The sequence below is a fragment of the Ceratotherium simum genome, chromosome 18, assembly GCF_057802395.1.
Source record: "Ceratotherium simum simum isolate JZ-2026a chromosome 18, ASM5780239v1, whole genome shotgun sequence".
Lineage (NCBI taxonomy): Eukaryota > Metazoa > Chordata > Mammalia > Perissodactyla > Rhinocerotidae > Ceratotherium > Ceratotherium simum.
In genome coordinates this window covers 33,461,047-33,532,359 of record NC_141917.1, presented here as the reverse complement: position 1 = coordinate 33,532,359, position 71,313 = coordinate 33,461,047, and the positions used below count along the sequence as shown (strand labels likewise).

At 39.7% G+C, this 71,313-nt stretch overlaps 3 protein-coding genes and 1 non-coding gene across 10 annotated transcripts in view; 3 read left to right on the top strand and 1 right to left on the bottom strand.

The window, feature by feature from the left end:
• Nucleotides 1-5,276, bottom strand: part of CARD6 (caspase recruitment domain family member 6) — a 13,785-nt gene extending 8,509 nt beyond the window's left edge. Inside the window, exons 1-2 of one of the 3 annotated variants that reach the window (XM_004422770.3) lie at nucleotides 4,833-5,276; nucleotides 1,716-2,267 (exon numbers count right to left, since the gene is read on the bottom strand). In XM_004422770.3, coding sequence (XP_004422827.1) covers nucleotides 1,716-2,267; nucleotides 4,833-5,115 — 835 coding nt within the window. In that variant the 5' untranslated portion in view covers nucleotides 5,116-5,276. Of the gene's footprint in view, nucleotides 1-1,715; nucleotides 2,268-2,997; nucleotides 3,307-4,832 lie in introns of those variants that run through there. The other 2 variants (XM_087443235.1, XM_087443234.1) reach the window with 2 other exon arrangements.
• An 8,996-nt stretch (nucleotides 5,277-14,272) lies between these two features.
• RPL37 (ribosomal protein L37) lies at nucleotides 14,273-16,996 on the top strand. Of its 2 annotated transcripts, XM_087443233.1 has the most exons (5): nucleotides 14,273-14,431; nucleotides 15,079-15,214; nucleotides 15,472-15,556; nucleotides 15,734-15,793; nucleotides 16,879-16,996. In XM_087443233.1, exons 1-4 carry the CDS (start codon nucleotides 14,429-14,431, stop codon nucleotides 15,753-15,755), a joined length of 246 nt encoding a protein of 81 aa, XP_087299359.1. In that variant the 5' UTR covers nucleotides 14,273-14,428; the 3' UTR covers nucleotides 15,756-15,793; nucleotides 16,879-16,996. The 2 variants fall into 2 exon arrangements, with proteins under 2 accessions (XP_087299359.1, XP_004422829.1); XM_004422772.3 differs by lacking the exon at nucleotides 15,734-15,793 and having other exon boundaries at nucleotides 14,278-14,431.
• LOC147914606 (small nucleolar RNA SNORD72) lies at nucleotides 16,716-16,795 on the top strand. Its single transcript, XR_015555164.1, has one exon. It is a non-coding gene; the product is annotated as a small nucleolar RNA SNORD72 (small nucleolar RNA).
• A 21,518-nt stretch (nucleotides 16,997-38,514) lies between the features above and the next one.
• On the top strand, nucleotides 38,515-70,804 carry PRKAA1 (protein kinase AMP-activated catalytic subunit alpha 1). Of its 4 annotated transcripts, XM_087443228.1 has the most exons (11): nucleotides 38,797-38,878; nucleotides 40,078-40,209; nucleotides 52,939-53,080; nucleotides 54,726-54,819; nucleotides 55,261-55,305; nucleotides 58,346-58,490; nucleotides 59,699-59,786; nucleotides 62,042-62,266; nucleotides 64,257-64,743; nucleotides 64,853-64,979; nucleotides 67,857-70,804. In XM_087443228.1, exons 2-11 carry the CDS (start codon nucleotides 40,200-40,202, stop codon nucleotides 68,099-68,101), a joined length of 1,608 nt encoding a protein of 535 aa, XP_087299354.1. In that variant the 5' UTR covers nucleotides 38,797-38,878; nucleotides 40,078-40,199; the 3' UTR covers nucleotides 68,102-70,804. The 4 variants fall into 4 exon arrangements, with proteins under 4 accessions (XP_004422826.2, XP_087299353.1, XP_087299354.1 ...); XM_087443227.1 differs by lacking the exon at nucleotides 40,078-40,209 and having other exon boundaries at nucleotides 38,737-38,878; XM_004422769.3 differs by lacking the exons at nucleotides 40,078-40,209; nucleotides 55,261-55,305 and having other exon boundaries at nucleotides 38,515-38,878.
• The last annotated feature ends 509 nt before the right edge of the window (nucleotides 70,805-71,313 follow it).

Sequence of the window (71,313 nt, the reverse complement as noted above, 5' to 3'; positions counted from 1 at the left end):
CTCTGTCTCTCTCTTTCTCTTTTGTGCCTTCTCTCTCTCTCTGTCTCCTTCTCTCTCTTTTACATCTCTCCCCTCACCATAAGAATATGCCCCATGTAGTCTGAGAACAAGACCAGGCTAGCCTACTAGAAGAAGAGAGATGAGCCTATAGCCAGCTGATGATAAATACAAGAGTAAACCCGGGGGGAGACCAGAAAAACTGCCCAGCCAACTACAGACACATGAACAATAATTCATTCTCATTGTTTTAAGTGACCCTAATTATGAAATGCTTTATTATGTAGCATTATTGCAGCAAAAAATAATACAGAAAAAAAAATCATGTAAACAAAACAATAACATGCAATAAACACATTATAATATTAGAATGTTACCTATGGAGGAAGGTGAATGGGAATGGGAATAAAGAAAAAATGGAATAGATAAACAAAAGAGGCTTTTTGCAGAATAATGATGATATTATGTAATGAATAATTAATTAATTCAACCTTATGCAACAACTGAAATATATAAATAAATAAAAAGTAAGAATGAGCCCTAAAAGCAACTATGTATTGGGAAGGTATGGGGGTGTGGCAATAATTGTGTTATGGGTTGCATTATGTACCCCTCAAATTCATATCTTGAAATACTAACCCCCAATACCTCAGAATGTAAAGTTATTTGGAAATAGAGTCATTACAGATGTAATTAGTTAAGATGAGGTCATTAGGAGGAACTCTAATCCAATATGACTGGTGTCCTTATAAAAAGGGGAAATTTGGACATAGAGACAAGCACCCGGAGACAACCACATGAAAATGAAGGCAGATCCGGGGGATGCTTCTACAAGCCAAAGAATGCCAGAGATTTCCAGCAAACCACCAGAAGTTGAAACAAATTCTTCTTTACAGCCTTCAGAAGGAACCAACCCTGTAGATACCTTGATTTCAGACTTCTAGCCTTCAAACTAAGAAAATACATTTCTGTTGTTTATTGTTTAAGCTACACAGTTTGTGGTACTTTGCTACAGCAGCCCTAGCAAACTAATACAAGATGTGCTAAGGAGGAAATCACTCTTTTCCTACCCAGAACTAGATATGAATCCCCAGGATTTGGACTGAAGGTGAGATGGTAGTTACCTTTCCATTGTCTACTCAGAACTTGGTGATGTTTCTTTGGAGAGACAATATCTCTCCAAATGAAGCATTTCTCGTATTTTGAATTTTCATTAAGAAATATTCAAATTCAAGATACTGATACAATTTCCCTCATCAAGATGGCAATATATGGACTGGATCAAGCCAAATAACAATATTTGGGGATTTTATCCATTCACCACAAACTCCTCTCCTCTCCTTCAATAGTTAGGCCCATAATCCTCATATCGCATTGGTCATGAAGGCTCTAAAATGACTAAAGAGGCTTAATCTGAGGAATAGAAGGTAACACCTAAATTAGTGGTTAGTAACTTCTTATATGTATGATAGAAGTGACTGCAGAAACCTACAATCTGACAACTACTATTTACTTTTCTTATACTGTCCACCATTTCCTAGGTCCTGAGTCCTCTTCTCTGTCAACACCCACCACTGAGGAAATTCCAGATTAGAGAAGGAATTTGAATAGCTGCTTTTCTGCTGACATATGGTGCCCTTCTTCATCCCCTCTTCCCATTACATCATGGCAAACTAAAAATAAGTTGTTGCATAACTATACACACATCATTCTCCCACCTTCCATACTTTTCTCCTCTTCCTTCTCCAATGACATGCCGGTTTCTGAATCCTCATAACCCTGTTCTTCATCGGAGAACTCCGTGGTTTCTGAACATGCAGAGTCCTCTTCGCCACCATAGACGGTGTACTCTGGGTCATCATAATCCTCCTCTTCCACAGTGATTTCTGCATCTTCAGGGTATCCAACAGATTCTAGATATTCCTCTTCTCCTAGGTATAAAGAATCATCTGGCTCCTCATACCTCTGTCCGTCCTGTAAACACTCAATAGTCGCTGGAAATTCATATTCATCATTCTCGACAGAATATGGCAATGTGACTTTTGGTGTGTTGTATTCCTTCCCATTTTCCCTTGAGGACCAAGCGGTTTCCCTATAACTAGTTTTGTTGTCACTGAAAGACTCAGAGGTTTCCAAATCCCAGTGTTCTTTCTCTCTGACGGGAACTATGATCTCAGGATTCTCAGGCTGTTTCTCTCCAAGAAAAGAAACATCTGAATTCTTGATTACCTTCATAGATTGAGGAGGTTCTGTATTATGTTGTAAATATTCTGAAAAGAACAAGAAAGTTTTGGAGATTTTTGTTTTGTTTTTCCAAATAAACAAAAGGAAATTTTATAACAACTTGAATTTCCAAGGCCTCAAAGCATCATCTCTCCTCTTTATTTCACTGAAGGATAAAACGCCTACCGCCTCCTACATAAATGGCAACAAGTCATCTGTCAGAACTTTCTCCCACTGGAAAAAAATCAGATCACACTCCTGCCTTGCTCAAAATTTTGAGTATCTCAGAGCAAACATAAAGGTTAAATCAGTGAAACAGAAAATATGAATCCTATGGACAGTGCTTATTTGTGGATTTATTGTGACCCAAAACTAGCTGAGACTTCCTAGGGCCGTTGCTAATAAAATCTGATCCTAATAATTTCTTTGTAATTTTATTTATTTATTTATTTATTTATTTTCCCCCCAAAGCCCCAGTAGATAGTTGTATGGCATAGCTGTATGTGGGACGCTGCCTCAGCATGGCCGGAGAAGCGGTGCATTGGTGCGCGCCTGGGATCTGAACCCGGGCCACCAGCAGCGGAGCGCGTGCACTTAACTGCTAAGCCATGGGGCCGGCCCAACCCTAATAATTTCTAATCAGGAAGCAAACAGCTCTGATTTGGAATTGTAAGGCCTACAAATAATAAGACCTATTTCTTTAAACATGCACACCTTGTCCTACATTAGAGACTGTGGGAGATCAAGATTTGGCCACCCTGAAATATCTCTCTTTACCTTGATTGTTTTCTCTGAGGGACATTTGACCTCCCCCACTAACTGCCTAAAGAATTTGACATGGTGGCTCCTTCCTGGAACAGATCTTCTATCATGATGGCTGTAAAGATAATGTAGGATAGAGGTTACAATAGCAAAGGCACCAAGCCTCTTTTATCAAAAAACTCTGTCTCTCCCTGACCACATTATCTATAGATGACCCCAAAAAGAATTGTCCTCCTGCCCTCTGAAGTCCCAGGCCACTACCCACCCCCAACACGCTCCTCGCCTTTAGCTGCAATACTTAAGCAAGCAGCTTAGACAGAGGGACGAGTTGCTCATTTCTGAGTTTCTCGCATGTATACATGTTATTAAACTTCGTATTATTTTCTCCTGCTAACCTGTCTTGTTAATTATTTGGCCAGCCATAAGAACCTTAAGGAAAAGGGCGAAGGGAGATTCTCCCTCTTCCCCCGACAAGACCATTAACACTAACCTTTTTATCTGAGCCTCTACTCCTCTAATATCTGCTAAAATAATCTTCAATATTCTTTAGATTCCTAGAAAAAGAGCTACACCTGCCTCTAGTGGTAATCTGCAGATTTGCTAAACAACCTATTCTGGAAAAATTACTCCCTCATCTGCCACTAGTTATCTTTGAACATTGAAGTCTCAGCATTTGAATTGCTGCAGAAAACCAGAGTTCTGCTGGCATTCTCATTACAGAGAGAATGAAGTTACTGATCTGCCCTATATATATACTAAAAATTATTTTTCCTGTATTTTCAAAATGGCTATACTAAGTGAAAGATGCAGTTTTTGGTTTTGGGGTTGTTAATATCCGTTGTCGGAGATCAAGATTTGGCCACTCTGAAATCTATCTCTTTACCTTGGTTGTTTTCTCTGAGGACATTTGACCTCCGCCACTAACTGCCTAAAGAATTTGACATGGTGGCTCCTTCCTGGAACAGATCTATCATGATGGCTGTAAAGATAATGTAGGATAAATGTTACAATAGAAAAGGCACCAACAAGCCCATTTTATCGGAAGTTCTCTCTGGCCACATTCTCCGGATGGCCCTTCGAGGAGTTGCCAGACAATCATTTACATTTATAAGGCAAATCTCCATTTGTAAAGGTATCTCCCTCTCTGTTTTGGGAAGAGGGGGGCATGGCCTCATCTCTAGGGGCTTATCAATGTGAAAGGTGAGGCCTTAAATCTGCATAATAACCTTACTCTTGTTTACTGTGCTTTAGTGGTAATCTCCTGTAACTGACTCCCCCCACCCCCAACATCCTCCTTTGTCGTTGGCTGAACATGGTATTTAAGACGAGACTTTCTGCTATTGTGTTGAGAAACGCAGTGTCCCTGCTTTCTCCCATGTATGCGTGTTATTAAACTTGGTATTATTTTCTCCTGCTAACCTGTCTTGTAAATTATTTGGCCAGCCATAAGAACCTTAAGGAAAAGGGCAGAGGGAGATTCTTCCTCTTCCCCCGACACTGTCAATTCACTTACTTGATAAAGAAATGCCAGATGCGTCATCATTAACAGTATTCTCTTTCCAACCATGACTATTTCGGGATGTCACTACTAGAACAATGAGTAGTTTATACAAGCACTAAAACAACGGCAAGTTTTGGATACAGTTTGAACAAAAAATTATCAATCCTCTAAACCAATGAGATTTACTGTTCCCTGCTTTTTAAATTATGCACACTTTTCTCCTTTATCATATTTCAGTGAAAATTATCTCCAGGAGAAAGACAAATGAAAACAAAAGGCAATAATTTTCTTTTTTCAGGAAATCTGCCTTGTCCCTCTTACCCCAAAAATGTGTAGAAATTCAACTTACCGTGCCTTAAGCCCCTAATGTTAGCTGACTCTGGAAAAGCGCTAAACAAACACTTGAGAAAATGCTGACAGCTCACCTCTCCCTTTTTCTGCACCAAAATTAACAGCTTCCGACTTTTCTTCAAGGGATCTGTAATATCTTCCAGCGTCTCATACTCTTCCTCAGAAATCAGCCTCCGAGAGGTTAATGTGTCTAAGATGGAATCAGGCTCTTGTTGGAGGATTTCAAGTAACTTTTTCCTGCCTTTTTCTATGATCTCTGAGAAAACACTCTTGGCAGCCATTGTTTCTGTTTCCTCTAGACCAGGAAATGACTTAACAAATTGTTCCAACAGATTAAAAAAATACAAGTTTTAAAAAAAAGCAGAGTAATTCTATTTGGCAGAGATTAAGTATGTCGATGACGCCTAGTGTTGGAGAGGGCGCATACAAACAAGCCAAGGCAGTGGGAGAATCCAGCCCTGAGCCCGCCCAGATCCTGGCTCGCTGTAGATTATTTATCTGCTCTTTTGATGACTCAGTCACATCATGAAACAGCCCCAGGGCCAACTCCTCTGAGAAGTCTCTCTTGAACTTCAGATTGGACAAGTTATTTTCTGCTCTGAGCTCGTGATATAATAAGTATGTGAATTGATTAAATCTTTTTGGAGAGAAATCTGGCAATATGCAGCAATAAATAAACAAATGTTGGGGGCCGGCCCCATGGGGTAGTGGTTAAGTGTGCATGCTCTGCTGCTGGCGGCCCGGGTTCTGATCCCGAGCGCGCACCTACACACCGTTTGTCAGGCCATGCTGTGGTGGCGTCCCACATAAAGTAGAGGAAGATGGGCATTGATGTTAGCTCAGGGCCAGTCTTCCTCAGCAAAAAGAGGAGGATTGGCATGGATGTTAGCTCAGGGCTGATCTTCCTCACGAAAAAATAAATAAACAAATAAAAATAAATAAATAAATAAAAATAAATAAATAAGTGTTGATAGACAGAAAAAAATAAAGTCATACCCTTAATCCAGCAATTTCACTTCTAGGAAATTACCTTAAGGAAACAATCAGACAAATATTCAAAGATGTATGTGCAAGAATCTGCATTACAACATCATTTATAATAGCAGAAAATTGAAAATAACCAAAATTTCCATAAATTAGGGATTTGTGGAATAAATGTTGATACATCAACAATGAAACACAAAAGAGTAGCTAGAAAAGATGAAGTAAATCTATACATATTGACAAGTAGTGATATACATGATATATTATGGAAAATAGCAAGCTATAGATGCCATTTTTGTTTAAAAATTAATATATGTATCGTGTACATATATAATATGCATATATGGATACACATTATATTTAAAAGAAGACAGGGGCTGACCCCGTGGCTGAATGGTTAAAGTTCCACACGCTCTGCTTTGGCAGCCTGGGTTGGTGGGTTCAGATCCCAGGGATGGGCCTACTCCACTCATCAGCCATGCTGTAGAAGTGTCCCACATACAAAATAGAGGAAGATTGGCGCAGATGTTAGCTCAGAGCTAATCCTCCTCAAGCAAGAAAAAAAAAAAAAAGAGGAGGATTGGTAATGGATGTTAGCTCAGGGTGAATCTTCCTTACCAAAAAAGAAAGAAAGAAAGAAAGAAAGAAGATAGCCAGTTGTAGGTGGGGAAGCAATTTTCCCTTCACCCTTCTAAGTTCTTCTGGCTGGTCTAAGAATTAAGTTAATATGATATGATATAATATGGCAAAATAACAGGAGAAAATCAAACAAAGTTTAATAACATGTACACATGGGAGAAACCCAGGAAAACTGAGTAACTTGCCAAAATGGTCAAAGCCACCAACTTAAAGACCATCTTCAGGCAAAGACAAAAGAGGATGTTGGGGTTAGTGGCTTGGGACTTCAAAGGGGAGGACAACAATTCACATGGAGATGGAAAAACAAATGTTTGGTGAAGAAATGTTTGTCATGCCTTGCCAAGACAATGAGACATGGGAAGGACTTTGATTAAATGGGCCTCCCTAGTTTCCTCCCTGTCTACCACATCTGGTTCATAGTACACTATAGTTATCTACGGTAATAGTTCCTCCCTGGATCAGACTTTCTTAAATTCTTCTAGGCAGGGCCGGCCCTGTGGCTTGGTGGCTAAGTGCGCGCGCTGCGATGCTGGTGGCCCGGGTTCGGATCCCGGGTGCACATCGAGGCACTGCTTCTCCGTTCATCCTGAGGCCGAGTCCCACATACAGCAACTAGAAGGATGTGCAGCTATGACATACAACTATCCACTGGGGCTTTGGGGGGAAAAAATAAAATAAATAAAATCTTTAAAAAAAAAAAAAAATTTCTTCTAGGCAGTTAGGGGGAAGTCAAAGTTTCTTCCTGAGTCTTTTGTTCTTAAAAATAATCAAGCCAAAGAGACACATTTCAGAGTGATTCTGCTGCCCTGCACCAGAGACACTCCAATTGTAACACTGGTTATCTCTGGGGATCTGATTACAGAAGGATTCATACTTTTCACTTTAAACATTACTATTTATCTTAATACTTTACATTTTTTATTTTTATTAGTTTTATTTGATTTTTTAAAAAAGCTATCTAGTTGGTCTTTATTTACAGTAGTATAGTTCACAAGAACCTGAAAACAATCTAAATAACTATCAACAGGATACCGGATGAATAAAATGTAGTATTTCACATAATGTAATATTATACACCATTCAAAAAGAATGCACATCAATGACCCACAATATAGAGAAATAACGATAAGAAATGTTCACCTATTGAGTTATAGGGGGTCGCTATTCTGGTTTAAACCTGATTCAGCCTGAACTAAAGAAGCCTGACTTATAATCTATCAAATATACATTGTACATCTGTTTTAACCATTAAAGCAAAGGAAGCTTTAAACATTATCTCAAGGTAAAAGAATGCACTCTTCGAAGATAAGGATGCATACTTACTTTCCTATGATGCCAATATCAGTAATGCTGGTATCAGTAGTCTTTTTTTTTTTTTTATAATTTTATTTATTTATTTTTTTCCCCCAAAGCCCCAGTAGATAGTTGTATGTCATAGTTGCACATCCTTCTAGTTGCTGTATGTGGGACGTGGCCTCAGCATGGCCGCACAAGCAGTGCATTGGTGCGCGCCCGTGATCCGAACCCGGGCCACCAGCAGCGGAGCGTGCGCACTTAACCGCTAAGCCACGCGGCCGGCTCTATCAGGAGTCTTAAAGATAATTTTCCTTTCCCAGATATCAGGGTCATGTTGACCTGCTAATTTGCAACTATCTCTTTGAAACTTTGATGAATATGTATCCTGGGCATATTTGATGTATGTTCTTTCTTCTAGAAAGGTACAAAACTGTACAGAAAACTATGCTTCTCCAGGACACGTTCTTCCTTTGTGGAAACTGCCTTCCTGGGTTATGGTCCTCAGCAGGGCTCAAGTAAAATTCACCTTATGTCTCCTATCTATAGAACTGTCATTGGTTATTTGTGTCAACAATCATAACAATATTGAGGGAAAACTTTAAGTCCCAAAAGATTATATGCAGCATGATACCCTTTTTCTTTTCTTTTATTTTTTTGTGAGGAAGATCCGCCTTGTGCTAACATCCGATGCCAATCCTCCTCTTTTTTGCTGAGGAAGACTGGCCCTGAGCTAACATCTGCGTCCATCTTCTGCTACTTTATATGGGACGCCACCACAGCATGGCTTGACAAGCGGTGTGTCAGTGCGTGCCCGGGATCCGAACCAGTGAACCCCAGGCTGCCGAAGCGGAGCGTGTGCACTTAACCACTGCGCCACCAGGCCAGCCCTGATACCCTTTTTAAAAGTTGAAAATAACTTAAATGCATATGCATTTTAGAAATATACAAGGAGTCATTAAAACTATATAAAATGAAAAGTAAGGAAATGATGAATATGAAATTCAGAAGGATGGTTACCTAAGTTGGGTGGAGGTTGGGGATGGGGTAGGAGGACAAGAAGACCATGGAGTTGGATTTAGGATATCACCTGAGGATGAGTTTATAGGTGCTTATTATATTATTAAAGGTAGTTACATATCTAAATAAAAGCAGGCCACTCATGCTGAGGATGTATTAGGAACGAAGGATAACGATTACTTCAACTCTCCTGTCCCTGAGATTGAAAAAAGAATAAGAAAATTCTCATATGACATTAAATCTTGATTTTAGGTAATGTTACCGCATAAAGGGCACAATCTGCTTGCCTCAAGACAAAAGCCAACCCGTCAAGAGGCAAGATGGTGGCAGACAAAGGGCATTTCATTAAGTGATAAGCTAGCAAATTTGAAGATGGTGGACTAGTGTCCTAAAGAACCATCTAAAGGGGAGCACAAAATCTTGAAGCAGTTATATAGGCCAGTGGGTTATAGGGGAGAGGGTTAGGAATGTTGACCCCCTGCTGTTACAGACTGGGAGTTGCCACACCAGACCTTTCAGTTGTCATTGATGATGGCTATCAGCATAGACTCTCTGTCCAGGAGTCATCACGTTCCTAAGGAACTCAAAAGAACAAAGTTATTGTCTTATCACAGCTGGGAGGTACATACACAAGCAGGGGTCATAAAATCTACAGAGCAGGTAGATCTTCTGGAGGGTGCATATCCAGCTGGGTTAGTTAGTCAGAGGTCATTCAAAGATACAATATGGTTTCTTTGGGCCGGCCCGGTGGCTTAGCAGTTAAGTGCGTGCGCTCCGCCACTGGCAGCCCGGGTTCGGATCCTGGGCGCGCACTGACGCACCACTTCTCCGACCATGCTGAGGCCACGTCCCACATACAACAACTAGAAGGATGTGCAACTATGACATACAACTATCTACTGGGGCTTTGGGGAAAAAAAAAGGAGGAGGATTGGCAATAGATGTTAGCTCAGAGCCGGCCTTCCTCAGCAAAAAAAACAAAAGAGGAGGACTAGCACCGATGTTAGCTCCGGGCTGATCTTCCTCACAAAATAAATAAATAAATAAATAAAAAATAAAATAAAATACAAAATTAAAAAATATATATATATGGTTTCTTTTCTACAATATGGCTTCCCTTATGTCAAACTTGTGTTGAGCTGGTATTAGTAAGAGTTTTAACATGTGTCTCAAAAATATGGATTTCAAGAGATGCATCCCACCTAATAACAACAATTTAATTGCCAAGGTCAGTTAAGTTTGCCACTTTTTTTGTTCACCTTGGTTGGTAAGGCATTCTAAGAACAGGCTTCTCAAACCCCATCTCCTCCCCACTGTTCTGCCCCAAATACCCTCCACTCCCACAAAAGCCTGCCCTGGGAGATTTCAAAGCTGATGGGAAGGAAAGTGTTTATTTGAAGTGGGATATTTAGCAGTGAAATTTAAACTTCGTGAAGGAAGTTTAAATTCAGTCCCTTGGTAACAGAAAATTTGCATAGCACAAGCGTAGAATGCAAATGGAAGTGAGCTGGGGGAAGGGTGGCTAGCAGATGCAGATTTGAAAATACAGCCCTCAAATCACATCCAACGACATGGGAGTAAAAATTTTGTTTGCAGCTAAGGAATTTAATTTATGTGATATTTTTAAGAGAAAAGTCAGCAGTATTTTGTTTCATTTATTGTAGGAAAAAAAGGCAGGTCTAGTGCCAAGACCTGGTGATCCAGAGACTTGAATTGTATGGAAACCACGCATGCAAGATTTACGTAATCTCTTTCTGTCATCCTCTCCCGAAAGGCAAAATGTCATAGAGCGCATGCCTAGGAAACAGCATATGGATCATCTGTTTCAGAAGTTGATCTATTCCTGACCCAAACTTGGCATTTGGATAGGAACCTGGAGGCTCTAAACCACTCATAGGCCTTTGTAGAGCCAAGGGCCTACCTGACCAGGGCCAAAATGGTGTGGTTTCAAGTATACCAAAGAGAACCACCTCACATCAGGGAAAGAAGACAAAATATTTCACTTTCTCTGATGTCTATAATTCTCGGAGTGTCTGGGCTAAAAGAGACTCTCACATAGTGCCTGTCATACTACTTGCCTCCTCAGTGGCTGCCATCTGTCCTACCCTTTCTACACTGATCTCATTTGTCATAATGCCCATGCCAGGCAGAATAGCACCCCCTCCCCTCAAAGAAGACCATGACCTAATCACCATAACCTGTGAATATGGTAGGTTACAGGCAAAGGACAATTAATGTTGCAGATAGAATTAAGGTTGCTAAGCAGCTGACCTTAAGACGAAGAAATTGTCTGGGTGGGGCCAATGTAATCACACAAGGCTGTTAAAAGACAAACTAAGAGATTAAAAATTTTAAGTTTAGGAGGCTGGCCTGGTGGCATAGTGGTTAAGTTGGTGCGCTCTGCTTTGGTGGCCTGGGGTTGGAGGGTTCAGATCCCAGGCACGGACCTACACATCACTCATCAAGCGATGCTGTGGTGGCGTCCCATATACAAAATAGAGGAAGCTTGGCGCAGATGTTAGCTCAGGGACAATCTTCCTCAAGCAAAAAGAGGAGGATTGGCAGCAGATGTTAACCCAGGGCCAATCTTCCTCACAAAAAAATATTTTTTTAAGTTTGAGCAAAAATCTATTCAAATCAGGCAGCGCCAAACTGGAAGTAGTTAGGAGTGCTCCACTGTCAGGAGCCCAGGGAAAGACTTATAATAGTGACAACAGATTCTCACATATTGAGGTATATGGGGTAGCTATTCGGGTTCAAAACTGATTCGGCTTGGACTAAAAAGCCTGATTTACGGCCTATCAAACATTCATTGTACATCTGCTTAACCATTAAATTAAAGAATGCATTCTCTTAAGATAAGAATGCATGCTTCCCTTCCTACAGGCTATTGGTAACATCCTATTGGTAACACCCTATTGGTAACGCCCAGATTAGTCCCTTCCCTGACATCAGGGTCATGTTGACCTGCTAATTTGCAACTGAATACCTTTTGAAATTTTGATGAAAATGTATCCTGGGTGTGTTTAACGTATGTTCTTTGTTCTAAAAAGATATAAGACTGTACTGAAAACCATGCTTTCTAAGCCCTTCCCGAGTTACAATCCTCATCCTGGCTCAAGTAAACTCACCTAATTTCTCTTATCTGTAGAATGGTTATTGATTATTTTGTTGCATGGACAACAGAGAAAGTGCAGACTCAAGGAAAAAATTATTTGACTGGCTAGAGCTCAAAGCCTAAGTGACTGTGATTGGTTGTCTTTAGCGTTTTTAGTTTCATAACCTTGAGGCATTTACAGGCTTGGATTTTGGTTTGCTGCCTGGGCATTAGAGCCACCTCAGTCTAATGGTCTGCTTGTTTAATTAACTTAGCAGGGCCTTACAAGTAGAAGAGGGAGGGAGAAAAGAGAGTAATGTGATGTGAGAAAGACCCTTATTGGCCTTGAAGGTGGAAATGGGCACTAAGCCAAGGAAATGCCACCAGCTTCTAGAAACTGAAAAAGACAAGAAAACAGTCTTTCCTAGAGCCTCCAAGAAAGGAATGCAGCCCTGCTCACATTTTGATTTTAACCCAGTGAGACCCATTTCAGACTTCTGACCAGAACCATAAGATAATAAACGTGTGTGTTTTAATTGTGGGAAGAACACTTAACATGAGATCTACTCTCTCAACAGATTTTTAAATTAACTGTAGGCACAATATTGTACAGCAGATCGCTAGTATTTATTCCTCTTGCGTAACTAAAACTTTATACTGGTTGATTAAATTTGTTTTGTTTTAAGCCACCAAGCTTGTGGTGACTTGTTAGTATAGCAATAGGAAACTAATATAGCACCTAATCCAGAAAATCTCTCCTGAATGGCAGTTGCGTCTGTAGGAGATCAAAACTGGCCATCTCAAAATATGTCTCTTTACCTTGATTATTTTTTCTCATGGACATTTGACCTCCCCCACTAACTGCCTAAACAAATGTAACTCTGAGTATGGAAAGACTGGCAGGGTCCTCACTAAGCCCATTCTTATCAAAGTTCTGTTTACCAAACATTTACATTTGTAAAGGTTTCTCCCTCTCTGTACTGGGAAGGGGGAAGGGGATGATCTTATCTCCTGAAACTCTTATCAATATGGAAGGAGAGGACTTAAATCTGCATACTCTTGATTGCTGTGCTTTCTGGTAATCTCCTATAGCTGTGTCCTCCCCCATCCCCAACATTCTCCTTTGTCTACCACAATATGCTACTAAAGGTGAAAAACCTCCCCCATTTGTCCAGAAACTCAGTTTCCCTGGTTTCTCCCATGGATATGCTATTAAACTTTGTTTGATTTTCTCCTGCTCTTCCATCTTATGTCAATTAATTTGTAGCTCAGCCAGAAAGGACCCAGAGTGTGTAGCGGATACTCTTCCTCCCCTTCACTGAAATGTTGAAAATGTTGAAAGCACTGAAATGTTGGCCTTCTCTCTCTCCTTGCTGCCCACCTCACCCCTCCCCCACCTCCTATCTACCACTTCCTTGAAGACAAGGACTGTGTCCCGTTTATGTCTCTATTCCCAGCCGCTAGAAAAGAGCCTAGTATTTACTAGGCACCAATCAACTTTTATCACGTCAAAATTAAACTTCTGATTCCTAGAGTTCATCTTGTTCTCCTAGGGATTAGTCAGTTACCTTTGCTAAGACTTCACGTGTGACAGGTCAAAAATGCTAGGTTTGCTTTTAGAAAGTATATACTTATTTGGGATCGTTTTTCCCTATTAACTCTTAAATGTTTGGATATTTTCTTTTACTGTTTTGCGAGGGTGGGGGCTTTGTTATTAAGAGGTTACAACTGGATTAGCTTTTATCAAGAAGGTCTGGGAACCACCAATTTCGAAACTATTTAGCAAGTGTTTAAGTACAGACTTCCGGTCCCTGCCCACAGCTGCTGAATCAGATTTCCTCACGTTTGGTTGCAGGAAGCTATGAACAAGTTCCCCTTGTGATTCTTTGGCACAATGCAATTTGGGATCAAACCAGCTGCCTCTAAATTTCTACAGTTAGAAAAAACTTATTTGCTTTTCTCTTTAGATTATGAGCCTAGCTCCTCAAAGGCCAGTCCGGATTCCTACACCTCTCAGTGAGAATCAGCGTCAGCCCAAAGCCTCCGGCCGGAGGGAGGAGGAACCTGGAAAGGTTAGTTTCTTCCGAATCAGCATCCCGGGCCCACCGCGGCCCAGGCACACACACCGGCGCGCTGAGTCAGCGCAGGAGCCCCCGGAAGGGGCAGCCACATCACACCCCAGGTGCTCCATCGGCTCGGGGACCGGAGTGCGCGATGTCGCCACATCTCCGAGAAGGCGCGAAAGCCAGGGGGCAGCAACAGCAGCGCAGAGAGCAAAGTCCGAGCCTAAAAGCGGCTCCTGGTCAAGGCGGTCTGGCAGGGATACGGCAACCCGGCCCCACAAAGCTGTGAGCCCCGCCCGCCTGCCAGGCGCTGAAACCCCTATTGGCTCCGCCTGGCTCCGGATCCTCTTCTCGATCTCACCCACGCTGCAGCGACGGACGCTTCAGAACGGTGCACCAAGAGCCGCCGGAAATACTCCCCTGGGCGGAAGCTTCTGAGCGCGATATAGCGGAAGTGCCTTCTCTTCCGGCCTCTTTGGTCTCGGCCACAGAAGCGAGATGGTGAGTTGTTGGCATGCGCTAGCCGAATCGCCTTCCATCCTCGTCTCCTGCGCCGTGCTCCCAGCTATTCTTGGGCGGCCCGGAAGGTTCCCGATAAGGGGGGCAGATGGGCAGGAAGGGGACTTGCGGCGCCCTTCGAGAGCTAGAAGAATGGCTCCTAACTATACTTGGGGTGCCGAGCCTGCAGTCGTGGATGTGGAGCCGGTCTAGGTCCCTTGCTTCCGCCTGATCTGTGGGGCGTCAGAACAGCCTTGCCCTTGGATGGGAACTGAGGGGCGAAGCGTGGTTTGGAAGTATTTGGCTCTATGTAAGCAAAGGAATTCGTTGGTGGTGGTGCCTGGCGGGAGCCGATAGGATTTGGGGTAGGGGTAGTAGGAAAACTACATTATTTCATTTTTCGCCTTTTTTTCCCCCACCTTTTTTAATGTAGCAGATTTCAATACTGAGCAGCTCTTGTGGAAGTCTTTAGATAACGTGAAATGCCGGTAGTCTCAGATTTAGCGTTTAAGAAAAGTTAGAAACGTCTCCCACGCTTGCAACGTTTATAATTGCATTTAAATCTTAAGCGTAGTATCTTTTTGTGAAAACGTCAGAATATGTATAGAAATTTCTAGATTTCGGAATCGTTGATTCGCCTTAATTTGCAGACGAAGGGAACGTCATCGTTTGGAAAGCGTCGCAACAAGACGCACACGTTGTGCCGCCGCTGTGGCTCTAAGGCCTACCACCTTCAGAAGTCGACCTGTGGCAAATGTGGCTACCCCGCCAAGAGGAAGAGAAAGTGTGAGTTGAATGTTTTCAGGCCGACTGGGTTAGGTGTTGGAAGGGATCGTGAGGTCTTAAGAACGGTCTCTTTTGCATTGTACCTGAGTGGGGCCTGGCTTGGGGCCTTATTTGGTACCTAACGTGAAACTTGAGCATCTGGATGATGGTGAAGTGGGTTTAAAACCCAAGGAAGGACTCTTCCGTATACTGACCAGTAGTGCCTACTAAGTGTGTGGGGAAAACCATTTAGAATCGTGCCTGAATTTGTGTTTTAGATAACTGGAGTGCCAAGGCTAAAAGGCGAAATACCACCGGGACCGGTCGAATGAGGCACCTAAAAATTGTGTACCGCAGATTCAGGTACGGTTTAATGTTTTAATTGTAATTAGTTCTGTGAGCTTGGATAAGAATCTCCTCGTTTATTTACTTGTGTAAAGTGAGGATACTACCCTATTAGTGGGGATAAGATGTTGGAAGATATTCTTTTCTTCTGCCACAGTAAGCTTCGGATCAATCGAGATTTTATTAATTTTTCAGTAAACAGTGGTACGAGTTATGAATGTCTAGAGCATGGTTTGAGGCAGACTCCCCAAAATGGTAATATTTAATAGTAATGCCTGTGTCTCACTTTCTTAAAATTCGTCAAGAGAAGGATGTGTGACAGGTCTGTAGTGAGGCCTTCGGTTTTGTAGCTTTGGTCAAGTCTGCTATAGGAAACTCATAGTTGCTATTGCGTTTGTATACAAAGAAAGATGTTACAGTCTTGTTACTTAAAGTCAGTCCTTAGAGTCTGTTAGAAATGCAGAATTTCAGCCTCAACCTAGACTTAGTGCATTTTAATGGTAGCTTTTAGGGGGTTAACCCATATAATGTCTTAACGGAGGTAATTCTTTGTTGTGGGAGGCTGTCCTGTGTAATGTAGGATATTTAGCAAAATCTCTGGCCTCTACCCACTCAATCCCAGAATTTCTAATATTAAAAGATCACAAGGCAGTTTGGCGCTTTGTAAACACAACATCATTAGGTGTATCTGTGTCAGTGTGCTGAGGTGACCATTCTTTTTTGCAATTAAAACCATTATACAATAGTATGGACATAGTACTGTGTGGTCTGCTAGTGTAATGTAGGAGTTGAGAGCACAGGCTGAAGCCAGGCTTGAACCTTTCTGTGCTTCAATTCATGAATCTTTAAAAGGGCGATCAGTGCACTTAACGTTAGTAGGTATGAATATCAAATGAGTTAAAATGTGAAGCATAGTTAAGCAGTTTGGAAAAGGTCTGCTATTTTAAACATGCTCCCTGTTTTTCCTTGGCTAAGGGAAAGTAGTTAGATTTCTGCCTCCATAGCTTAGGGACCCATTTTCCCAAATACCTTTTGGGTCTCTTAACAAGCAGTGGAGAGATACTGGCCCAGTGATGAGTACAATGAAATAAATTGTTGTCTTTTTTCAGTTGCAGTTAACTATATATATTCCTAAAGTGGATATCTTGAAGCAGAAGGAAGTAAATAAAATGGTAGCCGCTTATCTGTGATGTTGTAAAAATAAATGTCTGAACATATGAATTCAGTATTGATTTCAGCATGTAACTGAGATAAGCTCATTAAAATCTGTTTTAACAAAAATTTAACATGTATATATTGATGTTGCTGAAGTAATGGTTCTTGTTTTTAACATGTTGCAGGCATGGATTCCGCGAAGGAACAACACCTAAACCCAAGAGGGCAGCTGTTGCAGCATCCAGTTCGTCTTAAGGATTTCGATGATTAGTCACGCAATAAATGTTCTGGTTTTAAAAAGTATCTGGTGTGCTAAGGTATTTTTAGTAGGCTTGTGGTATCAGTGAATTATAGGTTTAGGAATGGGACAGTTTAATCAGATTTGTTAAGTGACTGTTTCGGGGCACTGACTTTTGAACTGGGTCCTGATACTGTTTTAAGAGGATGAGAAACAAGCAGACTTGTGGGATTCCTTCAGGCAGACTGCTGGAAGATGATGTAAAAATATAGTAAGAGTTAAGTAGCACAGCTCATGTGGCATATATGAATATTTAAAATATTAGAGTAAGTGAAAGAGCATAGCTTTTAACTACTTTTAGTAACATTCGTCTGCTATAGTCTAATGACTTTGGAGAGTGGCTGTCCATCCTGTATAATGGGGCTTTTCGTGTATGAGTGAGAACGTGGGGGATAGGAGTTGAATGAATTCTCTTGGAAAATGGTGATCTTAACTCATCCTAGTATCTAAAATGCTTGCTTGGCACCTAGCATATAGGCTGTGTATGAGGTTTAAGGTGGCCAATTAAGTGGAAAATTAAAGAAAGCAACCTGCTAGGTGTGAGTCAACAAAATATGTAAGTAGGATTGATTGAGAAAAATTAGGTAGGGCCATATGCAAATACAGTGGATTGAGTAGGAAATAAAGGAAAGCCAAGTATAAATACATGTTTGTAGACTAAAGGTGACGATAAATAGGTCCTTGGTGGAACTTCTTTTAACCCTTAACTGGGTGGTCATTGATTTTTCTGTGTTAAAGCACTCTGAAGTTTTTTGCTGTGCTTCCCAGTTCTGGTGGTTTATTTCTGGACAGTTTTAAAGCGAAGAGACAAGGCCACCTTTGTTGGATTGCTGAATGTGAGAGGACAGAGAAGATTAAATGGAGCACAAGTGTTGGAACAGCCACCATAAAATAGGAAAGCGGCCAATCTGTGCTGTCTAACTTGTAGCTTCCCATTGTATTCAGGGTAACATCTTATCCTTAACGTGACCTTAAAAGGGTTTTCATGATCTTTGCTGCCTCACCAACCTTACCTTGACTGCAACCTAGAATGCTTTCCCAAGATACTAGCTAATTCCTGCCCTCGTCTTGCTTTTTTCTTTAGCTCTTAACTCATCTTTCAGGTCTCAGCTTATATTCATTTGTACAGAAGCCGCTGCTGATCTAAATCTACGTTGGGCTTCCCCCCAATATGAGACTTGATATAATGACTCTGCTTTGTACTTGAGGGATGCATAGTGAAGAGCATGGTTCCTGGAGTCCAGTTACCATTTGTTAGTGTGATTTTTACCAACATCTCCGCCTATGCCTACTTGTAAACTGGAGGGCTTATAGTAACTTGCATGGGCTTGTGAGCACAGTCAACAGTTGAGTAAATGAAGGTGCTTTTACTGTGGGCGCAACCTAAAGTTACTAGTATTTAGGTTCAAGTTAATGAAATTGCTTTTGACCTACAAAAACAGCGATTTTAATATATTTTGGTTTGAGAACTGAAATAATGTGACTTGCTCTTAAGATCTTTCTGAAATCTTCCAGTGTTACTAATGGTTGATTTCTGAGTGATGAAGGGGCCCATTAAGATAGGTAACGCCCAGTATGAAATAAATGTTAGGCTTTGAGGCAAGTGGGCACTGACCTGAAGACGTGTGGAATTGCTGAATCCTGGGTCAGCAACAGCAGTTGTCACAAAGGGGTAAGGTGAGAGGTGGGCAGTGATGCGTTAAGTAAGGCCTTTGTTTATTGAGTATAAAGTGATCTTACCCCTTGTTTGCCAGTGCTTGTGGCCCTTGGCACAGTAGGTTTCACTGGGAAGTTACTCTGGTGCAATGGTAATTATCCCAATAGATCATAGAAGGTGCTCAGACCGAATGAAGCTGCTCTGATCACAGTTTGTTAAGTTGGTTTTACAACCCAGGGAGAAGCAATGGGAAAGAGATGGGCTGGGTTAACACATTGAGACTTGAGTGCGAACTGGTGGATTCAGTTGTTCATTGAACCCTAGTTTGCATAAAGTTCATGTTTGACATATCTGATGATGTCCTGAGGATCATAGTTGAGGTTTGGGCACTGCATCCCAGTTTGACAAAAGATACATGGGGCCAGTGCCACACTTGTTCTGTTGAGACAGTGGCAAGTATGCCTGACCAACACTTGTAGCTCAGTTACCCTACTGAACAGCTAAGGAATTTTGTGTTTTTTGAGCAGAGGGCACTCAGGACCAGATGGGTGTTACCAGTGGGTAACTGAAGTAAAGCCCAGGAACATTGAGTCTTTCATGTCTCATGTATTGTTTGCTTGGCCCTTGAATCACAGATAATGTGGTTTGTCAGGTCAGGAGAATGTGAGAGGGTTTAAGAGAAGAATCTAGAGGGGTAAGCAGTGATCAGATCAGGGAAGATCTCAAGTGCTCTAAGGAGTTAGGACTTTAGCTTGAAGGCAATGGTAAGTCATTGAAGTTTGCAAGCACACAATGGCTTGAAATGATTAGTTGTTAGCAAGATTACTGTGGATGGTGGTGGTGTGGACATGATGAGTCTTGAAGCTGGAAAACCGGCAGCAGGTTCTTTGTAGTCCATGTGAAAATGAGGATGTTGACTAAGGTAGTTGCAGTGGGGCTGGCTGTAGGGGTGGGGGGTGTCTACTGAGAAAATAGAAAACTTGAATCAAAGGGAGTAGCTTCCAAGTCCCCCTCCATTTCCTTCTGTATCCCAGGCTATGAGGATTCCATGAGATCATACATCTAAAAGTAGCAGTGTGTATAGTGGAGCAGGCCTCAAATATATCAGGGGGAGAGGAGTCTTGGATGACAGGTTTCTGATTAGGGCAAGGAGGTGGTGCATTCACTTAGGGAGTATACTAGAATGGAGGCAATGAGGGGGAAAATAATATATTAAAGTTGGGTGTTTTTGAGTTGCCAGTGGGACACCAGGAGGAAGAGTCTGTGAAGAATTGAGTAAACCTGGTGGCAGTTTAAGTTGAAAGTCTGGGCTAGAGATCTACATTTGGAAGTAATGAACATATAGTTGTGAAAGGGAACTGATTTTAAGGGTTAGAATGGTGAAGCTAATTTAAATGGAGATATGAGGTGATGGTGAGACCTAGTAGGCATTGAGAAATGATGGTGAGAGAAAAGGATTCGATTTCTTGACTAATGAACTTCAGTAACTATCCTTGACTCAGTAATGGTTGAAATCATTTGAAAGTATACAAATTCCAGAAAAAGAAGACAATTTAGAGAGGCTCAAAGAAAGATTTGGGGAGATGTCCATAGGAGACGAGAGGAGAGAGTAGTTCATTCACTTGTTCAACATGATATCTGTGACAGTGCACCTACTATGTGCCAGGCCATGTTAGAGATACGGAGCAAAAACACAGGGTTGAACTTGACCGTCGACTCCACTGGTTGCAGAATTAGCCCAGGAACTAGGATGGAGCTGATGACACAAACTGAGAAAGGACATTATATATTTGAGGGGGCACGAAGTCATATGTGGCTGAAGCCAAGGAGAATGAGGATTTAAAAATAAAAAAAACAAAAAAACCGACTTCTGTGTTTGGCAAAGTTTAGGTTAGTGTTTACTTTCCATAAACCTCATTTCAGTAGTATTAAGAATAAAGCCAGTTTGCTAGGGGTTCAGGGGAGATTTGGGCAATGAGGAATGGAGAATTTAGTTTATAAAACAAAAGATGCTTTTGGAAGGTTACCTAGGTATTCTATGGTTCTCTTTCATTTCTATTGATACAGTGCCCCTTCTCATGAACCAAATATCTATTTAGTGACTTCTGTGCCAGAAGCAGTTCTAGGTCCAGGAGATGTAAGTGGAAAACAAGACAGACAAGGATCCTCCTCTAACAGATTTCAATTGGGTGTGCATATGCTTGTATGTGTTGGGGGGTGACAAGCAATTTCAGGTAGTGTTAAGTGCTGTAAAGACAGATAGAATGAATGTGGGGGTGGAGGAAGCTTTTTTTAGAAAGGTGATTAAGAAAGCTAAAGGATAAGGAGGGCAAAGATAGAGAACAGCCAAAGAACAAAGGCAAAGAACTGCCACTCATGCAGAGAGATGGTACTGGCCTTTTGAGTTCTGGGTTGGTTGCAAAATTTAACCTTGGCTGTAATTAGCTGCAACTTGGTAATATTGTATATTCATGTAAAAAAAACAAAGTAATGCGTTACAGAATTGTTTCACTGAAGAACTTGTTTCAAAGAAAGCTTTCTCTTTCAAATTAGTACATATGGCTTATATTTAGTTACTCAAAACAAAGGTAGTTTAAATCGTAATCTAAGAGCAGCACAGGGCAGAGACTATCAGTAACCTTAGGAACCAAGAATGGACTCGGAAGCAAAGCTTCTTTGTATAATAGGGTAGAGGGATGTTTTCTCAAGGAAAATTCCAATGAAAAAAATGGTTTTCATGTATGCAAGTGGTTTGTAGAACAGGCACAGTATGTGGATTGAGACAAAAACATAACTATTTTTGTGTCCTTTATACAATGGGAATCTGTCCCAGTGTCCCAAGATGAAGATTTGGTCTGACCCATGTATTTTTAGATTACTCACAGATAATAAAAAATATCCTCCAGTCATGATTAGTTGTGAAAAGTTTTATTTCAATAAGTAAAATGTCCAGTTCTATGTAATAGTCAAAACTCAAGGTTGACTTAATTCTTCCAGCTCAGGTCTCCTTTGGGCTGGAAGCCAGCAGTGGAGGAGGCATGAACCCTCTGATCTCAGCTTTCTCCCTGTACCACTTCTCTGGGGCTTGTGAGCTGAAATTTCACTCATCAGTCTGGTTAAAGGGTAGATAGGAGGAGGAAGGAGGGGTGTGGCGTGAAGGGACGGGTGGTTTGACAGCAGGTGATTAAGCTGACTTTTTCCACTCTAGGACACTTGCATGCCCTCTTTGGAGGTTCCCCTCTGAGTTCCCTCTCCTGTAGCTCCCATCTCAATTCAGAATAGTCTTATGATTCCTTCCTAGTCCCTAGGATCCAGCCTCTTTCTCCCAAGGTTTTTTCCACCTCTGAGGGCCCTATTGGCAGGAACCAAAATTAACCTATGCTGTCTCTTTCTCCTGAATGGATCATATGTGGTCCACAGGAAATATTCCTACCTCCTTGGCCTCAACAAATTCTAGAGTGTAGGACAACCTCATGGTAGCAGCCCTCTCCCAGGCCCCCACCAAAAGAGTTGCAGGAAACACATTTCACACCTCTGAGTGGTTCCTTTGAAGTCCCCTTCACTAGGTTTAGAACTAGAAGGTAGTAATCCCCCTTTTCCAAGAAGGCTGGATTGAATACTTTTATTACCAGTCTCTCCCTTGGACCCCTTTTATATCCTTGACCTGGATGAGGATTCTAAAAGCTGTGACGAGGTTCTTATATACATTTCCTCTGTGTTTATGTGTGTTTCTAACTTGGTAGTTCCCAAGGCAAGAAGAGTCCTATTCTGATAGGGTGTTACATTTATATAGCTCTGCAAATAAACATCTAGCAAATGTAAAAAGTATTTGCTTTGCCCTCAAAAATGTTTAAAATGATTTGAACTGAGTGTTAGTATGTGGAGAAAATAAGTCATTTAGGGGAAAGTTATTTTTTTAAAAAGACAACTAATAAAACGACATTGGAGAAAAGTCCAGGTTCCTCAAGTTAGGGCAGGTGGTAGAGGTGGCTGAGGAGGAAGCAAATGGTATTATTTCAGGAACACAGCCATCTTGGGCAAACCGGAGAAAGGAAGGGTTGGCAGTAATGGTTTAGCGACCTCGGAGTGGAGAAGGTGTAGTCAGGGCAGAAACGGTGATTCCTGTGTCACAGGGAGGCAGTCCTCAGGAGAAGCAGCTCCCCAAGGGAGGAGAGAGCCAGGAAGCAGGAAGCCTCAGAAGCACTGTCCAATTAAGGACAGCTCTGGGGAGAGAGCTCCGGGAACATAGCCCTTTGAGGTAGCACAGTGGGGCACAGTGCTTTGAGACTTGCAGGAGACTGGAGATGGTGTAATACAACCCCTTTATTTTGGAAAGGAGAAAACTAAGGCACAGATTATTTGTTAAAGGTATCTATTTTCTTTTTCTAGTAATAAAGATTCTGACAACAGTAAGTGTTGTTGGAATGCATTCCTTTAATAAAGATAGTGTGCAATGTAAGATTACTTTTGTAGTAAACTGCCTACATTAAAAAGAATCCTTACTGGGCCGGCCCCGTGGCTTAGCGGTTAAGCGCGTGCGCTCCGCTGCTGGCGGCCCGGGTTCGATCCCGGGCGCGCACCGACGCACCGCTTCTCCGGCCATGCTGAGGCCGTGTCCCACATACAGCAACTAGAAGGATGTGCAGCTATGACATACAACTATCTATCTACTGGGGCTTTGGGGGAAAAAATAAATAAATAAAATTAAAAAAAAAAAAAAAAGAATCCTTACTCATCTATGGCCTGGATGTGGAACCACAGTGCTAAACATACATCGTAAAGGACAGAGATCTAAGGTACAATTCACACATACAATTTTAGCATTGGATTAACTCGTTTAAAAGGTTATATAGCAAGCTGTTTTCCAGTCATCTGATCAGAGCAAATCTGTCCTTTCCTGATCCCTCCCCCGCCAAAAAGCCCATGAGAATATATTATGGAGTAAAATCCTCAATAGTTTTAAATTTTTGAACAGTTTTAAATGTTGAATAAGTTTCATATTCATCAAGGAGACAACTCAAAGTCTGAATAGATAAACTATAGGCAGATTGAAAGACTCACCTGCTTTCTGGTATTTTTTAATATCTTGTTTAGAGCAGTGGTAAAATCTATGTAGATGCAAGCATAAACAGGCATTTAGCATTTGCAAAATAAGAAAGCTTCAGTTACTGGATTAAAACATGGTAATTGATTACATAAATACCAAAAATAACATGTAGAGAATAAAAATAGAAACATCCAATAAAAATAGTTGGTATATTAGTCAAAGTTTATTGAAGAGACAGAAACCACAATAACTTGAACAGGAAAAGTTTAAGGGAAAGTTTAATGTAAGAGATTGGGGGTAATGAGGGATTGGCTAGTAAAAATTAAAGAGAAGTCTAGAACATAAGAAGAGTGGAAATAAGGAGGAACCACTAATGCTAGAGCTGAGATAGAGCACCCAAGGAAGAGGCCTCCCCAACCCTGTACCTGAGATCCAGATGTCACAGAAGGTGCAGCATAGCTCATTGAATGTTAGTGTCTTACTTCTGGGACTTGCTGGAAAGCCACCAGAGGGATGCCAGTAGGGAAGCCATTCCTGGGGAGGTGCCTTGCCCAACAGTGCTCTGCTGTGAAGCTGCCTGAAGGGGCTCTGCGGGAAGCTTCTGGTTGTTAGATTCCTCTGGCCAGTGTACATGGCAGGAACCTGACAGTGGAGAAGCCACCCACACTGCAGTGTCTTGGCACTGTGAAAGCCCCCCATATAGTAGGAGCTTGGTCCTGGAGCAATTGTAGGCCTGTTTCTGAAGCTTGCCAAGAATCATTTTAATATAGCTTAGAGCTCCCTGTCAGATTGAACCTGAGTAAAATCTGTGCTGACTTGCCCAATATAAATGTCTAAAATGTGCTAGACAAGCATTGTCTAATAGAAATAGAATGTGAGCCACAAATACAAACCACATATGTAGTTTTAGATTTCCTAGTAGCTACATTTAAAAACGTGAAACAAAAGTGAATCTAATTTTAATATATCTTGTTTAAACAATATGTCCAACATAATATCATTTACCATGTAATCTGTATAGAAATGATTGAGATATTGTATAGAAATGATTGAGATATTTTAAATTTTTTCATAAGTCTTCAAAATACAGTGTGTATTTTACACTTTGAGCACATCTAAATTTAGACTAGTCACATTTCAAATGCTCAGTAGCTACGTGTGGCTGGTGGTTACCGTACTGGGTAGCACAAACCTAGACAATAAAATTAGTGTTTTGGAGTTGAGTGGTCATTTGGTAAATTTGTCTTCATCAGAAATGCTGCTTCATTCACCACGTAAGATAAAGTCAAAACACACAAAAATTATAGGTTTTACGTCAGTTAATTTAAGTCCAGTTTTTTACCTGTGAAATGGTAGAAAAGTTGTACCTACCTCATACTGTTGTTTGTTGAGAAGTGTTGCTATGACAACAAAATGATATGGTGCATATAAGGTCTTCAGCACAGTGCCTGGCACACGGTAAGAGTTTGATAAATGTTAGCGATCATTATTATTACTATATAGGTATCATTCCTGGATAATGGGTATCACTTTGATAATAGCAGGAAGCCAAAACACTCGAAGACTATGTATCTTGGTGAATTCACCAAGGTCAATAGTCTGTACTATATGCTATAGACTCTATAGCACTGTAGGCTCAGAAATTTGATTTGATTAGAGCAATGAGGGTGGCTTATTTCTCAGGTGAAGCTCATATTAACCAAGTCATCAAGATGGATATATATTCAGTAAACTTATTTATTTTTTTTGTGAGAAAGATCAGCCCTGAGCTAACATCTGCCAATCCTCCTTTTTTTTTTTTTTTTTTTTTTGCTGAGGAAGACTGGCCCTGGGCTAACATCCATGCCCATCTTCCTCCACTTTATATGGGATGCCGCCACAGCATGGCTTGACAAGCAGTGCGTTGGTGTGCGCCCAGGATCCAAACCAGCAAACCCTGGGCCACTACAGCGGAGTGCACGCACTTAACGGCTTGCACCACCAGGCCGGCCCCTCAACAAACTTATTTTTAAGAACATTTTAACTACAGATGTAAACTGAACACTGTCTATGTGCCAGGCACTGATCTAGGCTTTGGGAATATATCAGTGAACCAAGAAGGGTAGGAAGAGGGGAGAGTGGTCATCTATAAGCCCCAATCATGTTTAAGACAAAATTACAGTCAACTCATAATATCCAGGTATGGTTGGGTTAACCATTTGGAGAATATCTCTGATTGAGACTCAGCAGCCACTTGGTGGGGATTAGGTTGAAAGGCAGAGGGAGCAGAGAAGGCATGGTCCTGAGATGCCTACCACATGAGCTCAGGTTCAACCTCAAGGTCGTACTTTCTCCATCTACTCCTCCGCCAGAACCATGTACATCGCCTGCCTCTGGTTAATCAGCAGTCTGATTAATCCACTCCCAGATAATTAAGAATCATTTGAAAATAGGCTTGCAAATTGATCAAAAATATAACTGTCAAACACGCAGAATGTTCCTGATGGCCTGACAAATACTTTCTCTCTTTAACTCTGAAAGAACACTCTTTTATTTTTGGGTTCTAGAGGAAGCACCTTTCTGTAGCTCGCATGAACTCACCAAAGAGAAAAGTAGGAAATCTTTGCTTTAACGTGGAGCTAGTAGGCTAACAGGCACTGGGTAAGATCACACGCAGTACCGTATAACACAGCCAAGCACAGCCTAGTTAATTACACTATAAGCTGACCCAGGTGGGTCTGGACGTAAAACTAGACCCAATTACTAGGGGAAAATGTGGGGAAACGTGGATCCAGCATTCGTAATTCTAAACATGCCTCCTATACAAGCACTGTCATGAGGGCACAAAGCTATATGTCCATGGACATTTGTTGTTGAATTATTTGTAATATAAAAAATAGAAACAACTAAATCCCCTAAGTAGAGGTTAAGTAAATTACAGAATATCCTTACAATGGAATAGTAATACAGCTGTTAAAAAGCTATAGTAGTCAAGATAGTGTAGTATTGGTATGAGTAGATATAAATCAGTGGAACATAACAGAGTCTGGAAATAGGCCTACATATATGTGGTAAATTGATTTTTAACAAAGGTGCCAAGGTAATTCAATGGAGAAAGAACAGTCTTTTCAACAAATAGTCCTGGAACAACTGGACATCCGTATGCAAAAAAAATTTTTTAGTAAAAAGAATCTCAAAGCTTGTCTTGCACTATGAAGTCAAGATGCGTCAAAGGCCTAAATGTAAAACCTGAAACTATAAAATTCTATGAGAAAAACAGGAGAAAATCTTCCTGACCTCGTTGTTAGGCAAAGATTTCTTAGATATGGCATAAAAAGCACTACTGAGGGCCGGCCTGGTGGCATAGTGGTTAAGTTCGCGTGCTCCGCTTCAGCGGCCCAGGGTTCACAGGTTCGGATCCCACAAGCACTGCTTGTCAAGCCATCCTGTGGCGGCATCCCATATAAAGTAGAGGAAGATGGGCACGGATGTTAGCCCAGGGCCAGTCTTCCTCACACACACACACACAAAAAAGTAAAATCTATAAAAGAAATAATTGGTAAGCTGGACTTCAAAACAACTAAATATTTCTGTTCTTCCAAAGACATAATTAAGAAAATAAAAAGATAAGACACAGGCTTGGATAAAATATATGCAAAACATAGTGATAAGTGACTTGTGTTCAGAAGAACTTAATAATTAAAAAATATGGGGCCGGCCCCTCGGTGTAGCGGTTAGGTGCGCGCACTCTGCTGCTGGCGGCCCTGGTTCGGATCCCGGGCGCGCACCGACGCACCGCTTGTCAGGCCATGCTGTGGTGGCATCCCGTATAAAGTGGAGGAAGATGGGCATGGATGTTAGCCCAGGGACAGTCTTCCTCAGCAAAAAAAGAGGAGGATTGGCATGGATGTTAGCTCAGAGCTGATCTTCCTCACACAACACAAACACACACAAAAATTTTTTTTTAATTGCCCAATTTTTAAAATGGGCAAAAGATATGAACAGATAGTTCACCAAAGAATAAATATGCATGGCAAATAAACTTGAAAAGATTCTCAACATTATTAGTCATCAGGGAAAGGCATATTAAAACCATAATGACATAGCACTACACATCTACTAGAACGGCTAAAATAAAAAATGAATAAATAAAAACTGACAATACCAAATGCTAACAAGGAACAACTGGAATGCTCATTCACCGGTGGTGGAAATGCAAAATGATACAGCCACCTTGGAAAACGATTTGGCTGTTTCTTATAAAGTTAAACATATATGTACTATACAAGCCCAGCAATTCCACTCGAGTATTTATTCAAAAGAAATGAAAATGCAAAGACTTGTACGTGAATGTTTATAACAGGCTATTCCTACTCCAAGAACTAGAAACAATCCAAACATCATAACTAGGGAATGGCTAAATAAATTTTGGTATATTCATACAATGGAATACTATTAAGCAATAAAAAGCAATAAACTACTGACACATGCAACAACATGGATGAATCTCAAAAGGGTTGTGCAAAGTGAAAGAAGATGCATGCAAAAGGCTATATATTGTGTGATTTTCTTTATATGACATTCTGAAAAAGGCAAAATTATGTGGACAGAAATCAAAAGGGCATAAGGGAAATTTTGGGGTGATGTAGATGTAGGTATTCTATATCTTGATTATGGTGGTGTTACACAACTATATATATTTTTCAAAACTTGTTGAAATGTACACCTAAAAAAGGTGAATTTTATTGTATGTAAATTACACTTCAAAAACTTGCCTACGGCCGGCCCCGAGGCGCAGCAGTTAAGTGCGTGCGCTCCACTGCTGGTGGCCCGGGTTCGGATCCTGGATGCGCACCGATGCACTGCTTGTCAGGCCATGCTGTGGCGGCGTCCCATATAAAGTGGAGGAAGATGGGCACGGATGTTAGCCCAGGGCCAGTCTTCCTCAGCAAAAAAAAAAAAAAAAAAAGGATTGGCATGGATGTTAGCTCAGGGCTGATCTTCCTCACAAAAAAAAAAAACTTGTCTAAAAAAAAAGGAAGAAGGGAAGTTGGAAGACAATGGAGCAATGCCTTCAAAATTCTCAAGGAAATTCTTTACAACTTAAAACCCTATATCCAGCCAAACTATAAAGTGTAAGGGTAGAATAAAGACATTTTCACACACACAAGCTCTCAGAAAAATTTACTTCCCTGAGCCTTTTTCATAAAACTACTAGCTGGATATGTTCCACCAAAACCAGGCAGAAAAAACAAAAACAAAAAAAGGGAAACCATGGTGTACAGGAAACAATAAATCCAACCTAGGAGAGAGGTAAAGGGAATTTCCAGGAAGGTGGCAAAGGGTGATTCTTGGGTGAAAACTCTGAGACAGGTGTAGAAGGCAAACAACTGAAGCAGGTAAGAAAGCTTTAGGAGAGTCACGTTCAAGAAGATCAAACTGACAATGCACATCACGTTTTAGTGTCTTGAGAGATTTTAGACAACTGATGGAAGTTTGGCTTGAACCAATGATAAGTACATAGAAAATTAAGCAAGTAAAAAATATGACAGAGTACTAACACCGCCTGCATATTATACACCTCATGCATTTTGATGTCTTGAGAGAAGATTTTAGACGATTGGTAGAAAGTTTGGGTTAAATTTATGATAAGTACATAGAAATCTAAGCAAGTAAAAAACATTAGAAAGTATTAATTCCAGACAAGACAAAAGTCCTTTAGTAAAAGTCAATTATAATGAACATAATCCAAAAAGGCACCTAGAAGATTTTCCAAGCTAAAATTTCAGACTCAAGTAATCAAGAACCATTTCAGTAAAAATAAAATATGCTAGACTTAGAACAAATTCCCAACACAAAGAAAATAAAATTCCCCTATAAAACCAGCTTAATTTCTGAAATTAAAAGCTCTGCACATTTCATAATGTACCTAGATTTAATTGGGTTTTACGCTATGGAAGAGAAATAATAAACAATATGAAAATTAAATTAGTAACTTCAAGTACTGGTTACATATGTAAGGAATATTATTATAGGAATATAAGGAATATACATAAGGAATAATATTCCTTACTGAAAAAGACAAAAATCAGGTCTTTAACTCTTTTCTTTCCTATATAATTTTTTTTTTTTTTTTTTTTTGTGAGGAGGACCAGCCCTGAGCTAACATCCAATGCCAGTCCTGCTCTTTTTTGCTGAGGAAGACTGACCCTGGGCTAACATCCGTGCCCATCTTCCTCTACTTTATATGGGACGCCATCACAGCATGGCCTAACAAGCGGTGTGTCGGTGCGCGCCTGGGATCCGAACCAGTGAACCCCAGGCCGCCGCAGCGGAGCGCGCGCACCTAACCGCTTGCGCCAACATGCTAGCCCCTATCCTATATAATTTATTAGTTAATGAAGAAACCACCAAAGCTACATGACATCTCAGTTCTTCAGAGTATATCCTCTTGATACACTTAACGTAACTTTTAACAAAGCTGTACCATCGTAAGATTCTTTTAGAAAGTATAAAATATTTAAAAATATTTGGGGCCAGCCCCATGGCTTAGTGGTTAAGTGCGCGTGCTCCGCTACTGGTGGCCCGGGTTCCGATCCCGGGCGCGCACCAATGCACCGCTTGTCCGGCCATGCTGAGGCCATGCCCCAAATACAGCAACTAGAAGGATGTGCAGCTATGACATACAACTATCTACTGGGGCTTTGGGGAAAACAAAGGAGGAGGATTGGCAATAGATGTTAGCCCAGAGCCGGTCTTCCTCAGCAAAAAGAGGAGGATTGGCATGGATGTTAGCTCAGGGCTGATCTTCCTCACAAATAAATAAATAAACAAACAAACAAATAAATAAATAAAAAGTATTATAAAAAAATAAAAAAATATTTGAAGAAAATATTTTAGAATGGAGACCAATCTTCCTTAAATTGTTAAATATTTTATATTTTCCTTGTTTCAAAAGCATTTAAGGGTGACAGAAAAGACACAAATGAACCTTAAATGGATATTGCTAAGGGAAAGAAGCCAGTCTGATTGTTGTATGATTCCAATTATATGACATTCTGAAAAAGGCAAAATGATACAGTCAGGAAAAAGAGGAGAAGTGTTGACTATGTGAAGCACAGGTGTTTTGTTTTTGTTTTTGTTTTTTTGCTGGGATAGATTCACCCTGAGCTAACATCTGTTGCCAATCTTCCTCTCTTTTTTTTTTCCTCCCAAAGGAAGGAGGCTTTTCCCAAAGCCCCAGTACATAGTTGTATATTCTAGTTGTAAGTCCTTCTAGTTCTTCTATGTGAGCCACCGCCACAGCATGCCAACTGACAAACAAGTGATGTGGTTCCGCGCCCGGGAACTGAGCCAGGGCCGCCGAAGTGGAGCGTGCCTAAATTTAACCACTAGGCCATCAGTGCTGGCTCCACAGGAGATTTTTTAGGGTGATGAAAATATTCCATATGATACCATAATAGTGGATACATGACATTGTACAGTGGTCAAACCCTACAGAACTTTACAGTACAAAGTGAACCCTAATGTATACAAATTTTAAAAAATCTTTAGGGAGTTTGTGGTGTAAGGCCTAATATTAAGGCTCAATATTATATGTTGCCTTGACATCTGATAAAATTGGGAAGGGGGCCTTGAATGGTCTCACTGTAAGTTCCCTTTCCCATTCTGCTCCTGTAGATAAGTTCCTCTAGCCAAACAACGCTCCTTACCAAAGGGCCAGGCACAGTTAGTGCTAATTCCTGAGAAGTGGGTTTCAGTTCCCTGCCAGCTTGTGGAATTATTCAAACAACTAATCACATTCTTCACAAGAACCAGGGGGCACACCCCACCCTCTTGATACTACAAAGCCTGCCTTCCACAGCCTCTGGTTGTTCATTCTGTTCCTAAGTGCAAGCCCTGGGTGGTCCTCAATGGTGTGTGGTGCCCTCCTCCCCTAGGCTTGAGTATATGTGACCAATAGACTGCTGTCAACACATCTGTCCGGTGTTGGGTGTTTGGCCATCTCCATAACCCTAGGGAAGGAGTTTCTCTTTCACCAACAGGGTGAATAGGAGGTGGCTGTGACAACATAATCTATCTGTATTATACATCTATGAAACGACCTCACTGAAGAGGGTGGAGGAAATAGGTACTTACCTAAGGAAATGTGGAGTCCATGATTACCACTTGGAAATGAGTGGAGTCTATAAGACAAAAGGAACTGCACGCAAGTACTGGACTTAAGTTAATAAAATTGTTATTCAAAGGGGTAAGGTTAACAATCCTGATACTTCTATACATGTATACTTGAATTGAGCAATTAAGTTAATGGATGTTAGATAATGGAAGCTAGGCTTCTCACTGCTGGAGTGGGAGTCTACAGATAAGCAAAGGGAAGAGGCTAGAATGATCTATGGGGTAATGGATCAGAGTTGGTTGTATGGATCAGTATGAAGACATGTTTAGCTTACTATAGATAGGGGTGGTTCCACATACAGAAATATTTAGAGAGATGGGTATATTTATTGGTTAGTATACACAGATATGTTTCCTTTTGCTATCAGCTGAGAGGGTCTAGAAGCAAAGACACTCCGAGCACCAAATCTTGGTTTCTAAGACCACTCTCCAATAAAACTAACCAGGACACCTTGGAGAAATGGATGATCCTAGGGCTGGGGCAGGAAGTACACAAGATGAGCCTGGAGCATCTTGTAGCACCAGAAAGTAAGGAAGTGATAAACAAACAATAAAAACCACATTGATGGGGTATGTCAAAGAGATACAGGAGCCAATGGAAAGAGCACCCAATGGCCAAAGCTGGAACAATTTGAGCAATAAAATGAAGGAGTACTGGATTATGACCCATTGTATAAAATAAATATTCATACTAGAGTCCACACTGCTATAAATAAATGATTGAACAAATAAATAAATAAATGGGAGAGGAAAGACAAATCTGTGAAGAATTCCAAGTAATTTATGAAGATAACCAACCCTAAAGGAGGGGGGAGCATAACTCCCCAATCCTTAAGTGTGGGCTGTGCCTAGTGACTTCCCTCCAAAGACTACACTGTGGAAATGAGGAAAAAAAGAGTAACTTTACAGCAGAGAAACCTGACAAACACACCCTTAGCCAGGTGGTAATCAAGGTCAACATCAACAGTGACAAATCAGGTGGATAGTAAGAACCCTTGATATGATGTGGTTAAAATGGACCATTGTCTGCGTTCTTCCTGCCAAAATCCCATAACACCAGTCTAGCCATGAGAAGACTCCCAGTGTTACTAGAGGGGCATTCCACAAGATACCTGACCAATACACCTCAATACTGTCAAGGTCATCAAAAACAAGAAATATCTAAGAAATTGTCACAGCCAAGAGGAGCCTAAGCAGACATGACAACTAAATGTAATGCGGTGTCCTGGATGGGATCCTGGAAAAGAAAAAGGATATTAGGAAAAAAATAACGAAATTTAAATAAAGTATAGACTTTAGTTAATGATAACATATCAATATTGGTTCATTTTTTCATTATCTGTAACAAATGTACCACATAATGTAAGGTGTTGATAATAGGGGAAACTGGGTGTGGAGTATATGAGAACACCATACCATCTTCACATTTTTTTCTGTAAATCTAAAGCTGTTCTAAAAAATAATGTCTACTAAAAAATGCATCTGGAAGCCTAGAGAGTAATAATACCCAGCAAAGTAAATAATGAATAAATGAGGAAATAAGGAACTTAGAGGAAGGAAGATATGATAAATCCAGGGATGAGGTTATAATACTAATGTGCATGCCTTTAGCAAATGCATCTTTGTTAGAGGTAGGCTGTAAATTTGGGTCAGCTGACGTAAAGATGCTTTGCGTGTCTGTTTCTTAGAGCGTCCCTCAGTACACTCCTGCACTGAGGATAGAGGACAGTGGCAGCAGATTAGAGGGAGCAAAGCTGGGCAGCTGCACAGGAGCCATTCTATAAGGGATACTACACATTTCTGGGGGGCCAAAACACCCCTGGGATTTTTATTTACCTGAGTTCTTCTCGGAAGGATGTGGCTAAAAAGAACTACTTTGATAAATCACTTGGGGTGGGATGAGACCTCCCCACCCACAAAATGCATGCTTAGATGGCCCGTTAACTACTGCCTAAGAAGTTAGGGTCTGGTAACCACAGAATCTTTGTTCCCTGGGACACGGCTCCAGCATCCTCTTTCTCTGCCTTTCCACTGAAATAAACGTTGAACCAAGAATATTGTTTTGAAGGGGACCATATTACTAGCCTGAATGGAGAACCAAATTATTAGCCTATTCAAGGCATCCACATGTTTATCAGCCCCTTGTATTATCAAATTGAGTAAAAATAAGTCTAACAGCAACCAGAAACAGGACAGTCCAATTACTTCTCCCTCTCTGATAGTCTCAAGTGATCCAAGGGTACAATTAGACTATCAGCCTATCCTTCAAGCAGCCATCCAAGGATATTATTTCCCTTAACTGCTAAGAATAGGGCAGCAAGGAGTTTGGAGCTACATTTTTTGGTGAATGAATATACTTTGTGCTGCTGATCATGGATAGATCCACGTGCCTGATACTCGAGTCATTTGAGAGGGGGGCAGGGTTGACATTTTCTTGTTAACAGTAAGAAACCTAACCAGGACCAACCAACCACAGCTACCAAGAGATGGGTCAAGGGAGTCTTTGTGAACAGTGCTAACATTTTGTCTAGGAAACAGTTCTGGGCCTAATTCTACAAGAGTAATTGAAGCTTAAAATTCATCATCATTAGGGGGCTGCAAACATTTTAACATAAAAAGATTTCAAACCCAGAGTTAGGAATCATCTACCCTAGTTAAACAGTGGACAATTATCCACAAATTAATTTTAATCACTGTAACTTCCTGGGGAGTTTCGAATATAAACTGACTGCTTTTCTTTCTGTCTCTTCCAAAGGCTTATATTGGCTTCTGGATCTTCTTAATTATCCATTCTCTCTAAGTAAGTGTTCTGTCCTTGGATCCCTTAACTCTACAAACTGGGGAGATCTCATTCATACTCACTGCCCTACTTCATCCGCCATTTGTTTGGTAATGATACCCAATCTGTATCTCTAGACTGTCATTTCTTTGGAGTAATAGCCCTGTATTACCAGTATATTCATGGATCTCTATACTGAATGTCTCTTAGATGCCTTAATGTTACAAATAGGATTCATTCGTTCTTTCTTTTCTTTTTTTTTTTTTTTTGCTGAGGAAGATTCACCCCGAGCTAACATCTATTGCCAATCTTCCTCTTTTTGCTTGAGGAAGAGTCGCCCTGAGCTAACATCTGTGCCAATCTTCCTCCGTTTTGTATGTGAATCGCCACCATAGCACGGCCACTAACAAGTGGTGCAGGTCCATGCCTGGGATCTGAACCGGAGAACCGGGGCTGCTGAAGTAGAGCATGCTGAACTTAACCACTAGGTCACGGGGCCAGCCCCTCTAACAGTTAACTTTTTCAACTCAGTAATACATGTATAAGGTTCAAAACCAAGAAGTTACAAAAGGATACACAGGGAAAAAAGTCTGCCCCTTGCACCTGACTCTTAGTCAGCCAGTTTCCCTTCCCAAAGGTACCCATAGCTATCAATTTATTTGGTAAAGAATGCATTTCTAAAATGCATCTACTTCACATCCTCCCATGGCTCATCACTCTCTCTAAGATAATGTCCCTGAGAAGCACATATGAGGCCTTCCAGGATTTAGTCCTGTTTCTCTCTTGTTTCTTCTAACAAGTCCCTCTGTACGTTCAGATTTCATCCCCTGTAACCACTTGCTCTTCCCTGAAAAGCCTATAGCTGTGATTCTGCATATGCTCCTTCCTCACCCAGGATGCTTTCCCCAAATTCCTCTATCCCTCATGCCACCCTTTTTGAGTAGAAAACACCATCTCTTAACACTCCCTTAAATATATTCAAGTTCAAGCCTTTGCGGACCCCCACAGATAAAGGTTATGCCCTCCTCTCATGATGCCCTTTGAGGACCATATATATGTTTTTGTTACAGCACCTATCACATTACTTTGCCACTCGAAGGAAGATACTGTGTTCTGTTGTTTTCTGAGTCCTCAGAGTCCAGCAAACTGCCTAATACCTACTTAGTTGTTTAATAAATATTGAATATTAGTTACAATGTAACTACAACTAAGCTAAGGATATATTAGGCTGCATTGATAGCACCATAGTACTTAGAGTTTTTAGTTCTGGCCACCATATTTAGAGATAGATATTGAGGAAGTATACTATCCACCTGACAGCGTAGGGTCTACTAACACTATGACAGCCTTAACAAGAAAAGACTAAGAGGCCCACAGCTCCCTTAGAATCTCTGAAGAGCTACAGAGGAAGCAGCTCACAACTAACTCCCGAGCTCCTCCAGGAGACCAGAGGTTCTCCACCACGATATTGGGTCATCCTGGTATGTCTTCATCAGCGCTGAGATGTATTGTAACGTATTTGTACTAATAAAAGCCGAAGTACTGAAGTTTTAAAACAATTTACTTTTAGCCCCCCTCTTAAACTAGAGTGGATTCAAGGTTACTTCTGTGAAGTCACTCCTCCCCACTTAAATTCCAATATACTTTGCTGAGATAGGGGTAGAGTTACAACTGATGGGTCTGGAAACTGGGTGTAAGCCACAGGTTACCTTATCTTCACTTCTACCCTGGAACAATGTTGAGCATCTGAATATTATCTATCCTGGGGGATAGGATGGGGAACGGGCATACAGAGAACTGCTATCCTAGCCTATGAGCTCCTCCAGGGTAGGGCCCATGAGTTCTCATTTTGTATCTATCCACAGTGTCTGGCAGTTAATAAATGCTTGAAGAAAGAAAGGAGTGAAGGTTTGGGGATGGATCAATGGGAGAATGAAGGAAAGAGAGAGTGGAAGAAAATGTGACAAAAACTTTTAATAAGAGATGAAGGAAAGAAAAAGCAAAGGAATAAAGGAGGCTTACTATTTACTTTCTTAGACACTGTTAATTGAATTCAATTTTTAACTCAACTTAAGGAAAAAAATAAATAAAAGCTGCTTAAACAGAGACTATGGAAGACTGGATAAGATGACCTCTAAGTTCCTACTCAATTCTTTGGTCTATGATTCTAGGTTTTATTTCCACAACAATGCTTTTGAGTGAATAGTGGCATTTAATGAATATTTATTAAATAAAATTATAATCTAAAATAACACCAACACAGAAACAAACTGATGCTTCTGCTAAAAAAAGTTTATATTACTTTCTTAATTGGGTCTTCATAGTTTCACGAAGAGATTGGCAACGGGTTTGCAAAATTCAGCTTCAGTTTGCCCCCCTGTAAGATGCTCTGTGGCTTAACTGGCAGGGTATAGAGCTGAGGTACCTTGTGATTTTTTTCTTTTAGGTTAAAAGAAATAACAGAACCTTTCTAGGCTAAATTCTAGACATGATGCAAATTTAAAGTAATTTACGGTGCTATTTCTGAGGGGAAAAATTAGTTTTTTTTTCCCCCTAAGAGAATCCAGAGAGCTATTTCTGAGCTGCAGAGACTCACAAGGCAAACAAGTAAAGGTCAAGAAACCAGGGAGCAAAAATTACAACATCAACCACTGCCTGCCTCCCAAACATCTTGGTAATCACAGATTTCTTAACTTTTTGGCCCTTCAAAATATGTGCAGTCCATACTGCGGCAGGAACTGATTATTCATCCAAGGCTAGCTGTGACTCTTCTCTGCTTATCTGATGTAAGTCTAAGCTCAAAGCCTTTTGCTTGCCCTGCAGTACCTCACTTGGAAAAAAGCAGTGCTTAATGCATGTTATTTTGATTTCATAAACAGAAAGTATGTAAAAATCAGGAGAGTTGGGGAGCTTTCATTGGGAAGAAAAAAGATAACATTTTTATTCTTTTTTTTAAATATTATTTTCACGAAGAGTCCAACTCTTTGTTCATTGACTCTGGCCCAAAGGCTATGACACTGCAAAACTGAGATCATATAAACTGGTTTTTTTGGCCACTTGATTTTGCCCACGTTAGAGGAACATAACTGACTGACAAACTCACTTAAAAATTCTATTACAAATAAGCATACTTTCTCCGCTTCCACTGTGATATGACATGATCCCATTTCTACAGATAATAGCTAAATCTTACTCACTGCAACTACAATAAATATTTGTCGATTGATTTCGCTGATGCAACTGTAAGCCTCGTTTTCAGTTCCAAGTCTACATTTTACCGATAATCTAAAAGTATTAATTCCTATACATCAAAATGTCTGGGCAACATCCCACTTTCTGAACACATACATTCACACACATCCCCAACCTGCTCCTTCCAACAGAGCTTGCTTTGGCTTGCTTCGGGGAGGAAACTTCAGGAGAGCATCTAGCAAGAGGACAGACCGACGACGCTACTTGAGCTGCGGAGGTGCCCAGTACAACTCCCTGGCTCAAAGTAAAAAAAAGAGTGGCGGCGGCGGCGGCGGCGGCGGGTGGGGGGGAGGGGGCACTCCATCAAAGATCCAAGTGACAACTCTCGATGACTTCCAGATTCCATCCGAACGGGACGACTGAAAAGGTTAGAAAACAGTGGCAGGGCGTTGTCCCCTGCCATGTTTCAATTCCCGCTGCACTAGTAACAAGCCACACATCTGCCCTACCCGAGTGGGCTTCTCCAGTGCTCACTCGACCCTCGGAATCACAGGGAGAGCGGTCTCCTCGACCCAGGAGTCAGAATCAAGGGAGACCCCTGCGGGCAGAGACTCCGCTAAGAGGGAGGAGCCGAGGGGCTGCCGCCCTTCGCCACCCAGGAAGACCCCTCCCGCGCAAAGGTGGGCGGGCGCCCGGGGCCGAAGGGATGCCCGGCGAGGAAGGGGGTGCCCGCGCCCCTCGCAGCGGCCCCTCCCCGGCCCGCCAGGGGGAGCGTCTGCGCCCGGCGGCCCGCGGCCGGGCCCCGGCGGGCGGCGCAGGGCGGCGGCTCGGCGCCGCGGCTCCCGGCCCGCGTCCCCACCCCCTCCCTCCCCGGCCGCCCGCCCCCGGCGCGGCCCTGCCCGCCCCCTCCGCCCCCTCCCGCGGCGCCATGCGCAGACTCAGTTCCTGGAGAAAGATGGCGACAGCCGAGAAGCAGAAACACGACGGGCGGGTGAAGATCGGCCACTACATCCTGGGGGACACGCTGGGGGTCGGCACGTTCGGCAAAGTGAAGGGTGAGGACCCCCGGGGCGAGGCTGGGCCCCAGCCCGGGATCCGGGCGACTTGCGCCCCTCGCACCTCTTCGTCCTCCCCGCCCGCTGCGTTCCTCGTCTCCCGGGCTCGGCGGTCCCTGTCCGGGCTCCGGCGGGAGCGGAGCCCCGGGCCGCCGCGGGACTGCGGCGCGGCCCTCCCGGGCTGGGCGGGGGTGGGGTGGGGCGGGTTGCCATGGCGACGGCGCCGCGGCCCGAGGGGCTCGTGGGTGCGAGGGGCGGGGACGCGGAGGTGCGAACTTTCCCAGGCGGGGCAGTCGGGGGCTGCGCGGCGCGCCCCGAGTGCGGGGTCGGGGCGCCGGGGAGGCGGCCCCGCGTTCGCCCGGCTCTGCTCCCTCGGCGCGGGGCCAGCCCGTCGCTTCCCTGGCCGTCCTCGGCATTGTCCGTGTTCCCGTCCTCTTGAGCGGCTGTCGGCTTCCCTGCCCCGGCTGATTCTCAAGTGTGAAATGTGTTCCCCCCAAACTAGACTGCTTTGGGAGTAGCTTACAGATTTTCTTTTTTTTTTTTAAGGGCCATCTTGTCAGAAAGGATCACTAATTTTTTTCGAAGCAGGTCATGAATTTATACCGGTCCTCTATTTGCGATGCATCGTTTATGTTCTGAATGCAGACTCCGTGCCTTCGGTGTTTCTGAATGATCGGTTTTGCAGTCTCTCTGTGCCAAACCTGGTAGTTAGTGCAGATGTTGCCTCCAGATAGTATTTATTAGTTCATTAATGCAGTCGTTTCCATTTATTTTCACAGGATATTTACATTTTAATAAACAATTTAGTGCACATCATGTGAACCTTTTTTCTTTTCAAAGAAAGGTGCAGAATCTCTTACCCTTGTGTTTCAACACAGTATTCTGGAAATAACAAACTTGCTCTCCAGTCCGCCAATTCTGGCACAGGAAGTTTAATTGCAAACTTTGTGAGGCATAAATATTTTTTTCTTTAAAATATTTGACTTTGTTATTAGGGATGTAGAGGAAGGAAGTATGGAACTGATCAAAATAATTCACGCCTTGGCTTTGGATAAGTAATAGACTATGACTTGCATACGCTAAGCTCTTGGTAAATGTTTGACTTGAAAGAAAAAAAGTTTGTGAAAGTCTGTACAGTGAATTAACTAACTGAGCCTTGCTCTCCCAGAGCTAAATAAACATTTTCTGATTTTATCTAGGGATGGAAGAGGAGAACCCTTCCTTCTCTTGCCCTTTCTGAGTCATAGAACTGGAAAATTGCTGTATAGTCCACAGGGAAGCAACTGCCTAAACCTTCTTATGAAAATCAGCAAGGCCAACAATGCAAGAAAGTAAGAAGCAAATGCCAGAATAGGGTACTAACAGCTATTAGGGTGGGTCTGTATCAGGCCAGTAAGATGTTTCTGTGCCATTGAAGTTATTTATTTTTGGCTATGCTGTCTCTTGTTAGTGGTTACAAACTGCTTTTCATTTACAAGTATTGTAAGAAATGCTCATTAATACCCCCCCAAATAGTGATGACAATCTTGATGCCCTCACCCTGCCCAGAGTTCTGTTTGGATGAGGGTGCTCATCTTTCTCCTAACATAGACTTGAGCAGAGTCAGGTCTCATTTTCTTATTTGTGAGGTGGTTTTCGGCATGGCATATAAGAAAGCAAGAGGAAATTTTTCATTTTCTGGATTTGATCTGTGGTGTGGCTGTGACATGAATCCCTCTAGTGACTGCTGTTCCTTAACCTTCACTCCTCCACATGTGACTCGCTTGAAGTATCACTCACTGTCAAAGTCAACAACCTCTCCAAATATAGAAAGGCCAATATTAGTCAAAGGATCATAGGTTTCATAGATATGATTGCATTTGTTCATAAATATCTTAGTTGATGTAGGTCAAAATCCTCAGCTAGTGCATTTTTTTAAGTTGTTAAACGATTGGGATGCTTTTTGCCCCAAGTAATAGAAAGTCCAACTCAACCTATCAAGAACATCTCTTTCTGTGGTTCTCTCTCCGGAGCAAGGAATCCCCAGCGTACCTCTCATGGGTCTCATTGGCTCATCCAGTCCCTCTGGCCAGGGATGCCAGTTGGCTTACGCTTGTTCCTAAGTAGGCACTCGCAAGGGAGATAGCATTAGCCTTGGAGGAATATGGCCCACTCTTGGATGTGTGTGTGTGGGGTGCATCTTCTTTTTTTTTTTTTTGTGAAGAAGATCAGCTCTGAGCTAACATCCAATGCCAATCCTCCTCTTTTTGCTGAGGAAGACTGGCCCTGGGCTGACATCTATGCCCATCTTTCTCCACTTTATGTGGGACGCTGCCTCAGCATGGCTTGACAAGGGGTGCATCAGTGCGAGTCCGGGATCCGAACCTGGGCCTCCAGCAACGGAGCGAGCGCACTTAACCACTACACCACGGGGCCTGCCCCCATTTTCTTCTGAAGTACTTGGATAGTGTAGGGAGACAGGGTCGATACCTACACAGAAATGAGTATTAATTGTTAGGCTAGAGAAAGGGGGACATACAGTCCCCCAAATGCTTGATGAGCAGGCAAAAATAGCTACTATAGTGGTGATGGTAACTTACACTAGCCTTAATTTGACAAGACTCCTTTGAATAATACGATTAGCTGTATGTGTCAGTGGAGACAATTTGGAGTAGATAGAACTTTTAAAATTAGTTATACATGTTGGTAAATTTAACATAGAAAAGGAATATAATAGAAGTTGTGATATTGGTAGGCAGAAAAATTCCCAATATAGTGCTCTGTGCTTAGAAGAAATTTAATTTTGGGGAGGAGGGAACTGTAAATTCATAGTGATTATTTTGTTTCCTGTTACAGGCTAAAAAATCCATTGGTAACTTAATTGTAATATTTTGAGGGGAAAGTTTACACAGGCAAGTAGGATTAGTTTAGGATTATGCTTGAATTATCTTTATTATTTCCAAGGTATCTCCCCCCTCCTCCCCCAGGTGGAACAGTTATAAAAGCATGGATTGAATAGTCATGCCACTATTGCAGTAAATTAAAATGGCGGTTTTTATTAGTTTTCCAAGAGAATAGAAGACTTTCTCTTTAGTGGGGTTGGTGGTCTTCAGCAAATGAGTTGTTTACACATAGAACCTACTAAGTTGGTGAGTAGTTGTACATAAAACTGCAATTTCAGGTAAATAGGTGACTATACTGTGACTGTGAATGAATCACAGTAGAAGTTAGTTAAACATTTTTTTAAGTAAAAAAATCTATATATGAACTAGAGCTATATATATCAGCATGGGTGAATCTCAAGTCTAGAAGGTTAGGCCACAAAAGCAGAAGTAGAAGAATAGGTACAGTCATGTTATTTATATAAATTTTAAAAACATGCAAAAACACTCATGCCTTGCTGGTGTGGTACCATCTCTATAGAGTGTGACAGCATTTATTAAAATTAACCTAGCAATTCAACTTCTAGGAATTTATCCTGTAGAGATACTCATGTGTGAAATAATGAGTTATTCATTGCTGTATTGTTTATAAATACAAAAGATTGGAAGTAACCTTTCTAATAGGACAATAATTAAATTTTGGTTTACCTATACAGTGATATACTTTGCAAACATTAAGAAAAAAGAAGCAAGAGACTTTATATAATTTAGGGAACAATTTCCCAGGTGTATTTTTAAGAGGAAAAATAAGGAGGTAGTAGAACAGTGTGTACGGTATACTTACCATTTGTGTATGACAAGCAGGGACAGGGGCCAGCCCCGTGGTGTAGTGGTTAAGTTCAGCATGCTCTGCTCCGGGTGCCTGGGTTTGTGGGTTCAGATCCCCAGCACAGACCTACACCACTCATCAGCCATGCTGTGGCGGCAACCCACATACAAAACATAGAGGAAGATTGGCACAGATGTTAGCTCAGGGCGAATCTGCCTCAAAAAAAAAAAAATTAAAAAAAAAAAAAAGCAGGGGCAAATATATATCTAGGTGTAACTGCTTACATATGTATCGAGTGTCTAAAGATATACATGAAACTGTGTTACATTAGTTGTTGAGAGGAGGGGAACTAGGTAGCAAGGAAACATTTCACTATATATCCTCTTATACTTTTGAATTGTGTAGTGCAGATATTATGTATTCAAAGGAATATATAAAATTAAATTTGTAAAAATAAACATGAAAAACATTGTCACTCTACATGTGAGAAAGACAAATGTCATACTCAAGATAGTGGTTACCTCTGGGGAGAGAGAAAGGGACCTGGGAGGAGTCATACTGGGCTCCCGTTGCATCCGTAATGTTTTATTGCTTAAGCTGGTGGTGGGTGGGCATGGGTATTTGGTTTGCCTTTTGGGATGCCTGAAATGTTTTGTTAAGAAAAGGTACCTTTCTCAAATTTCCACTTATAGCTTTCAAAGCTCACCCTTCTCCAGAATTAACTTATTTTCCTTATACTTTTAGCATTGAGATTTTTATTCTTTTAATTTTAGAGTGAAAATAAAGTGGTTAGGTGATTAGAATATCTTTAGTAGATATTTCTATCTTGGTGGCATCTGTTTCCTATTTAAAATTGTCTCTTTCAAAGTATGATCTTGTTTCACTTCAGGGTTATATATCTGATAAGAAGAGCATTTGTTACAATGTTCTACAGTTAGACCAAGTTGCCTTTAGAAAGCAATAACAGGTTGTTAGCTCATATTTAGTTGACTAATGTGCTGATCCAGTGAGGGAGACATTGTGAATTCTGGTAACCTTTGCTGTGAGTGACTTCAAGTCTTCCATGGCAGAAATACATGTTTTCCATTTCGTTCAAAAGCAACATCTTAGCACTACTGTGAAACAGTGACAATCTTAAGAGTAAGTTTTAAGCTTTGGAAAAGGGGAGAAATCTCTTAGTAATGCATATTCCTGAAAAAGTCCATTTACTACATGACAAAGTCCATTTTCAGTCCATTACTACATTGATTGACTATGGAGCAACAGTTATTTGGTTGCAACTGAGTTTAGTCAATGGAGAATCTTTAAGCCCAGTGTTGAGAAGGTGGTTCAGGTTTTGATCTTGTGCCTTTTTCCCCTCCCACTGCACATTGATTTTGGGATGGTCAAAGTGGATAGGTCAAAAGACTTGGAGTCAAAAGGCCTGTCCCAACTTGACCGCTGAATAGCTTTACTTCAACAAATTGCATAATCTCTCAGAGCCTCATAATTACCCACCTCATAGGTTGGTTGTGAGGATCGAATGTGATAATGGGTTTCCTGAACTATAAGACACCATATTTTCAAGAGTATTATGCTACTGAAATTGTAATATTGATGTTGGTAATTGGGTTCAAGGCAAATATTTCTGTTCCTTTAAGGAAGGAAAACATAATAGATTATCATATGATGGCCTTAAATTACCAAGATTTTGCTGGGAAGAAAGAGGGAGAAAAAGAATAGAGGGGATACTGCCCACTCTGAAAGAGAAAATATTTTAGAGTCATCAGTGTTGGGACATTATTTGAAAACCGTGGAGAGAAAAATCTGTATCCAGTTAAGACTGGGAAATACCAGTAAAACAATGTTTCTTTCGTATAGGTCTTTTCAGAGCCATTACTGTGTTAATATGCACAGTGAGTTTCCAAAAGGGAGACTGTACATCCTTTCCCAGACTTTCTTGATTATGAAATCTTTTTCTGTGGAGAGTCTCCAGTCCTAGTGTTTTGTAGAGCATACTTTAGAAAATCTATTCTAATAATTTTAGTTCGATGATTTTTCTAGCTCATAGAAAATTAGAATCCTCAAATTAGAACATCAAGAGGGGGCTGTAAGAGTTGAGTCCTGATAGACTCTGAAGGATGAGACACAACTTCAAAAAGCAGAAAACCATACGAGCTGGAACCTAGGATCCTAGGAACAGGAAGTCCTGTTCAGCTAAGTCCCACTGTGTCACTGTGTGAGGGCACAGGGGAGTAACTGATGCTCTTAGAAGGAGAACATTTGCTTGCTTCCCAGTCATCGTGTACAGTGTGTTCCATTTAAGAATCCTTGGGCCTGTGTAGTATGGTTTAGAAAACCTGTTTTCAAAAAAGATTATTTTTGTTAATGTGTTAATTTTAATGGTGAATATCATATTTTAGAAAAAACGTATTATATCAGTTTCCTAGGGCTGTAGTAACAAACTACCACAAACTGGGTCGCTTAAAACAACAGAAATTTATTTTCTCAGAGTTCTGGGGGCTAGAAGTCCAAAATCAAGGGTTAGTAGAGTCATATGCCCTCTGAAGGCTCTAGGGGAGAATCTGGTCCTTGCCTCTTCCAGCCTCTGGTGGCTCCAGGGGTTCTTTCGCTTGTGGTAGCACAACTCCATTCTCTGCCTCTGTCTTCACATGGCCACCTTCGGGGGGTGTGTGTGTCTCCACGTTCTCTCCTCTTCTTTTTTTTTTTTTTGCTGAGGAAGATTTGCCCTGAGCTAACGTCTGTTGCCAATCCTCCTCTTTTTGTATGTGAGCCACTGCCACAGCATGGCCACTGATAGATGAGTGGTGTAGGTCTGTGCCCAGGAACCAAACTGGGCTGCTGAAATGGAAGGCCCCGAACTCAACCACTAGGCCACTGGGGCTGGCCCTCTCTCCTCTTCTTGTAAGGACACCAGTCATTAGAGAGCCCCCCCTAAATCTAGGATGACTTCATCTTGAGATGCTTAACCAATTGCATCTGCAAAGACCCTAATTCCAAATAAGATCACATTCTGAGGTTCCAGTGGACATGAATGGGGGGGAGGGGTGGTGATACTATTCAACCCACTACACTTGCGGTTATAGTTTATGTGCTTTTAGTTTGTGCTCTTCGTTTCTCCCTTATAATACTTTAATTTTTGAGTAACTTTTAAATTGTTTTGATAGAATGAATAAAATGTCTTCTTGGTATAGAATGAATAAAATATCATCTTAGTGTCTTGTCTTAAAACATTGAAATTGATCTGAGGCAGGTTTTTAGTAGACTGGATCCATTTTCTCATGTAGGAAAAAGGTCATAGTAGCAGTGCCTGGCACAGAGTGAGTGCAGGTACTCAGTAACTATTTCTTAAATGAATGAATGAATTTTTAGAATAATTCTTATTAGTATGGGAGAATTCAGTCTATTATTCTTTTCAGAACCACAAGACTATAAATTAAGGATTCCGCTGATATTTTCAACTTGTACTATTTAAGGATATTTATTTATATTGTTATACTATGTAATGTCCTTTTGAGGATTACCTTTTTAGAAAAATTATCACATTTCACTTACCATTTTTGGAAAAACAGACCTGGGTTCACATTTTGGCTTTGCTGGTCACTAGCTTTGTAACTTGGGGCAAGTTATTTCATCTTCCTGTGCCTCTGTTACCTGTAAAGTGCTGTTGATAACACCAGTTTCCAGGGTTGGTGAGAGTTAGAGTCAGTATGTTTGTGTACAAAGTGGGTATGTCATGAATATTAACTAGTAAGTTGCATACTTTAATTGTTATGTATTATAAATCAACTAGATTTATTTATTTATTTATTTGTTTGTTTATTTATTTATTTATTTATTTTGAGGAAGATTGGCCCTGAGCTAACATCTGCCAATCCTCCTCTTTTTGCTGAGGAAGATTGGCCCTGGGCTAACATCCATGCCCATCTTCCTCCACTTTATATGGGACGCCACCACAGAATGGCTTGACAAGCGGTGCGTCGGTGCGCACCTGGGATCCGAACTGGCGAACCCCGGGCCACCACAGCAGAGCGCGCGCACTTAACTGCTTGCACCACCGGGCTGGCCCCTAGATTTATATTTAAAAAAAATAGTATTTGTTTAAAAAATCTGATTTAAACTCAAGTCAAATGAACCTGTTTTTCCACCCCCTGTTCTTTTGTGACAGAACAAGTGTTCCCTGAGTTTTTAGATAGTAGGTGAAATCACTGTCAACGGCTTGGTGCTATGTGTATATATGTCTAGTAGTAATATGTTGAAAATTAACCAAAGTCAGGAAGTGAGTTGGACTTTGGAAGCTAGAAATCTCAAGATTGGTGGTGATGGGAAGGGGGAGGATGGAACAGGTTGGTAGAATCTAAACTGTAGGGACGCGAGTTAGATGCATGGAAATCACAGCTGTTATTTATTCAGCACTTATGTGCCTGAATAAAGACGTGCTACTGAATCTAACTGGATAAGGTGACAAATAAAAGAGCTGAGATAAAATTGGCCATACAGGGATTAAACCAGAAAATGTAGGGCTGATTAGATAGGGATGGGGGACAGGTCTGGGAGCAATGGAAAATAACCCTAAATAGTAATACCCACCATTGATTTATCAAGCACTGTGCCAGGCAGTGTAGAAAGTGCTTTACAAACCCAATCTCATGTATTCCTTATGGAGTATATGGTATTCTAATTTTTAGAGGAGTGACTAGAAGGTTGAAGTAATTTAACTTGCCCAACTCAAATGTTAGTAAATACCTTCATACAGGAACAAAACCTGGGTCTGTGTGACTACAAAGTTGATGCTTTGTGCACAGATTGCCTTCTCATGTGGAAGTGGACTGGGTGCTCAACCTACTCCTGAAAAAGGTGAAACCTGCTAACAGCTATCATTGTTTTATTTTTCCTTCCCTTTGGAATTTTCCTTAATTGAAAAGAATGTAAAACAGTAAGTAAAATTTGAAAAAAAAAATCTCTATTTTAGTGAATAACTATTTTCATTTTAGCACATTATCATTTTCATGTATTTTTTGTGTAGCTGGAAAATGTAGAATGTGTATATAATTTTTGTCTGCTCTTTTCATGTTTCTAAGAACATTTTCTGTAGTCTTCCTATGAGAGTCTGTTATTATGGAATAACAAGGTGTTAAACTGTTCTCTGAAATGGGTCATTTAGGTTATTTGTGGTCTGTGTTCTTATGTAAGACATTGTAATAAACATATTTATGCACATTTTTTCATCTACTTAATTCTAAGTCAAATTCTGAGTGGGGAACTACAGATTGTAAAAAAATTGAAGTATCACCCTTAATGCTATTCTGGGACATTGACTGTCCTTTTATTCCGCTAAAATGTTCTATTGGTTTACCCAGCCATGAAAAAGGAATTAGTGTACTGATTTTCCATTAAAAAAACAAACTGATCACGTACCCTGCCTATTTACTTAGTTCCTAATGTCTTCGTGTGCATATGTGAATTTGAATGATCTCTTTACAGTTGCTGTCGTGACACCCTCCCTGCGTCTGTCTCAATTTTTGTTTGAATATTTATACAATCATACTTTAGTGATTTCTTCTGTTGTTTCAAAAGTGGAGAAGTTATGCCTCTATTCTTTCTTCTAATTAATTTATAATTTGATGAAATACTCCATAGAAAAAAGTCTTGAGCTATAGCTTGATTGGTTATTGATTTCGTTGTTTATTGTTGTTTATTTATTGTTGATTCGTTGTTTATTCTCCCTTTTTTGGGGGGTTCTATTGTTGCTAGGTGGAATATATTTTTCTCCCTAATACTCATGAGTTGAATTTTACTTGATTCCCTATTCCTTCCTTCCAATTCTTGCTCATTTCTTCCTCATTTTTTGGTATGTGTTCCATAAAATTTTGTCACATTTCTGCTGCAACTTACTGCTTTCTAAATGATTTTAATTGTTCTGTTTCAAAATTCGTCTTGCACTGTTCTTATTTCGTAACTTCTGTATTCTCTTATCACCCTGAAATAGTTAATATTTTCTTAAGACATTCACGTATTTCTTGGGTGAGCATTATTAATGTCTACTCTCTTTTTTGTTGTTTTATCTTTTGTACTGTAAAACTTTTTGGTTTTTCTTACCTTACAGTTATTTTGGTCATCTTCAGAGGCCAGGAAGGTCCCAGGGACCCAGGTCGCTTTTGGTCAGGACTGTTTTCCTGGCAGTGTTAACTGGCATATCGTAGATGCTCAGCCTATAATGCCGAATGACTGACTTGGAGAAAATGTTCTGAATCTCCTATCCCAGTACCTTATTTAATGACAGGATAGACATCTAGAGTCTCAATAAGCCCCACTTGTTCTTAAAGTTAATTGGGGTTGAAATTAAGTTGAGCAGGGTATGACATGAGGGGAGACTAGTTGATTGGTGATGAATTCGAGTCCAGAACCAAATGGATTCTGCTTTAATATTCTTTCCAAGTCTGAGTCTGCCAGTATCAATAACGATTGTGGCTATGTCCCAGTCCTGTTTCAGCTGTGCAGTTAATGGGAGAAGGTTCCTACTAAGGCAGCACTTGGAGATTTGGGGGAAGTTGGGACAATGAGATTAGTATTTCTTCAGGTATCGATAAACTAGGTCCCAGAAAGAAGATCTTTCCTGAATTGGGGTTAAACCATCAGGTTGACTGCTCTTGATCACATCTGATTGGTATTGGAGGTTGGAGAAAGCCTTAGCAGAAATTACAATGTGCTTGATTTCCACAGTTCATTTCAGCTGTGACTATAGGTTTTTCTTCCTCACTGATTTCATGTATGTGTTTGTTTGTTTTTTTTTAAAGATTTTATTTATTTATTTATTTTCCCCCCAAAGCCCCAGTAGATAGTTGCATGTCATAGCTGCACATCCCTCTAGTTGCTGTATGTGGGACACGGCCCCAGCATGGCCAGAGAAGCGGTGCGATGGTGCGCGCCCAGGATCCGAACCCGGGCCGCCAGCAGCGGAGCACGCGCACTTAACCGCTAAGCCACGGGGCCGGCCCTCATGTATGTGTTAATGGAAGTGTATCCAGTGCATTCTGTTACTCTGCCATCTTTCAGGAAGCTTCTATAATTTCTTAGCCACGGATGGCTTTGAAATTAGTTGAGCTATGTAAATGGTGGTTAGGGCTGGCCCCGTGGCTTAGTGGTTAAATGCACGTGCTCCGCTACTGACTGGCGGCCCGAGTTCGGACCCTGGGCGTGCACTGATGCACTGCTTGTCCGGCCATGCTGAGGCCGCGTCCCGCATACAGCAACTAGAAGGATGTGCAACTATGACATACAACTATCTACTGGGGCTTTGGGGAGGAAAAAAAAGGAGGATTGGCAATAGATGTTAGCTCAGAGCCGGTCTTCCTCAGCAAAAAGAGGAGGATTAGCATGGATGTTAGCTCAGGGCTGATCTTCCTCACAAAAAAAATAAAATAAAATAAAACTGTTGAAAAAAAAGTATATAAATGGTGGTTATAAGAAAATTTAGAGGGCCGGCCCCGTGGCTTAGCGGTTAAGTGCGCGCGCTCCGCTGCTGGCGGCCTGGGTTCGGATCCTGGGCGCGCACCGACGCACCGCTTCTCCGGCCATGCTGAGGCCGCGTCCCACATATAGCAACTAGAAGGATGTGCAACTATGACGTACAACTATCTACTGGGGCTTTGGGGGGAAATAAATAAATAAATAAAATCTTTAAAAAAAAAAAGAAAATTTAGAGATTCCTTTTACATTGTAATAGTTTAAAAATGGCATTTTTACCTTATGATTCTGTAATAATCCTTTGGATTACAGTTGATTATCTTGCAGTTGCACATTTGCTGGAAAGATTTGTGTTATAGAAGTATTGTGAAGGTTAAGAAAGGATCTGGACAAAATGGAAGGTGAACTTAGGTGGTAAATTGTATTCTGGAAAAGGATTGAGAGTTAAGACTCTGACTTAAACACTTTTCTTCGAGTCTTTTTTTTTTTTTTTTAAAGATTTTATTTATTTATTTTTCCCCCAAAGCCCCAGTAGATAGTTGTCTGTCATAGCTGCACATCCTTCTAGTTGCTGTATGTGGGACGCAGCCTCAGCATGGCCGGAGGAGCGGTGCGTCGGTTCACGGTGCGTCGGTTCACACCCGGGATCTGAATCCCGGGCCGCCGGCAGCCGAGCGCACGCACTTAACCGTTAAGCCACGGGGCTGGCCCTCTTCGAGTCTTTTTAACAAAGACTTTTTTTCTCCCATTGTGAAATACTGTGTAACTTAACATTTGATTTACTATTATTAATTAAAATATTTAAACAAAGTAGCAAATGCTTAAAAATATTCAAAATAATGAGGAACCACCTCATCCCTTGTTCCACACCTCTCAACTGCAGGGGTGGGTGGGGCAGAAGAGCCCATCATTCGTTGACTCGGTTAGCCTGGTGGGGAAAAAATGTTGAATTGTTGAAAACCATTGGACCTGATGATCTGTGAGGTTATCTTTAGTTCTAAAATTCTAGGCTTTTTATTGTTAAATCGTCAAGAGCACATATTAAGTGAGGAGCAAGAAATGAGTCTTTTTTTTTTTCTTTTAGAAAAATAATTTAATTATCTTGTTGCTCCCCTGCTTAAAAACCTGCAGTGGTTCCTAATCCTTGGGGGTTTTTAAAGGATGGTCAGGCTCAGCTGCATCACAAATCCCAGATCAAGCAGGAAAGCCTATTTAGATTAGAATAATGAGAAAAATTCTTTGTTTAAAATAATGTTTTAAATGCCAGAAGTTTAAAATATCAATGTTGAGTTTTCAACTGGGAAATAGTAAAAAATATTGTGTTAATCTGGTAGAGCTGCCACGACAAAATACCACAGACTGAATGGCTTTAACCACAGAAATTTATTTTCTCACAGTCTGGAGGCTAAAAGTCTGAGATCAAGGTGTCAGCAAGTTGGGTTTCTTCTGAGGCCTCTCTCCTTGGCTTGCAGATGGCTGCCTTCCCCCTCTGTCCTCACATGGTCTCCTGTGTGTATCCCTGCTGTCTCTCTGTGTGTCCACATTTCCTCTTATGGGGATCCCAGACAAGTTGGATTCTGGGCCACCTGAACTGTCTCATTTTAACTTCGTCACTTCTTTAAAGGCCCTATCTCCACATACTCTCACATTCTGAGCTACTGGGGTTAGGGCTTCAACATGAATTTTGGAGGAGACACAATTCAGCCCATAACGAATATAAATTACTAAGAAGGGATTTCTTGTTATCATTACACTTGATTTTCAGCTGGTGATTATCAAGATTGCCAGGGAAAGCTCTCTGATATTGGTCTTACAAACTATGTTCTAATTTAGAAGAGAACGTTTTCTTCCTGAGAAGCTAAAACCCTAAATCATTTCTTTATTTTTTTATTTTTTTTATTTTATTTTTTTTTTTAATTTTTTTTATTTATTTATTTTTTTCCCCCAAAGCCCCAGTAGATAGTTGTATGTCATAGTTGCACAGCCTTCTAGTTGCTGTATGTGGGACGCGGCCTCAGCATGGCCAGAGAAGCGGTGCGTCGGGGCGCACCCGGGATCCGAACCCGGGCCGCCAGCAGCGGAGCGCACGCACTTAACTGCTAAGCCATGGGGCCGGCCTCATTTCTTTAAAAATTAAAAAAAATATATATTTTTGTAAAGTAATACATGTGTATTTTAAAAAGTCAAATAGTGCTAAGAGGTATATTTATAAAATGGAATCCCCTACCCCCACTTTCAATTCTTAGCTGTTTCTTCTTGTATTTATCTCTGTGGCTTTTTTTTAAACCTCCACATTTCTTTGTGTGTGTGTGTGTGTGTGTGTGTGTGTGTGTGTGTGGAAGATCAACCCTGAGATAACATCCAATGCCAATCCTCCTCTTTTTTGCTGAGGAAGATTGGCCCTGGGCTAACATCTGTGCCCATCTTCCTCCATTGTGCATATGGGACGCTGCCACAGCATGGCTTGCTAAGTGGTGCGTTGGTTCACGCCCGGGATCCCAACCAGTGAACCCCAGGCCGCCGCAGTGGAGCGCGAGCACTTAACTGCTTGCGTCACCAGGCCTGCCCCTGTATGTATGGTAGTTTTAAAAGTGAAAAATAAGTTAAAAGAATTTAAAAGTACAAAAAGGTATACAGCAAAAAGGAAGTCTCTTTTCTTTCTCTCTGCTTTAGCCTTCCAGCTTTCCTTTCTGGAAGAAACTTGTTACCAGTTTTCCTATGTAGTGTCCCACTTAATCACTCTTAAACATGTACACATTCAGGGGTAAATGAGGCAGAATTGAAAGGAGCTTAAATTTGCTCAAGTGTTTTTTGAGAATGCTAAGATTACTACTCTTAGAATACGTCTAAATATGTTATTAATGAAGCCTAGCACTAATTTATTAAAATGATTTCTCCTACAGTTGGCAAACATGAGTTGACTGGGCATAAAGTTGCTGTGAAGATACTCAATCGACAGAAGATTAGAAGCCTTGATGTGGTGGGAAAAATCCGCAGAGAAATTCAGAACCTCAAGCTTTTCAGACATCCTCATATAATTAAACTGTAAGATCTGAGTGTATTAAATATAGTCATATAATTTTTGCACCATTTTTCTTACCCTACTTAATCTGACAAGCGAGAAAGATGACTGACATTTCTTTGGTCTGTTCCCTGAGGGTTTTAAAATTTCTTCCCATTAATGTATTTATCTAACCTAATTCATGGTCATGTTTTGCTTATCAGCTGTTATCTTTCTCATTCTTTCTTGTGTCCTGGATGAGCCCTTCTGATAGATAACATTCGGTCCCCCTATTGCTGCAGGACCTACAATGATTTGCTAACAAAAACTCTTGACCTCTACATTTCCACATGATGTCAGCTCACTAGAGACAATGCAGTAGAAAGGATTTTCCCCCATGCTGGTCATATCTGATAAAACAAATAACAAATACTAGAATTTCAGGAATCCAGTATTTCAAAAGGGCAGTAATATTACCATTGTTTTACAGTTGCCAATTGTAGGGTCTACTGATAACTTAATTACTGCTCAGCTTTATCATGCAGGCTATAGATTAAAACTACTTAGGCTTTTCTGCTGAACTGGCTGACTCAGAATTTGTTTTGCTCTCACCTCTTCTCATGGGTTGAGGTGCCATGGTTTTAAATACCAGCCATATGCTGATGACCCCTAAATATACATCTCCTGCTTTGAAACCTCGTCCCTGAACTCCAGCCTCCTATGCCCACTGCCTGCATCTCCATTTGGATGTCCAGGAGGCATGTGAAACTCGACATGCCCCAAGCTGAACTTTTTATTACCCTCCAAACCTGCTCTTCCTACAGTTTTTACCATCTCAGTTAATATCCAGTTCCTCAGGGCAGAAACTTAGGAACCATCCTCAACTTCCCTATTTCTCCCACTTCCCACCATCCATTCCATCTCTTTCTTCAAAATATATCTAGCACCTGAGTGTTTCTCAGTTCCTTCATTGCCATCAGCCCTGTGCGAGCCACCTTCATCTCTCATGGACTACTGCAGTAGCCTTCTGCTTCCACCTTTCCCGTCCACAGTCAGTTCTTTACATTGCTGCCAGTAATTCAAGTTACCCTTTTAATAGGCCAGATCACATGACTACTTCGCTTAAAACCTTCGATAGCTTTCCATCTCCCGCAGAGTAAAAGCCAGAGCCTCGTTACAGCTTGTAAGGGTCTGTGTCCTCTGGTCTCTAGTTACCTCTTTGAGTCCACATCCTCTTTCCCTCTCCCCCGCTTACTCCGCTCTCGCCTTCTTACTATTCCTCCCACGTGCCAGGCAGGCTTCCACCTGGGGGCCTTTGCACTTGCTGTTCCCTCTGCCTGGTTCATTTCTTCCCAGATAATGGTATAGTTTGCTCCCTTCCATCAGGCTCTGCTCAAATGCTGCTTTATGAGAGAGGCCTTCCTTGAACACCCTGAATGAGAGATTCCCGAGCTTGCTTCATTTCTCTCCATAGCATGTTCCACCACCTGAGATACTGCTTATTTATTGAGTGTCTGTTTCCTGGCTCCTGGAACATGAACTCCATCAGAGCAGAGGATCTGTTTTGTTCCTTGCAGTGTTCCCAGCTCCTAGCACAATGCCTGGTATATTATAGGCACTTAGTAAATATTTGTTGAATGAATGAATATATATGTTTTAATATTGGTAGATAATGTTTTCTCTCACCAGGTACCAGGTCATCAGTACACCATCTGATATTTTCATGGTGATGGAATATGTCTCAGGAGGAGAGCTATTTGATTATATCTGTAAAAATGGAAGGGTAAGCAGTTCTGATTTAATCCTGTATATATTTGTAACTCCCCCTTATCCCTTACTAGCTTCAAGATATCAGAAAGCAATTTTGTTAAGAGGTCTACTTAATAACCAGTTTCCTTAGTCGTATACTTGTCTAGAATCATAGACTATTTAGAGCTAGAAAGGACCTTAGAGGTTATCTCCTTAGCCTGCTTATACACATGTAGAAACTGAGGTTCACAGTTTATATATTTGCTCAAGGTCACGTGATTTATTAATGATGGAATTGGCGAGACCCCAGAACTCATGATCCTCAGACTTATGCTTTTGGGGCATACAAATACTTTTAATGTACATCTTAACGTATATATTTAATCCTTACAAATTTATTATTAAATACTTAAAGATCTAGGCCTTGCGAGTCAACCCTAGCCACATTTAAATTGCATTCATTTTTTGGTTTCAGAAATCTGATGTACCTGGAGTAGTAAGAACAGGCTCCATGAAGGAGGTAGGAATTAGACTTAAAGAATTTAGAGTTGGAAGGAGCTTTAGAAGACATTTTGAACAGTATCTTAAGATACAAAAACTGAACACTGCCCCCCATCCGTACTTTGTCTCACACCCAGGTTATGTGGTATGCAAAAACCCCTTTCTGGAGGAGCCGTATCTAGCACTGAGAAGCCAATTTTTTTCCCTCGCAATCTAACGTTCTTTATATCATTCACTCATTTGTTGTATGCAGCATATCTGTTTCTTTTCATCAATAACCAAGTTAATTTTGATTTTACCATTTCTTAACATGGTTCATTTCAATGTCAGGTATTCTACTTCTCTATTCAGCGCCCCCCCCCCCGGCCCCCCCAATTTTCTGCCTGGGAAAATGGAAACAGGCACAAGGTGAATTGCTATCTTGTGTTCTTATCTTTTCTCTTGTGTTTTTCATTTCTTGGTCATTGTGCTTTACATTATGGGAATTTTCTTCAATTTTCACCTGTTGCATATTAAGTTTTCAGCTTTCATAGTTTTTATTTCAAATGTCTCTTTCTTGTTTTCTGAAATTTTCTTTCTTTAAACAGCCTATTTTTGCTCCACAGATGTAATAAACTTATCTGTCTGAGGATGACAGTTAGTTTAAAAAAGAAGTTGTCTTCTGTTCCCTGCATTGTTTCTGTACCTTCTGTGCTCCCTGCTCCGTTTTTTTCCTGTTCATTTTGTTGGTCCTTCTCTTTTGTGCACAGCCCTTCCTCAGATGTCTGGTGGTTCTTGGTTGTGCACTCATATTTGAGAATGAGGTACTAAATGCCAAGCTTATCTGGGTGGAATTTATTGATTTGTGGGCCTTCCTAAAGGTTGAATAGGTAGGGACCTGTCCGTTTTAATAGGGTACACCAAAATGTCAATAATTACAAATATTTTTCCTTGGATCACGTAGTTGCTCCAGAAGAAACCTTCCTATTTCTTTGAGGGTATTAGCTGCCAGACTCCAGGAGCTGAATGGAAAAGAGGCCTGCAAGTCTCATTAGTTAGTATGTTGACTTTCACTTAATCCCCATATTTTCCATCTGGGGCCTCGTCTCTGCCTTAGTGTCCTTGAGAACAGAGCTGGTTCAGCCTTACTAAAGAGTAAATCATGGGTCTTATTTCCCAGTAGGGCTAAGTTTAAAACTTCTTACTTCAACCAATACTCTTGTTTTCACTTCACCTCTCCCTTGTCCCTTCAGAAATTCCCAATGCTTCCAATTTCTAAGCCTTTCCAGGGTTCTGTGTGTAGACGAGTTTATTATTGGTTTCCACCGCCGTAGGCTTAGGTTTCAGCTTTCTGTGACGGGTGAAGTCTTCATCACTGTTCATCCACTCTCCAGTTTGGTGACTCCTCTTGACTACTGCTGTCTCTTCTCTTGCTCTTTCTGTCTTTATATGCTAATGTCGTTTTAGTGATGTTTCAAGGAGTGGAGACAAAGGTTCAGTGTGCCATGTTTAACTGGAAATATGCTTTGGCTTTTCTAATCTTCCTTTGTAGACTTCCCCTCTTCCATCCCTTGTACTGCATGTATTATTAATATAGTGTAATTTTCATTTTTTGTAGCCTGTCTGTTTTAGCTCTTATGTTTTGTTTAATCAATTAAGTTTTCTTCTCTTTCACATTTAGAACACATTCTAGTTTTCACTTAGTATATATATATATTTTTTTTTAATTATTTATTTATTTATTTATTTATTTTTCCCCCCAAAGCCCCAGCAGATAGTTGTAGGTCATAGCTGCACATCCTTCTAGTTGCTGTATGTGGGACGCGGCCTCAGCATGGCCGAAGAAGCGGTGCCTCAGTGTGCGCCCGGGATCGAACCCCGGCCGCCAGCAGCGGAGCGCGTGCACTTAACCACCAAGCCACGGGGCCGGCCCTCACTTAGTATATTTGATATAAAAAATTGTATTAAAAAATGGACCTACATTCTTCTAGAAATAAGGGTGTTAGATTGCTAATGCGTTAGTATTTTCTCTAGAGGAAGGATATCTGTAGTACTTGAGTGGTTTTAATTTTGCTTTCAAAAGAAATTACTAGTTCATCTTTTTTCCCAGATTATTCATGCCATTTAAGGTGTAGACCTATGGTTTTAGAATGCTAATTTGTGACCTGTGTTAGAGAATTGCTTATTAGAGTCCTTAGCCTAGAGGATTAATAGCTTATTTATTAAATATGAGTTCTTGGGAGCGGGCATGTCCAAGTAATGGTTATCGCTTATGGAAAAAACATCATAAAATAAGAAAATATGGATAAATAGAATGAGAAGTTTTTAAAGAATCTTTAATAAAATGTAGTTGCAGCATAAGATAATTTTTTCAGTAAGCAGACTAAAAATAAATGCTTTTATATTTCCTAAAACATATAAATTAAGGTTTTTCTTTTGTTGAAATTAAAACGTCTTTTATTTCAGGACGTGTAACATTTTGCTTGCTAATTCATTAACAATGCTTAAATGTGCTTTCTCAGATAGTCTAAAATAGTATCCCCCCCCACCGCCCCATAACTCTCTGTGCCCTAATCCTGCTTTATTTTTCTTCAAAGCACTGTCACTCCTTGACATTATATTCATTTGTTTATTGTCTATTTTCGTGAACTAGATTAGGGCCTTTTTTATTTCTTGCTATATCATGAGTGTCTAAACAGTGCAGGGCACATTGAAGGTGTTCAATAAATGTTTGTTAAAGGAATGAAGGATGAAACATTTCTAATTTATAGGAGAAAACATGCCTCGTTTCAAGTAGAAATTGAAACTATTTGAAATAGCTCATGAGATACAGAGGAAAACAAGCTGTTACAGTGTAGTCGTGAGAGTGATAATATGAGAGAGTTGAGTTACTGATTTGGTTTCCAAGATCCTCTTAACATTTCTGTTTTGTGCTACATGTATCTCCTCCCCATTTCAAAAGTATCTCATGCGTGAGGTTCAATTGGAAGGTTTCATGCATTTTGACAGTTTTATAAGTTGGAGAATTATAGTTTCTTTTGAAAGACATACCTTTAAGATGCCTCTCTACTTTTTCTTAGCTCGATGAAAAAGAAAGTCGACGTCTGTTCCAACAAATCCTTTCTGGTGTGGATTATTGTCACAGGCATATGGTGGTCCATAGAGACTTGAAACCTGAAAATGTCCTGCTTGATGCACACATGAATGCAAAGATAGCTGACTTTGGTAAGCAGATTTTTATATTTCATATATGCATTATGTTTAACGAACATCAGTAGCATTCTTCAGATAACTTTTACTTCTATGGAATAGACTGACTGTCCCAAAATAGTATATCCTTACCATTTTGTCTATGAGCATACAAAAAGGGGGAAAAGATAGGGAGTTCTCTTTTCTTACCTTTATGTCTTTAAAATTGAGTTTTATCATAGTAGGTAAATAATTTAAATTGGCAGCATTGGAGACATCATTTGAAAAAAGAACTATTATAAGTGAAGGAGAAGTTAGCAACCTTATTTCCAGTGTGTTCTTGTGATAAAGTATGGAGCAAGAGGGAAGAGACTGGGATGGAGTTATTTAAACTTTGAAAGCCAGAAGGAAAACTATATGAACCAAATTATTTAAAAAAAAAAAAAATTAAAATATTTTAAATGACAGAAAAGCGTAACGTCAACTTGAGGAACATTATTTTGATTGTCAAAAATGAATTTATTTTTTCTTTATTTCCTATATAAATTGCCATTGACATTAATAAACCTAAGAAAAATGAATCTCTCCATGTCTTTTTTGCTTAGCTTCAGTTCAAATCAGAGGAGATTCTTATAAATATTTCCCTCAGTTTTGAATATATATTTTTTAATCTCTAGAGATTCACTGAACAGTGCCAGCCACCTCTGAGCTACTGTTGTGGTTTTTTTGTAACTGAATTATTTGACTTTCTTATTCCTCAGTTGTCATGATTATGTTTGCAGAGTGCATTTTTGAGGAGGCAGAGGTTTCTTTTTGGAGTAAAACTATGAAGAAACTTTGATATTCAAAGTTATTATTATTATTTTTTTAAAGAATCGGAACAGGGTTAATAGAAACTTTGAATTTTAATTCTTCTCATCTGTTCTACATTTTTTCCCCAGTAATTTCTGTACTAATAAAACTTAAACATGTCGACTTTATTCCAATAAGCAGAATAACCAGTTGCTTAATATATACTCATTAAACTCCAACAATGCACTACCTTTAAATATTGAAATAGATTACAGATTTTAGGGCATAATGGTAAAATATTTGGGAACAGTAAAGGCTGTAGGATTTGTTGAAGTAAAGAATAAAATGATGATTTATCACTTTAATGCAAACTCAATTTTATTGTTTAATGGAGTTTTGGTTTTATTTTTGTTCTTGGGAAATCTTGAGTAGTTGATTTTGTGTATTTTCAGGTCTTTCAAACATGATGTCAGATGGTGAGTTTTTAAGAACAAGTTGTGGCTCACCCAACTATGCTGCACCAGAAGTAATTTCAGGAAGGTAGTATTTGACACCCACCCCCATACATTTGTAATTGCCTTTTTCTCTTAGAGTTTGTTAGTCTATAGTGTCATATTTAATCCTAGTGAAAGGAAACAAATTTAAGGCTTATTCTTTTATCCAGAAAGTGTTCTGTTTTAAGAATAAAACATTATAAGTGAATAAGTGTTAAGGACTCCATTTATAGGAGAGAATGTTGGTTTGCAAGTCAATATTATATTAAAGTAGTTAGATGAGAGGACTTTCACCTTTTTCCCTGGTGGAAGAAATTGAAGGTTTAAAACTAGTGAGTTTTAAAGGTAGGTAAGACATTAAAAAGTTGAATAATACAGAAATATCTAGTAGTTAGAAATGGTTTACTATTTACTTAGATGAAAAATTAAAAGTGTAATGTGTACCTTTAATTTTTCAAATAGGTGGCATTTTGTAGTAGCTTTAGGTTTTATGGTAAGGTGTCTTGGGGAATTGGACTGAAGTATTGATAAAATCTTCAGACTTTATTTTTTTTTTGGTGAAGAAGATTGGCCCTGAGCTAACATCTGTTGCCAATCTTCCTCTTTTTGCTTGAGGAAAATTGTCGCTGAGCTAACATCTGTGCCCATCTTCCCCTATTTTGTATGTGGGACGCCACCACATCATGGCTTGATGAGCTGTGTGTAGGTCCGCACCCGGGATCCACACCCTCGAACCCCGGGGCACCTAAGCAGAGCATGCAAACTTAACCACTATGCCACCAGGCTGGCTCAGACTTCATTTATTTTAAATTTTGATTGTTTAAATCTTTTAGAGACTGCACCGTTATAAGAATTCTGACCTCTTAATTTACTAACCACTAGCATTGAGAACATGAGGATCTTTGTACAGTGCAGCTTTTCAACTAGGTTAGATGATAGGAAAATTTAATTTTTTAAAGGGTAATTGTTCTTCACTATAACACTGAAATTGAAAACAGAGAAGGTTAAGTTTACTAGTTTTTATAATTAACTTTTTTTTTTTTTTATAATTTTTTAATTTATTTTTCCCCCAAAGCCCCAGTAGATAGTTGTATGTCATAGTTGCACATTCTTCTAGTTGCTGTATGTGGGACGCGGCCTCAGCATGGCTGGAGAAGCAGTGCGTCTGTGCGCGCCCAGGATCCGAACCCGGGCCGCCTGCATCGGAGCGCACGTACTTAACCACTAAGCCAAGGGGCCGGCCCTTTATAATTAACTTTTAATGTTCTTTCACTCAAACCACATTTCTTTGTTTTAATGTTTCACATCCTCATTCATTTGGAGTGCAGAAATATTGTAGTATTGTAGTATTTTCTTTCTATTTTCATAAGCTTGTAGTATTGTAGTATTTTCTTTCTATTTTCATAAGCTTGCTTGCCTAGCCTGCTTAGAGAGTAAAAGCATGGCTATGAATAAGGCAGAAGTATCTAATATTAGATTTATCAAGCTTCACCATTATCTTTGTATTGTCTAAATTCTTTTGGGAAGAAAACAATTCAAGACCTGGATACTGGGGGCAGTGTTAATTAAATGAATAAAAAGAAATGTAGTTTTGCATATATGCAGTGGGCCATTACTGAAGTCTAATTTTCCCAGTTTGGATGAGGTCTTTCTGTGAGGTCTGGATGAATGGAAACTTACTTTGAAAACAATATTTATTGATCCGTTCAACAATTTATTTCACCAATTTAAAGACATCCTTTCCCTGAAGCTAGATTTTGAATGGGTTATCTAACTAGTCTGCAGCTAGTTAAGTCAGTTGGCTAGAGTGGATAGCATATAGGAGTTTAAAATCTTCTATGAACGAGTTAGCTTGGCTTTCTTGCACAGCTGAAGGCCCCTTTTACCTTGGTAGGAGGTCTTGGGTTATTGGGGAGAGTAGGTTTCGAGTCCATCACGAAAGAACATTCTCAGTTGATGAAAGATCATTTAATCTCTCCTCTGTAACCAAAAACAATGGTTTTAAATTTAGTAATGAAATATTTGTTCAAGGGTTGGCCCTATTGGTTGAATCTCATGAGGATTGTAGTAAGAACAGAATTTTAGCTATAGTCTATAACTTAAAAAAATTCTTAACTTTTGTTTTCAAAGATAGTACTGATAGAATTATTATAGAATCTCTATGTGTAGTGTACAGCAGTGACTATTGAAACCATATTCTGACTGATAATTCTTTATGAAGTATCCATATTTAACATTTTTAATTGATTGACTCTTAAGTTACTTATGATTCTTTAATCCAACTGGTATTTCCTGTTACAGATTGTATGCAGGCCCAGAGGTAGATATATGGAGCAGTGGGGTTATTCTCTATGCTTTATTATGTGGAACCCTTCCATTTGATGATGATCATGTGCCAACTCTTTTTAAGAAGATATGCGATGGGATCTTTTATACCCCTCAGTATTTAAATCCGTCTGTGATTAGCCTTTTGAAACATATGCTGCAGGTGGATCCCATGAAGAGGGCCACAATCAAAGATATCAGGTAATAAAGCAACTTGGAGATCATCAGATCTAATAGTATCAATGATATAAGTTAAGTGAAAGAAAAAGTTGCAAGACAGTATGTACAAGGTAATCCTGTTTTTATGTTAAAAAAGACAGTGTAGACACATTTATTTATTTTATTTTGCTATTTAAAAATACACACAAAACTGGCTTCCTTAGGGCCATAAGATTGGTAGGAGGGAGGGCTTTCACTTTTTACTTATGCATCTTTCTTTGTTTTGAAATTGTAACAGTGAACATTATATTACTTTTTAAATTAAAAACAAAAGCTAATGAAAAATAAAAAGGATCCTGGTGGGGTGTTAGATTTTGTAGTGGCTTTAAAATTTTCTATAGTATGCTTCATATTTGAGTTTTATGTAGTCTCATCAGGATTAATACTTTATAGTAGTAAGTTTGTGTGTTGCTCTTTGAGTTCTGATCTCATGAATTATTGTATTTTTTCCTTTTGTTCATCTCAAGGAATGAGAAAATTTTAAGCAATGATTTTTTTTTGTAGTAGTGTACATTGAATCACATATGAAATTGCTGTTTTGTAGGTAAAAAAATCCCTCAATATTGCCAGTTTCATGTGGTTCAACCTAAGAGTTTAAGTAAGGCAGTAGTAACGATGACAAATCTACTTCTCACATTTGGGCGAGCCATTTCTGACGAAGACTTGAAAAAATCACTGCAAACTTTGTTTCTTCTGCCCTCATTGTTTCCTTCTCTTTTTTTCCCTGTGGCAATTTCTCTTTTGGTCTTCTAATGGTTAGATAGCACATTTCTCTGAGATGGAGGAACAAGGAAGAAAGAAATCAGATGTAGATCTAGGAATAGTAAATAAGAAAGCATTAGGGTAATGAGGAAGAAGGAAAGAGCATATGTAGAACTTAAAGCTTGATTCCTTTCCTTTTAGTCCATATGCTGTAGACTGGCTAAAAAAGAGACCATGATTGGCAGGGCATGACTTTACCACCAGAGGAAAAGGACAAATCATTCTCTAAAATTTATACGGTAGTGCGTCTCTTAACGATGGGGATACGTTCTGAGAAATGCGTCATTAGGCGATTTCATCATTGTGGGAACGTCATAGAGTGTACATATACAAACCTAGATGATGTAGCCTACCGCACACCTGGGCTGCATGGTACTAATCTTATGGGACCACCATCATGTATGTGGTCCATCGTTAACCAAAACACCATTATTCAGAGCATGACTGTATTTTAAAATATCTAAGTGAGAGATGCTTTTTCTTGTGTTATACATATTTTTCCGATTTAAATGTAACATGACAATTGGAAAAGACTTGGAAAATGACAAAAAAAAAATAGAGAACTAAAATGATCTTTGATTCCATCACCCAGAAGATAATCATTGTTCTTTTGGGTGTTTCCTCTCTTGATGTTTTAGTTTCAGCATAGTTTTTGACACAGTTCAACTGAAACGTGTCCTATTATATGTGAAGTTGGGAAATCCTCAGTTCCTTCATTTAAGGGGATATTATTATCTTCATAGAGTTGTTTTGAGAATGAAGTCAGATAATGTATATGAAGTGTTTAGCTTAAAACCTACCACCTAGTAAGCACTCGATGGTAGTTGTCTATTTTTGTTGTTGTTATATTTTTTTCATTTAACATTATATCAGAAGAGTATTATAATGAAGCCCACAGAATATGTTCTCTTTCTGAGCTGGAAATAAGCTAGTCTTTGTCATTTGTTTGTCATTGTCATTTGTTCCAAAACTTTAAATAAAAGTGTAGACATTTCTTGTTGCTACAGCAATGCTTTCTGAAAATCAGAGGGAGGCTGGAGCATTTCCCCCAATACATACAATAAAATGTGAGCCAGAAGAGGAAAATCTCAGTTTAAAAAATGATAATGCCATAAGAGTATAAACACAAATATCCTAAATTCCTCAAACTGCTATTTTCAATCTCATCTCTGCTCAAAATCCTTCTCCTGACTCTGCCATTTTCTCTTAGGGAACATGAATGGTTTAAACAGGACCTTCCAAAATATCTCTTTCCTGAGGATCCATCATATAGTTCAACCATGATTGATGATGAAGCCTTAAAAGAAGTATGTGAAAAATTTGAATGCTCAGAAGAGGAGGTTCTCAGCTGTCTTTATAACAGAAATCACCAGGACCCTTTGGCAGTTGCCTACCACCTCATAATCGATAACAGAAGAATAATGAATGAGGCCAAAGATTTTTACCTGGCGACAAGCCCACCTGATTCTTTTCTTGATGATCACCATTTCACTCGGCCCCATCCTGAAAGAGTACCATTCTTGGTTGCTGAAACACCACGGGCACGCCATACCCTTGATGAATTAAATCCACAGAAATCCAAACACCAAGGTGTAAGGAAAGCAAAATGGCATTTGGGAATCAGAAGTCAAAGTCGACCCAATGATATCATGGCAGAAGTTTGTAGAGCGATTAAACAACTGGATTATGAATGGAAGGTAAGAAAGAAAGCATTCTGATTGTTGGCACATTTGGCAAACCTGTAGTCTGAAAATGTTTTCTAGAAGAATTGCTTTTGACTCTGTTTTTGTCCATACCATATGCTAGGTTGTAAACCCATATTATTTGCGTGTTCGAAGGAAGAATCCTGTGACAAGCACCTACTCCAAAATGAGTCTACAGTTATACCAAGTGGATAGTAGAACATACTTATTGGATTTCCGTAGTATTGATGGTATGTACGTCACACAACGCAACACAGTTGACATATTAGACCTTGTTACTTACCTTGGCGTTTTAGTCTTGGTTCTTTTGAAGCTTCTTGAATTATTCCTAGTAATTCAATAGCAAAAGAATATTAAAATGTGAGATTTGGTGCATTTGTGATGTCAACATTTGTGAATCTTCTTGTAATTTTATAGTGTATTGTCCTTTTTTTTTTTTTGGTGAGGAAGATTAGCCCTGAGCTAACATCTATTGCCAGTCTTCTTCTTTTTGCTTGAGGAAGATTGTCCCTGAGCTAGCATCTGTGCCAGTCTTCCTCCATTTTTTATATGGGATGCTGCCACAGCATGGCTTGATGAGTGGTGTGTAGGTCTGTGGCTGGGATCCGAACCTGTGAACCCCAGGCTGCCACCAAAGCAGAGCATGCGAACTTACCCACCACGGCACCGGGCCAGCCCTGTATTGTCCTTTTAAGATTATCTTTTTGGGAGATCCTAAAGCCAGATGCAGTATGATCCTAAAGTGATAGTTTCTGCCACATTTCTGTGTTTTGGTGTGGTTCATTTTTGTTAGATAAAATGTTTTATTTAGAAACAAATGTTGACTTTTCTGTAATTTTTTGTTATTAAATATGTTTTATATCTGATATTTAATAAAATTTTTCTTTTTCATGTAAGAATTAAAGTACAGGGCCGGCCCAGTGGCGTAGTGGTTCAGTTCGTGCACTCCGCTTCGGCGGCCCGGAGTTTGCAGGTTCAGTCCTGGGCACAGACCTATACACTGCTCATCAAGCCGTGCTGTGGTGGCATCCCACATAAAAAATAGAGGAAGCTTGGCACAGATGTTAGCTCAGAGACAATCTTCCTCAAGCAAAAAGAGGAAGACTGGCAACAGAGCTTCCTCACCAAAAAATAGAATTAGAGAACAGTTATTAGCTTTTAGAGTTGAGTGATGAGGCACTGTAAATAGATTTGATTAGTAGCTCATAGGACAAGGAATTATTTGCTGAGTTAGGTTTCTTTCAGGGGACTGAGAAGGAAATATTTGGTACACTTTAGGGACTTACGGTTATTTTTTTCTTCTGAGCTAGCCTTTTCCTCCTAGCCTAACCATAGAGACGTAATCAGAGATATGCATCCTGTATTAATTTTGTGAGAGTTACATGATTCCAATTTTATTTACCTTTCAGTAAAATGTTCTTAAATAATCAGTTTTCTTTGGAATGTACTGTATATGAATTCTTGGGACTAAAGCATTTTATGTCCAAGATAACTATCATAGTTAGTTAAAAGTGACAGTGTTAACCTTAAACCAGGTCTGCTGTACACTTATTTACCTAGAATCATAAACAATCATAGACAACCTGATGATCAAATTACTGAAATATTTAAAATTTTAAGTTAAGTCTTTGAATTGGTCATCAAAAAAATGACTGCTGCACTGTAAGATCTTCAGATGCCTCCTTGAATTTATTAAAGAAACATTATGTGGAATATTGTTTTCATGTTTTAATAGTTTGAAAATGAAAATCTAAACTCAGAAAGTATATCTCTGATTACCATTAGGTATAGTTTGCCAGAATATCCCTTCAGCTATTTAGATTGATAGAGGTAAATTATTAATTGTAGAAAGCAGACATTTTTGTTTTTGTTGTTTTTATTTTTAAATGGAAAAATATATGCATAAATAAATGAATAAATTATAACAGACTTCTAGTAAATGGTGCAATATCATAACATGGTTTGAAATTTACATTAATTCAGATTTCCCATGCGTATACACTCTTAAAGCTAATTTACCTTATCTATTAAAAAGCCTGATGGAACACACTTGACTCATAATTCAAGTAAACATTCTCTTTCTTTACCCAAGAGAATATTTATAAAACAGTATAGATGTATATATAAATGTTCTGTCACACACAGAGCCTTTAATTAAGTACAAGTTTCTGCCAGTTCTTCTTTGGCCAATCGATTGAGTTAAGATATGTTGCCACTTTTGTTCATCTAAGATTGTATGGAATTATCAGATGAGATTCACCTATGAATTTTTTGCCTTCTTTATAAACTCAAAGATAGTAGCTACATAGTATCAGAAAGACACAGGTTTGTGATATGCTGGCCAAACCTGTTTGTCTGCTTATCTTTATGTCTACAGGGTATTTACCTGATAACGCACACTAATGCAGTCTGAGATATGGGTGTTATTTTTCTCACTGTATTTGGATCAGATTCCCAACCTTAGGTTTATTAGCACCTGGATTTACCAATTGAATGACCATTTATTGTTTTTGTATTGTGTTCCCAACTTTAAATTTTCCTTGATTTTTGTTCAATGGAATTGTTGCTCTTTTATGAGATCTTGAATCAAATATGGAGAGAAAGTGGGAGAGTGAAAAGCACTGAGATGAGAGTTAGGAGACTTGGATTCTAATTTCCCTCTCTGTTCATTTGTTTCCTATGGCAAGTCACTGAACTTTTGGGGGTTTATGTTTTCTTATCAATAAAAGGAGGAGTTGGATAAGGTGATTTCTAAGATTCCTTCCAAAATTTAAGTGCATTTGTTGTATGATTTTAATATAGAGGGATTAATTTTTATTGCTAGGTAACAATGTTTATTAGTTTATTGGGCTCTTAATCTTGGATTGCAAGACTGATGAGTAGCTCTATACTAGACTCAATCTCCATTAGTCATCAGGAGAATACATACTGTGTGTATAAAAGGCGAGTGTTTTAACACAGATTCATTGCCTCTGTTTTAGAAGGTATTCAAAATAAACACATTTTTGATAGCTGGTCAGTGGTCTCACTCACAGAAGCAAATTACCATTAAAAAAATTGGGAGGGAGTATTGTGGATTATAATAAATAGAAATTTTATTTACCCAGATGAAATTACTGAAGCCAAATCCGGGACTGCTACTCCACAGAGATCGGGATCCGTTAGCAACTATCGATCTTGCCAAAGGAATGATTCAGACGCTGAGGCTCCAGGAAAATCCTCAGAAGCTTCTCTTACCTCATCAGTGACCTCACTTGACTCTTCTCCTGTTGACTTAACTTCAAGACCTGGAAGTCACACGATAGAATTTTTTGAGATGTGTGCGAATCTAATTAAAATTCTTGCACAGTAAACCTAAAACTTTGCTTATTTCTTTGAGAGCAATAAGCATGTATAATAAATCATAGCCAAATGCTTCCATTTATAATCAAGTTATATATAACTATAACTGAAGATTGGCCTTTTGGAATGCAATTTGCACAGGGATTGGAATGTGATTAATAGTTAAAAGCCTAATGTGCAAAAATGAATTAAGATAATTTTGTTGTTCATTGTTGAGTAGGCATATAGCATAATATAATATACACAATGAATTATAGGACTCTCAGGCTCGCTTGATTTTTGGCTATTTTATATTTAGTGTACACAGGGCTTTGTAGAATATTAATTTACCATAAAGGCCTTGATATATTATTACATGTTGATGTGTTATATATTTGCTTCATAAATTTATTCAATAAATATTTGCGTAGAATCCCCAGAGACCTTTATAGATGATTTTGTTTTCTGAGCTCCTTAACTTCTTGAATAGCATCTATCTTCCAACAGTAGGAACAGTCTGGATGACTCTTCCATATCTCCCCTTAATATTCTGTAGTATATGGTAAGTCACATCAAAGGTTTTAGACACAATTAGAATTTTTTCTTTAGCTTGGTAAGTCAAAAACACACAGAACTTATATATTCAGATACTCTAGGCAGTAAGTTTAATCTTACAACTTGTCCCACTCTATTCTGTACATAAATTGCTGTTTTTGTCACAAGAGCTGAGTTGCATATACTGTATGTAAATCATCTTGTTTTTGCCAGTCTCACAAATTCTGCTGCTCATCATGTCAGCCAGTATTGAATGTATGCAGAAATTTCTAGCATTCGATTATGTATCTTTTAAATTGATTCAGTGCACAGAAAGCACATCTCTTACAAACTGTTTAAACGCTCAGATAAGACTTTTTCTCCCAAATTTTATTATGAACATTCTTAGAAAAATTGAAAGTCTGAAGGGTGATCACATGTGTATCTACCACTTAGATTCAATACTTAACATTTTTCCATATTTGCTTTGTCTATATCTGTGTATATAGATATAGTTATACACATATATGTTTGTATATATATGCTGTTCCCCCCCTGAGCCATTTGGATGTTGCAGACATACTCGTCACCCCTCAACATTTCAAGCATCTCCCAAAAATGATGACATTTTCCTAAAAAACCATAACACCATTATAAAATTAATAATTCCCTAATGTCATCTAATCATGCATATTTAGATCTCCCCAGTTGTCCTCCAAATTTCTTTTATAGTTGGTTATTTCAAACTAGGATTCAACTAAAGTTTACACATTGCATTTGGTTATGTCTCCTTAGATATGACATTATTATTCTGATAAAATATGGAACAAATCGGTTAGTTCTTCTAGATGGTCACATTTGTTTTGGATTTTAAGTACTTTTTAAAAAGTAGGATTATGAGAACTGCCTAAAGATGCTTAATCTTCCTAAGATCTCTGATTCATATTTTCTTTTTCTTGCTCTTAGTAATAGCATTACATAATAGGTGTAAATGAAGATTTAAAGTCACCTCAGATAAAATTGGTATCATGTATGCTAATAAAAAATAAAAAAAACACTATCACCCATAATTGCCTTATACTATTTTAACTTCAAGAAATTGATTTTTTTGGGGGGGGATATTAATCATTTTTCCATTGCAACAGAGCTACCTTTTGTTCTCTTTTAAGACTCTGTATTATAGGATTGGTTTGGGAAATCCATTGAGCACCCATGTAACCAGACAGTAATGTACTCAAATGTCATGATAGCTTGCATAAATAATTACTGTAGTTGTAGATTTGGCTCCAGCACCTCTAGAAACATGCACTGAATTTAAAAGAAAAATGTTTTTTCTTTTTTGTCTGGGGCTTGTTCTCTTCAACTTAGAATCGGAAAGCTGTATAAATTAATAGAGGAGTTCCATTTAAATATAAGTTCAAACTGTATTTATAATTTGTGTGTGGCCCTCTGTTTTGGGGATATTGATTTCATGTAGGGTCTCTAAATGCAGCATTTTGTTCCTGCTGTTAAGAACAGAAGACTGTATTTTTAAAGTTACATTTGTATATAAAACTAAGACATCGCCGTAATGTCTCTATTAGCTGTTAAGGGGAGGAGGGAACTAAAGGAGGAACCAATTAAATAGGACCTTCTAAAAATTGTTAATTTTGTAAACTTTGCTTCTTTTTTAAGTTATTGTGATTCCTTTTAGTTACTGAGTTTTATTTTGAAGATATTTAAATATTGCACTTGTACAAATAGTATAAATACACAGACTATTGCAGTAAATTCTTTTTTAAGCTGGGATATTTGAAATGATAACTTTTGGTTGAGTGTGTCAAGGTTGCATCAGAATTTTCACAAATTTATTGTAGTTTGCAAATTCTTATTAAGTGAAGATATAAGAGAGTCAATGCAAATGATTTTTAATCTTTTTTTATTATCTTTTCAGCAATTTATATTTTTTTGTGATTTTATGCAACCATATTTTTACTTTGTCTTGACAACTGAAAGATGTATAAGGTTTTTGCCAGAAATGTACTGTATACATAGTTTTAAATATAACAGATTTTACTGATATGTAAAAATTTTGCCATTAAAATAAATGATTTCTCACTGAGAGGAACTTTTCTACCAGGTTGGGGGATATGGGAGCTTAATATATCATATCTAATTTAAAATAATTTCACTGAAATAAACTCCATTGCTTTCACTTTGATGATATTTTCTCTTGAGATGCTTTTGTAGTTTTTCAGAGTTTTAAATGATTTTCTACAGAAAGTCCTGCCCTCTGCCCTGCCCACCCCCCACCCTTTTGACCTTGTAGTAATACCATTTACGTTGAATTAATGTTGGGTGGACTGTGGCTGGATGTAGAATTTCATGCATCTATACTCTGGCACCTTTGGAATGAAAGAAAAATGTGTGTCGTTAAAATCTTTTCCCCTTAATTCCTTCCATCTCCCTCATCCACAATAAAAATCTCATTTTTGTTGTGAGTTCTCCTGACGAGATGAATAAAATTCCACGTACAATATAACTAAATTGGTAGTAGGGTAGAAATCGATCTTTGTGGTACAATATCTCTGAGACGTTCACGGATGTTTTGACTGGAGTATATCTAAGTAGACAATTTCAAATAATTTGATTTAGAAAGTGGATAAAAAAGGAAAACATTTTTCATCTGTTACAATGTGCTTAACTTTTTTAACTTCTGGAAAAACAATG

Excerpts from the sequence above, each read along its gene's own strand:
- RPL37 (XM_004422772.3), top strand. Across the intron at positions 15,215-15,471 it reads CGCCAAGAGGAAGAGAAAGT|ATAACTGGAGTGCCAAGGCT; the intron begins GTGAGTTGAATG and ends TTTGTGTTTTAG. Across the intron at positions 15,557-16,878 it reads ATTGTGTACCGCAGATTCAG|GCATGGATTCCGCGAAGGAA; the intron begins GTACGGTTTAAT and ends AACATGTTGCAG.
- PRKAA1 (XM_004422769.3), top strand. The coding sequence starts at position 38,530 with ATGCCCGGCGAGGAAGGGGGTGCCCGCGCCCCTCGCAGCGGCCCCTCC. Across the intron at positions 53,081-54,725 it reads CATCCTCATATAATTAAACT|GTACCAGGTCATCAGTACAC; the intron begins GTAAGATCTGAG and ends TTCTCTCACCAG. Across the intron at positions 64,744-64,852 it reads AACTGGATTATGAATGGAAG|GTTGTAAACCCATATTATTT; the intron begins GTAAGAAAGAAA and ends ACCATATGCTAG.